Source organism: Schistocerca piceifrons, chromosome 8 (genome assembly GCF_021461385.2).
Source record: "Schistocerca piceifrons isolate TAMUIC-IGC-003096 chromosome 8, iqSchPice1.1, whole genome shotgun sequence".
Taxonomy (NCBI): domain Eukaryota; kingdom Metazoa; phylum Arthropoda; class Insecta; order Orthoptera; family Acrididae; genus Schistocerca; species Schistocerca piceifrons.
The window spans coordinates 400,571,292-400,643,380 of NC_060145.1; positions in this window are offsets into that span (position 1 = coordinate 400,571,292).

Here is a 72,089-nt window from a genome sequence, read left to right on the forward strand (position 1 = left end):
ATGACTCGCGACTGGGGAAGATCTAGAACGACGAGGACATCTGCAATGGACGAGGCAATTCTTCGTGCAGTTGACGATAACCCTAATGTCAGCGACAGAGAAGTTGCTGCTGTAAAGGTAACGTTGACCACGTCACTGTATGGAGAGTGTACCATGTACAGCGTGTGCAGGCACTATCAGCAGCTGATTGGCCTCCACGGGTACACTTCTGCGAATGGTTCATCCAACAATGTGTCAATCCTCATTTCAGTGCAAATGTTCTCTTTACGGATGAAACTTCATTCCAACGTGATCAAATTGTAAATTTTCACAATCAACATGTGTGGGCTGACGAGAATCCGCACGCAATTGTGCAATCACGTCACCAACACAGATTTTCCGTGAACGTTTTGGCAGGCATTGTTGGTGATGTCTTGATTGGGCCCCACGTTCTTCCACCTACGCTCAATGGAGCACGTTATCATGATTTCATACGGGATACTCTACCTGTGCTGCTAGAACGTGTGCCTTTACAAGTACGACACAACATGTTGTTCATGCACGATGGAGCTCCTGCACATTTCAGTCGAAGTGTTCGTACGCTTCTCAACAACAGATTTGGTGACCGATGGATTGGTAGAGGCGGACCAATTCCATGGCCTCCACGCTCTCCTGACCTCAACCCTCTTGACTCATTTACGGGGGCATTTGAAAGTTCTTGTCTACGCAACTCCCGTACCAAATGTAGAGACTCTTCGTGCTCGTATTGTGGACGGCTGTGATACAATACGCCATTCTCCAGGGCTGCATCAGCGCATCAGGGATTCCATGCTACGGAGGGTGGATGCATGTATTCTCGCTAACGGAGGACATTTTGAACATTTCCTGTAACAAAGTGTTTGAAGTCACGCTGGTACGTTCTGTTGCCGTATGTTTCCATTCCGTGATTAGGGTGATTTGAAGAGAAGTAATAAAATCAGCTCTGACATGGAAAGTAAGCGTTTCCGGACACATGTCCACATAATGTATTTTCTTTCTTTGTGTATGAGGAGTGTTTCCTGAAAGTTTGGCCGTACCTTTTTGTAACACCTTGTATATATAAGATATTACGAAAGTATGTAGCCTATGTCCGCCCGAATGTTCATCAGAGTATTGCGTAAAAATTGGAAGTGTTTATATATATCCTGCGTCCGAACTGCCATTTGAGTGTCATGTAACATTTTCTAACAAACCGGTCAAGAACTGTGAGAGATTTTCGGTAACAACGTTTCCGCTTCATGTCTTACTCATGTATTTATATATTATATACATAACTGTGAAATTTATTTTTTGTTATGAAAACGATTTTCCATTTTATACCGAAAGTACTATTGCCATCCCCACTACGAGAAAAAGAATGGGTCGCGCCGTTCTCGATCGCCGATCTTCCACAACTGATTTTAATTTATGACTTTTCCGGTGGTTTTTCTACAAAGTTTGTTCCATAGAAACGTTCTCCTGACAATTAAGAACACAATAAATACAAAAATCATTGAAATCTATCAAGCCGTTCTTGACTGATGATATTTCATATATGCGGCTGTTGACGTTAATTATCGACTTTTCCGTTGTATTTTCCAAAAATTTTCTTTCGTACAAACTTTATCATAATAATAGCGAACACACACAAAAAAGCCGATGAATTGGGTCAAACTTTTCTCGGGTAATGAGCTTTCATATACGGGGCTTTTAATTTTATTTACATAGTTTTACTCTCATTATAAAATATAAATTATTCAGTGCACTACTACAGTGAGTAACGGTTATACTATAATAGGGCTGCATAACTGAGATGTGAAGTAATTACCACAGTTCATGTACAATTGATTACTTGTGTCACTTTGGAATATTTATCCTGTCATACAGAAACTGTCTGTTAATTTTTAATGATTCTTAATATGTTATTTTCACTCTTTGTTTTTGTGTGATGTAACCGGCCCCCAAAGAGAAATGGGGTTTTTAAGTGTGGTGGTATTACTGTAAATTTCCTTGGCAGTTATTTTCGGGGCAAGGTAACGAAATTAAAGATGAAACCAGCATTTACTTTTCTTTTGTGTTGTAAATTATTATTGTTTACTTAGCTCTCGGAACAAAAAGTCAACATTCAAACCTACTACCGATTTCACAACCCTGATCATTTATGTTAGACCCCTTGTGAAAGATTTAAATAACTTACGTACTTGTTTAATTTTTTACTTGTAATACTCGCAACATTCTCTGTACCGTCGACGTCCTATCTCAAATGTTAGTTTTGTTAATTCATCGTATGCACCCCGACGACATCCTTATCGAACTCCGACTGCTACCCTCCGTAGCTGACGTGGTATACCTTCATCAAGGTACCTTCAGCGTTCGACGCTGTCACCAGGTCAACAACAGACAGGGGTCGTCAGCGTAGCAGTAACAAAACCTGTCCCTTTTACGTTATCGTCAGAGTAGAACAGTACTCTACTGAAGATTTCATTTTCTACGGTACATTCATAATCAAATAGGTACAACAAAGAGTGTCTGGGCTCAGAGGCATATTCAGATATTTATTTGCATAGAAGTCATCCGTGCATTTATACAAACGTGAGGTGACACCTGAGATTTCCGAGGACATTCTCACCTTACAATGCAATTTTCTCGTGCCTCAACAGTCACGCACTACGCCCAACTTCTCTGTATAAACTTTCTGTGCGGCGGCGGTGCTGATAGCAAAGTGGACATCTTGAACACTTGAAAATGTGAATGCTTCTGTCTAGGTGTGGGGACCTCACGTTTTGAAAACAGACATTCGCCTAACGAATGCTTCTTCTTGCATGTGGGGCAAACACAGGTACATGTGTGAATATCCCTAATGGTAAGACTCTTGACCTGCGTAGGCGGAGCCGCCTGCTCAAATCCCCTTCTGGCCGTCCAGACTTATGTTTCAGTAAAATGGTGAAGACGAACGCTGGTATATTGACGATAATGTTTGGTTTGTTGGGCGCTCAACTGCGCGGTTATCAGCGCCCGTACAAATTCCCAGTCTATACTCACTCCAGTCCCGCAGCTTTCATGATTGATGATGAGGATGAAAAGATTAGGACAACACAAACACCCACTACCCGGATGGAGAGAATCTCCAACCCGGCCGGGAATCGAACCCGGGACGCCGTGATCCAGAGGCAGCAACGCTAGCCACTAGACCACGAGCAGTGGACGCTCCGGGATATGTATGCTTCTTCCCAAAGGACGCGATCAGGTTCCTTCACTGTCGTTTCCCAACCCGAATTTCTGAGCCTTCTCTACTGACGTCGTCGTTGAGTGAACGTGAAAGCGTAATTCTTCTTCCTTTCTTGCCCACTTCCTTTTACAAGACTTTGCTGAACGACGAGATTGGAGTAGATGAAGGACTGATAACTAACAAATTAACGAGCACTGACACTAGAGTACAAAAGTTGTGTATTCAACCGCAGAGAAGGTTACGACACGCGCTCAAATATTGTCCGGTGTAATCATTCGTTTAACTTAAGGAGATAGTTCCATTGTGTTGCAAGATTCGATTTCATATCGGAAATATCGCTGATGTGAATATTATTATGGTCTAGTGGTAACTGATGAACGATCAGTCAACTGAAACAAGCTCCTGGCTCACTCTGTTTGCCGAAATTTCATGGAAATAGATTTGTTTATTTACACGGCTGTCAAAGACGTAGCTGCGTTGATTTCAGATTGTCTGTCATTACGTCAGTTCTTATGTATTCGGATACAGATCTTCCTTATCTGTATCAAACAGAATAAATTGGAGGAAAGCTATGGCAATTTGAACAGTACACGAGAGCTTTGACAGGAGAAACCACGAAAGAAGTGGAGCGTAGCGCTGACTTGATTACTGCGAATAATATGGTGCACAAGGAACGTAGAAAATTTTAGGTAATTTGATATGTAACGCAGGAGAAACAAGGGAATTTTCCACATCTACATCAATACCTGTGCATGTTCCGTTTTCATGTATTGCAGAAGATACTTCTGGTGAGAAATATTGTAACGAAACAGGAAGGTGTGGGGATGGGTTGAGGTGTGATTAATCATTCCTCAAAAACATGTTTTATTCCCTAAAAAAATATCAAGCAAGGAAAAAGGAACACTAATGAGTGCATAGTTGAGTACTCAAGATTCATAATGCAAAAAACATTTGAACATACATTATTTTAACGTGCACCTCCACAGTACCAAGTAAAACACATTTAACATTAACAGTCATCGAACGACCAATAATAAATAAAATAGAACAACTATATATTAACTGTCAAATCACTTAGATCATAACTTGGATTTAAGAGCGATTTAAAAATAATTCGAATTTTATCACACTGTAAGCAATAACCCTGTTTGTTATCCTGCTCTAACACTGCTCTAACACTTAAATTGAGGCACTCGGTCGTAGAACATGGTATCAAACAATTTTTGCCAATTGGCCTTTTTGGCAATGTCGGACTCCTTACAGCTGATTTCATAGGTTGGTGAAGGAATCTGTGGGAGATGTGTACATTGTAAGAAATTATGTTGGTATTATGTTATGGTAAGTGACAGCTGACTGCTGGTAAAACATTGTAAGTAACAATCATGGCGGCCCGACACAGTCTGTTCCGTAGTGATGAGGAACTCGAAAGTTTCGAGCGCAAACAATAATTCTGACTACAGTTCTTCCTGTAATGACGAAGATGAAAGCCCAGAGTATTATCCTGTTTATGAGTACAAACAAATCGGATGCAAATTACTCCTTTAAAAGGTAAGAACAGATGCCTTTATTTCTTAATCTGTTTGAAGTAAAAGATGGTATGTACTGAACTTACCTAGTTTTACTGCCTATTCCGTATTGAAACTTCTCAAAAACGGAAATTCTGAACGTTCCTTTCATCAAATATGAACTGAGTACGTGGTAACCAAACTTCGTAAAACATAAACACAATGTATTATATAGAAATAACCGAAATAGTTTTCATTTTGACTCGCAAATTATAAATATGTGCAAAGGTGATCACGGTATCTACTAGAGTTACCATGTTTTACACCCACTAGGTTAAATCACTCAGGATTTTTTCTATTACCATAGTGTAACTCAACTCTTCAGAAGAAATGTCTACCTGAAACGTAAACACAACACTTTTACCTTACGTCCTGCAGTGTAGAGACTTAAGCGCTTGACTACCAAGCCAAAGGTCACGAGATTGAATCCTGGTCGGATCACGAAGCGTTTTCAGTTAATCTTCGGACCTATCGTTTTCAATAACATAAGAATTACGCCAGATACAGCCGCGGTTCAGCTTCCGCGATGAACTGTAGATCCCTTCTCTTGCAGATTGGGGATACGGAAACCTCCCAAGTGGCTTCAAGTTGATAGACTAGCAACAGAATCGGGAGGCACACGAGATTTTTATTATTATCCCTTGCACTTTTTTTTTTTTTTTTTTTTTTTTAGAAAGAAGGGTAATGAGCTTTTCGATACAAGTACTCCTTGTTTTGTTCCAGGAATCGATCGCGCTCAATATCAACCAGGATTGTGAATCAGAACCATGTACCAGTAGGTCTACAACCAACAGTCATGTGGTTCTAGGCGCGCAGTCCGGAACCGCGGGACTGCTACGGTCGCAGGTTCGAATCCTGCCTCGGGCATGGATGTATGTGATGTCCTTAGGTTAGTTAGGTTTAAGTAGTTCTAAGTTCTAGGGGACTGATGACCACAGAAGTTAAGTCCCATAGTGCTCAGAGTCATTTGAACCAACAGTCATGATGAAAACAATGCGGATGTAAGGTCACCTACTGCTTCTGGAAAATCTAATCCGCCTAGTAGAGTCCGTTATGCAGGATCGTCGGTACCTCTTGAACAAAATGATACTGTAGATGATGAAGAAAATCAAACAAAAAAGGTAGAGATAGGAAACGTGGGGTAAACCAACAGGAAAAAAATAAAAAATTAAGAAATTTAGGTAAAAGCTATTTGTCTTATTGAAGAAAAGGAAATCCACAAGCACCTCGAGAAGCAAGCCCAGATTGCCTTTGTAAGAAAAAATGTTTTTCAAAGATTGATGCTGACGAACGACACTCCGTGTTTGAAGAGTTCAATAGAATGGGAAACTACAACATCGAAAACGCTTATCTATTTGGTCTAATAGATGTTAAAAAAACTGCTAGAAGTACGAAAAAGAGTGGAAGTCCCTCTCGAAGAAAATTTACCATTACCTGCAATATCTTAGTTGAAGGGCAAAAAGTAGAAGTATGTAAAATTGCTTTCCTCAACATCCACGGCCTGCAAAAATGTAGGGGGAGAGTCGAAATTTTGGTTAAAAAAAAAAAACCACTGGCGCTCATACTCCACCATCATATAAAAGAGGTGCACATGGGCACCACAAGAAAAAGTATTCAGAAGACGATATAAAAAATGTTCATACTTTTATATCAAAACTTCCCAAATACGAAAGTCACTACCCCAGGCGCAAAAATCCTTATAAGATGTTTATGTCTATGGAATACACAGTTAAACGTTGTTTTGAAGAATATACTCAGTTCTGTTCAGAAAGTGGTAGCAGTCCTGTATTTTCAGACAAGTTCAGAAGAATATTTACGGAAGAATTTAATATAGGATTCAAGTCTCCTAAGACAGACACATGTAAGGACTGCGACTCAATGAGAATTGAACTGCAACAAGCAGAAAATGATAAAAATGACGCTAAAGTCCAAGAAATTGGACACAAAATCGAGAGACACCACCTAAATGCTGCTGCCGGCCAAAAACTTTTGCAAGTTTCCCCAGGGGACAAAGAAGCCCTTGTTCTAACATTTGATCTCCAATAGGCGTTGCCGATTCCAAAATTATCTACTGGACCTGCATTTTACAAAAGAAAATTGTTTTGCAACAACCTCAGCGTTCATGATTGCTCCTATAATGTAGGGCACTTTTATTACTGGGTCGAAGCTACTGCTAGGAGAGGAAGTGATGAAATTGCAAGTTGCATATTGAAACACTTCACCGTGAATGACATACAGTGCAAGAAATTGATGGTAATATCAGATAACTGCTGTGGTCAAAATAAAAACTGGGCAGTAGTCGCTCTCTGGCTTAAATTATTGGCAAGCGGCCGTGTAAAACGTGTTGAAAATGTTTTTCCAGTAGTTGGACATACTATGTTGCCATCAGATAGAGATTTCGGCCGAGTAGAGCAGTATGTGAGGGATCACATTCAGTATGTATACCGGAGGAATGGAGACAGATTTTGAAACGCGCCCAACGCTCACCTCCCTTTAATGTGTACAGAATGCAGCAGGGAGATTTCTTTCAAGTTTCTTCACTGAAGGCATTGTTTAGAGCACCCAAGAATGTAATTGCTGCGTCTGTCAAACTTCTGTTGGTCCGCGAAGAACCAGATTCTCTGACTGTTTATAAATCATATTTCGGATGTGGTGAAGAAATATCATTGAAGCTGGAAGGTCTTCCTCTTCCAGGGGACTTTCTGGGGAAATTTGACGCACCTCTTCCACTGCTGTATAATACACCAATAACAGTCATAAAGGCCGGCCGAAGTGGCCGTGCGGTTAAAGGCGCTGCAGTCTGGAACCGCAAGACCGCTACGGTCGCAGGTTCGAATCCTGCCTCGGGCATGGATGTTTGTGATGTCCTTAGGTTAGATAGGTTTAACTAGTTCTAAGTTCTAGGGGACTACTGACCTCAGCAGTTGAGTCCCATAGTGCTCAGAGCCATTTGAACCATTTTTGAACAGTCATAAGGAAAGATTGCGTGATGTCCTCAGCCTGTTCAAGTATATTCCAAAGGCATATCACGGATATTACACGAGCTTAGTTCCTGAGCATTAAATGTAAAATTATTGTACCTAAAAACTACTAATAAAACAATTGGTAATACAACTTTTTGCTACTTTATTTTATTTCCAATGTGATTATCATGTTACACCACTGCACTGTAAACATCCTGGTAAGGTTCCATCTATGTGGTATCTGCCACGTACCAGAAGCAACATTTAACGTCAGTTGTTGTGAAACATGGTATCTGGCAGATAACAAGGTAGCAATGTCTCATACGCGAATGAAAAATATGGTATCTACGGGCATCTTTCCTCTGATTTTAGTTCTTATATTCGCAAACAAAATGTTATCAGGAGCAGCTAAGACGAATTTTACTTTTCAGTACACATAGAATATCTGCGCAACATAATTATGTGAGTTTTGTTAGAACAAACTATTTTATATTTTCCTCAAAACTTAACAGCCGATTTCCGGTAAGTTTTCATTTTGTTGATTACCATGTTTTACGACCGAACGCCTCAATTACAGGACGACTGAATACACAGGTTACGATGTTGCCCTAATTAAAAATCAGGATTACTAAAGGCATGATCCAGTACGGTAGTTACATACAATATTTTTGGGTTAACCAGCGTTTACTCGGCCATTTATAAGAAATACCGACCACGTGCGACATCCAGACAATTCAGAGGCATAGCCTCCAACAACCCGTCCATGTTGTACCCGCCGGACCATCGTAGTCGCACGGGCGCAGCTGACGGACCACTGCAAAGGTCGGTGTACATTCAAGAGCATTGGTTTTCAGAGCACAGATAAAGATGCGCGTTCCATGAACGGCCGCATGCGACGACGTTCACGGTATACCTGCCTGTCGTCATGTTGGGGCGGCATTTTAATTGCCGTGGAATTGTGGCGACTCATTACGGCACCAATACGATTCTCCCGCTTTTATTTTGTAACTCCGAAAGATGGACCACGACTGCCAGTAGGCCCTTGTAAATCTCTTTAACTTTGTGCTCGTAGCTGTTTGGGAAGAAGTGTGTTGGCGGAAGCAATTTGCTGCCCGACTCTTCTTGGAATTTCAACAGCCACCTCTCTCTGATGCATAATGCATCTCCGTGACGCCTTCGCTGTTACTAAACGTTTCCGTGGTGAAACACGACATCTTCCTTTGTCTCTCCAATACTTGCTCTGTTGATTTCACTTGGCAACGTTATCAGACGTTGTAATAAAGAAAAAAAAACGGTCCAGGGAGATTTTCATCAGCTACCACTTTGTGAGCAAATTTTGGGGGTGAAAAATAGGGATAGTAGCTCTTTGGTATAACAAAGGTCTTCTGGTGGCGGTATATACACACCCATCTGCAAATACGCATGAGCAGGTGTGCAAAACTTAAGGACGAAAGGGACTTTTCCATGACGTAATACTGCCATGTACCATGGCTCGATCAAACTTGGACCATATATAGAAAGAACTGCTGCAGTATAGTAGAGAAGGTAACAGAAATAAATACAGAATGAGAGGAATAAAAATGTAAATGTCGTGTGACTAGGGCCTTCCGTCGGGTAGACCGTTCGAGGAGTGCAAGTCTTTCGATTTGACGCCACTCCGGCGACTTTGGCATCGATAGGGATGAAAAGATGATGATTAGGACAACAAAACACCCAGTCCCTGAGCGGAGAAAATCTCCGACCCAACCGGGAATCGAACCGGTGGCCTGAGGATTGACATTCTGTCGCGCTAACCACTCAGCTATCGGGGGCGGACATTAGAGGAATATAACAGGGTGTGCTGAACCGTAATATACCCGAATTTTTTGTGTGAAAAGCTTTTTAAATAAAACAAAAATTATTCATATTCTACAGCTTCGTTCATCAGGTCTACACATTTGCAGCCCTCTGCCACTAGAGGGCTCTAGATTGTAGCATGTAACATGATGCTGTGCAACATAACTATGTTGATGCGTTAGTTTCGAATTCGGAGATTTCGTCCACATATGGAACATCCTCTCCTTCAACACAATGTCAGGTCACACATGAGCTGACCAACATCTGCAACAATCCGACGCCTTAAGTTGAGTGATATCGACCAGGCCTCTCTTTCCAGAACTTCAACAACACCTTCGAAAATTTCACTGCGACAGTGACGAAGTGTAACAGGCACAGGTGAATATGTGGCTCCGTAAATAAACCAAAATATTCTATTGTGATGATATCAACAATGTATCTCGTTGGGGACATGTGTTCGTCGCCAGGATGACTATAAACCGGCCATGAAGACATGAAAAATAAAGATGTAGAATGTTAATCACTATTGTTTTATTTAAAAAACTGTAAGACTTTTACTTTTCAGTACGTCCTCGTAAATGACAGTTTTGCACTGACGTCTCCGCGATTCATGATGGTTCAAAAATTGTTCAAATGGTTCTAAGCACTATGAGATTTAACATCTGAGGTCATCAGTCCCCTAGACATAGAACTGCTTAAATCCAACTAACCTAAGGACATCACACACATCCATGCCCAAGGCAGGATTCGAACCGGCGACCGTAGCAGCAGCGCGGTTCCGGATTGGAGCGTCTAGAACCGCTCGGTCATAGCGGCCGGCTTTCATGATGGTCCCATCGACGTTATTAAAGGATGAACTGGTTCTTATAAAATGTGTGATCATCACGAACGGCAACGCATGTTTGCAGCGTGCTCCCATGCTGGCTACAAGATTGCTAAGCAGTTCTTGTGGTAGAGCGGCCCTCTATCAGCGGATTTGACAGCTGCTGGGCGGTTGTTGGTGCATTCGGACGTGCTGCAGTGTATGTACTCGACGAGACTTAAGTCGATCGAAAGGGCAGACCACTCCATTCGCCGAATGTCCTGTCGTTCCAAGAGGTCCTCCAACTGCGCAGTCCGATGTGCATCACCAACGACCATCCAGCTTTGTTAATCGCGCTGGTGGAGGAATGGAACGCCCTACCACAAGAACTCATTACCAGTCTGGTGGCCAGGATGGAAGCACGTGTTGCAGAACATACATTGCCGTCTTGGTGACCACAGCCATGCAGCCGAAGCGACGTCGAATAGAAAGACTTGTTCCAGGCGGTCGAACAACCCCAGAGGTTAATAACGCTATATGAGCATCACATTTTGACTGCATTGCTATTGATATTGCAACTTTCCTGTCGACGGCATCGCCAGCAGAACGTCAGAACGTCGAGTGTCATCCACTAGCGGCGCTTCCACGAAATTAGCTTGTCGGTGAAGGACGATATGTTGAGTTCAGTCTGCAAGCAAGTATGAACTCAGTTACGTCAACATCGCTTTTCTGCAGTTCATACTTAAGTGACTGGAAGAGTGTTCTTCAGACTATTTCTCCACCGTTCCACTCCCAAATAGCACGTGGAAAAATGAACACTCAAAATATTTCCTTACGACCTCTTGCTGTATTAGGATGATCATTTCTCCTTCTGTTCACTGACGATAATGAAATATTTTCACATTCAGCGGTGATAATTGGAGACTGAAATACACTATGTGATCAAACGTATCCGGACACCTGTCTGAAAACGACTTACAATTTCGTGGCGCTCTCCATCGGTAATGCTGGAGTTTAATATGGTGTTAGCTCACCTTTAGCCTTTATGACAGCTTCCACTCTAGCAAGTATACTTTCAATCGGGTGGTGGAAGCTTTTTTGGGGTATGTCAGCCCATTATTCACGGAGTGTTGCACTCAGGAGAGGCATCGATGTCGGTTGGTAAGGCTTGGCACGAAGTCGGCTTTGCGAAGCATCTCAAAGATGTTCTGTAGTACACAGGTCAGTACTCTGCGCACTCCTGTCCATTAAAGGGAAGTTATTTTCGTGTAACCACTCTTCCACATGCCGTGCATTATGAACAGGTGCTCGATCGTGTTGAAAGGGGGCAGTCGTCATTTCCGAATTGCTCTTCAACAGTGGGAAGCAACAAGGTGCTTAAAATATCAATGTAGGCCTGTGCTGTGACAGTGCCACGCGAAACAACAAGGGATGCAAGCCCCCTCCATGAAAAACACGACTACACCATAACACCACTGCCCCTAATTCTACTGTTGGCATTATACACGCTGGCAGATGACGTTCACCGGGCATTTGCCATACCCACACCCTCCCATCGGATCGCCACATTGTGTACCGTGATTCGTCACTCCGCACAACGTTTTTCCACTGTCCAACCTTCCAATGTTTACGCTCCTTACAGAAAGCAAGGCGTCGTTTGGCAGTTACCGGCGTGATGTGTGGGTTATGAGGAGCCGTTAGACCCTGAGACCCAACTTTTCTCACCTCCCGCCTAACTGTCATAGTACTTGCAGTGGATCCTGATGCAGTTTGGAAGTCCTGTGTGATGGTCCGGATAGATGTCTGCCTATTACACATTACGACCCTCTTCAACTGTTGGCGGTCTCTGTCCGTCAACAGAAGAGTTCGGCCTGAACGCTTTTGTGCCGTACGAGTCCCTTCACGTTTCCACTTCACTATCACATCGGAAACAATGGACATAGGGATGTTTAGGAGTGTGGAAATCTCGCGTACAGACGTATGACGCAAGTGACACCCAATCACCTGACCACGTTTGAAGTCCGCGAGTTCCTCGTTGCGCCCCATTCTGCTGTCTCACGATGCCTAATGACTACTGAGGTCGCTGATATGAAGTACATGGCAGTAGGTGGCAGCACTATACACCTAATATGAAAAAAAACTTATGTTTTTGGGGACGTCCTGATACTTTTGATCACGTAGTCTCTCATGAAAAATTCCCTCCACAACGAAAAACGCCTTTGCTTAAATGATTGTCACATCAACCCACTTGTCATATCGGTGACACCCCTTCTCCTATTTCGCAATAGTAAAATGCGAGTTCTCCCTCTTTGAACTTTTTCGATGTCCTCCGACAGTCCTGTCTCGTAAGGATCCCGCAGTGTAGACGGCCTCTTTAGTAGATGTGTTGCATCTTCTAAGTGTTATGGCAGAAAAATGAACTCTTTGGTTTTCCTTACCGTCAACATTATCTATGTGGGCGTTCCATTTTATTCTTCATTGTAACTCATAGGTACTCTTATGTATCTGAATTGACAGCTTTTAGATTTGTGTGATTTATCGTGTAACTGAAATTTAACGGATTTCTTCTAGTACTTACGTGAGTGATCTTACACTACTACTTATTCAAAAACAATTGTCACGTTTCGCACCATTTTCGCGTCAATTTGCAATTGGTTTTGATCCTCTAATGACTGAACTAGACGATAAATTACAGAAGAATGTGCAAACAATCAAAGAGTGCTACTCAGATTGTCTCCTAAATCGTGTTTACAATTTAGCACAGGTCCTATACCACTTCCTTGGCTAACGTCAGAGATCACTTCTGTTTTATATTTGTGATAGGAAATGATACACCCAGTCCCACAACTCAAGCGCTACTCCACAAGCATGCAGTTTGACTAGAAGTTGCTTGTGGGGAACGGTGTCAAAAGCCTTCTGGATGTCTAGAAGCCGGCCGAGGTGGCCGTGCGGTTAAAGGCGCTGCAGTCTGGAACCGCAAGACCGCTACGGTCGCAGGTTCGAATCCTGCCTCGGGCACGGATGTTTGTGATGTTCTTAGGTTAGTTAGGTTTAACTAGTTCTAAGTTCTAGGGGACTAATGACCTCAGCAGTTGAGTCCCATAGTGCTCAGAGCCATTTGAACCATTTGATGTCTAGAAATATGAAATCAGAGATCCCCTGTAAACAGCACTCATTACTTCCAGCGAATAAGCAGTTAGTTGCGTTTCACCAGATCGAGATTTTATGATTTGTGCTATGCGTTAATAGACCGTTACCTTCAAGGTAATTCATAATGATCGGACACAGTATACGTTTCAGGATGCTACTGCAAATGGACGTCAGTGATACAGTTCTGCAATTCAGCGGATAACTCCTATTTCGATCTTGAACATTGGTGTGGCTTGTACAACGTATCTTTTGTTGAGCGAGCGGTTGAATACGATTCTGATATATGGGCCTATCAGCATACTTTGAAAGGATCTTAATAATGGTATGCTATGTCTGCTGGCGGAGTTGCCTTTATTAAGTGCTTTAAGTCTCTTCGCTTCACCGAAGATTTCTACTTCTAAATTACTTATACTGGCAGTTGTTCTTGATTCGAATTCTGGAACATTTAGTTTGTCTTCTTTGATGAAGGAATTTCATAAAACTGTGCTTAATAACTCCGCTTTAGTATTACCATTGGTACTGCGCAGTGAATGTATTGGTTGTTCACTTAACGACAGTGCTGAACTGTACGTATTCCGTCCGGCGTTCAAGGAATAGGGCATCAACCTGAGCGCCTATGTCTATGGCTCTCCGTACCTTGAAGAGTATTGGGGGGGGGGGGGGAGGGGGGGGGAATGGATTCGAGGGAGCTGAACACACATAACAGGGTTGGGAAAAACGTCCCATCTACTCCTTGTAAAATTTTCGCCGACGGTCGATTTAAAAAAGGAAGCAACGTTTTGATCATTTATAGGAATTAACCGTAGCAACACCAAGGTGTGGTGGTGGGGGGTACTTTGTGCTCTCCTTCAGAAAATATTGTAATCAAGATGCTTTATATTTAAAAAAATTTAAAAAATATTGTTTTTAATGAATTCTTCTACCAGACTGTATATACTCGTATGTTTTAAGTTTTTCATTTAAACTCAAACCAAAAATTTAAGTTTCACTAGCGGATGCCCTACGGATGTCTTATTCGGTATCTCCAGGCTCAGGGCCTTACTTACATATCAGTATCTCTTTAAAAAGTATATTGAGAATAAAAGTCAGCAACAAGGAACGAAATTGCATTTTTTTGTGGTCACAAAGTTAGTAGCATATGTTATCGAAAGTGCATTGGTATTGCTAAAACTGACTGAAAAAGTATTTTCAGATTCCGGAAACCTCTTGCACAGCCGTACCTGTTTAAAAAGAAAGTTGTAACTATAAGTCAACAACAATAACAAAGTTTTGTTATTTCTTAAATTTTTTTCGGGTGACCGTAAAGTACCCTGCTTGCCCCCCCCCCCCCACCCCACCCCACCCCGTCACACCCTTTGGTAATGTGCAATATGAAACATTCCTTGGTACTGCTGGGGTAAAGTTGGATGCTTGATACAGATTCGAACACTACTGTGCATCACAATGGTACCTGCACTCCTCATAGTTCAATTACTCTTATGAAATTTTAATTTACTTCCCACCTTGCCTCTTAATTATGGAAGTAATATTTTTAGTTGCATAAAATGTTCTTGGTTCACTTGCCCCGTCAAATTCGCATAAAATTCCAAACTTTCGATGCTAGTAACCTCCACCATCTTCTTCAGAGAATAAAACTGACTGTCACGAACTGACAAGGTTCCCTCTTTTACATCCACAGGATGGCATCCGATTGCTTGGATTACGTCGTGGCGGCGCATACGGAGGTGACGCGCTCTACTTCCATACTTTTTGCTTGTGCTCTCTAGAGATGCTTGAATCGCCAACCATCGCATCAGGCTGTGAACTGTGAGAACTATTTTATATGGTTTCTCCTTCTCAGTTGCATGGCTCGTTGCAATACTAAGTCCATAACAAGTGTCCCTACTCAAACTGTTTTCACGAAGTCTAATTTCGACTGCTTGTCTGATTACGTAGTCCAAATAGTTCGTAGCTGAGGAAGCATTTTCATAAATGCAAACAAAATCTTGTGCTTATTTAACAGGTTGTGCTGTGCCAGTGGTGACCCCCACATTTATATATGTTTCTCTGTAGTATTCTATGTAATCTCTTGGCTGAAGAGCGGCGAATTGTGTCGCTGCCAGTCCACCACTGCCCTCATTGGGTAGGGGAATGAAGTGAAAATAAAACAAAAAAGAAAAAACAAGTACTGAGGCAGTTCAAGATCAAACCCTCCAAAACATATGCATTAATTATAGGGGGAACCATGCGCAGCTTCCACCGTCGTGACTTCTACATTACCATTTACAACTGTCCTATCCAACTAATACACTAGAATATCTTGGACTAACTCTCGATCAGCGACTAACGTGGAGACTCCACGTACTAACCATCCAACAGAAAGTCAACAATAGACTAAATCACTAAAAATCATTAACAGGTCGAACCTTGGGAATACGCCCCTCCGACCAATCCTTTGTTACATAAATGTTGTGTGGATCTCTTACCGACCAAAGTTCTGTAAATCCCTCCAAATCCTCGAACGCCATGCACTCCGTCTCGCTTTCTGGATTCGTTTACCCTCCCCCCATTGGATCCTCTATCATATCATCAGATTCCCATCCCTCCTCACCCACATCGAACATCTCCTCACATCGAACATCTGTGCTGTCTGAAAACTAGTCTCCAATAAGCCCATTGTCTGCTCTCTGATCACCATGCCTGCTATGACACCGCATCTTCACCACCACGACCCCCCGTCCCTACACCCTCCATACCCTGTCCCATACCCTCTCAACCGCTGCCGACCTAGCCAAAAGCCTATATTTAAGGTGACCTTAATACACGACGCATATACAATGGTCCACCTAATTCATACCACACTCGCAAAAAATATCATAAATTCCTGGCACTCTCAGGCCGAGATTATCGTAAACTAGTAGGAACATTTCTTCAAATTTTCTGGGTGGCGAGAAGACTGCTGTGATTCCTTGCCTGTTTAGGTCACTACATAACTTGCTAGTTGTTACACCACAGAATGGAAGACACGCTATTTGTTCTTGTTCTTAGCATGTTTGAACGGTGTCGTGTCATGATTTCCTCAACAGCACTGATATAATGTCACGGACAGAGCACTCATTCCCTCTGAACACCCATTTCAGATGCTTGATCTTGGAACCAAGTTGAATGGTCACATATGAAAACAACTTCAATGGAGACAAAGGCTATGCACATAGCAATGCATGGAGATGTGCAGTTGAAAGAAGAAATAAATAAAAATAAATTAAATAGGCAGAGGAATACTTCTCGGAGTTGACTGATGAGAAGGGTGGCGCTGCAAGCATCACTAGACAGAAAGCGCAAGCAAAAGCTATGGACTCAGGGGGCACCACCTCTGTACGTAATCCATCCAATCGGATGCGTATCAGAGAGGGAACCTGGCATGTTCACGCCACGATACAGCCACTCTTAATGTGAAACCCATGGCACCATAACCACCATATCACCACCACTATCACTACCTATGTATTTGTGTCACCTTCCAAGATGCTACACCAAGCGAGTGTAAAATGAATGTGCGCAACAGAAAATACTGAACGCGAAAATGAAGATTTGACGCTGTCTGACTACCCCCTGAAGCAGATCTTAGGATGTCTTAATGGTGATATTATCTCCTCCTTCTTGTTCTTTAACATATAAATTACAACATAAACATAAACGTACGATTAAGGGAAGTAGCAACTACAAAATGATAAATGCTGTTTCTGCTTGTACATTTATTGTAGATTAAAACCGTTTATATATTACAAATGTTTATATATTAATGTCCAATGAACATAAAGGGACACACATGAATGTCCTAACTAATATTAGTGATCAATTGCCCAAATATGCCCCTTTTTATAGCTACGCGATCTAATATAAATAACACGAGATGACTGACATCGTCTATGTACCAAACGCTAGAAGATGATCTACAATGGTGTGCAACCTCAGTGGAGATAAAAGTTACGTGATCACAGCTGTTTAGCTTTATAGACCTAATAAGCCGAAGCAGTAAGCAATATCACGGTATGTACTGCGTCAGGTGCGTCGGAGTGATGGTTCTCGTATACGTCTGTGACGACGGAAGCACTCCAGCCACAAAATATAGGAGCAACTCATTCAAACACTAGAACGGCAGTATAATCTAATACGGTCTTCTCCTCTCCGTGTTCTACAGAAGAGAAACGCGAACTCCCAGCCACAAGAACGGAGTTCAGATAACGTCACAATGAGAGTATAGGGAGAAGAAGCGCTATCAATCACTGAAAGCTGCGTTCTCAACGACGACTCCCCGACCGAAGGCGAAGTCCAGAATCATATAAGTTCGCAAAAGTACAGCGCCTCTAGAGAGCAAAGACACCATCTTACCACTAAAAGCTGATACTAAGCGACAGCCAAGCACGGGCGCTCGAAACGGAAGACCATTTCTCACCACCGCTGACTTCCCAGCAAAACTCGGCTCCAAAATATGGTTCAAATGACTCTAAGCACTGTGGGACTTAACATCTGACTTCATCATTCCCCTAGACTTAGGACAGCACACACATCCATGACCGAAGCAGGATTCGAACCTGCGACCATAGCAGCAGCGTTGTTCCGGACTGAAAGCTCGGCTCCCCTCCCTCATAACCGCACTAGGCGAATCATATTCGTGAAACCATTGAATGTTCTCCCTCTCTACAGATTATTCCGAACGCCGACCAACCATATCTTAATCTTTTGTCGTCCAGCGCGGAAAGTTTGTGAGGAAATACCTATCCCCGTCAATCATGAATTCATACAATGGTACACTTCTCAGAATTAACCCAGCCTGCAGTATTTCCGAAGTAACGCACCCTTGTTCCTCTTTGCTGCTTCGAAGATTTTCAGAGTTTCCGGTTATCCTTCTGGCCTAGCTACAATACTGACCAGCCGCCACTCTATTGTGCTTCAGCGCTCAGGTGCCCCTACTGTCCAGCTAGGGCTACTTCCTGTGTTAAGCAGGACCAACACACTTGTGTGGGCTTTTCCACCGTAGGCCTGAATTACGCCTGCAGTTTCATTTCCACTGGCGTTCCAACCTCTGTTAATATAGGCAATCATTGATTACGCCATTTTGATAATAAAGACACTCCGTCACCTTTCATGTAATAAGCGTTAATATTCTGGAAACATCCCATAGGCTGTGGCTAAGCCATGTCTCCGCAATATCCTTTCTTTCAGGAGTGCTAGTTTTGCAAGGTTTCGCAGGAGAGCTTCTGTAAGGTTTGGAAGATAGGAAACGAGGTACTGGCAGAAGTAAGGCTGTGAGGACGGGGCATGCTTGGGTAGCTGAGATGGTAAGCCGACACGGTAGCTCAGCGTGTTCGGTCAGAGGGCTGCGTGCTCTCTATAATAAAAAAAACTGAGTCAAGGAACCAACGATCAATTTGAAAGGATGTCTTGTGACGTCCGCCCCGACCAGAGGCAAAGAACCATACCGAAAAAAAAAAAAAAAAAAATGGTAGAGCACTTGCCATCAAAAGGCGAAGGTCCCGAGTTCGAGTTTCGGTCCGACACACAATTTTAATCTGCCAAAAAGTTTCATGTCAGCGCACATTCCGCTGCAGAGTGGAAATCTCATTTTGCTATTTACAAGGTGTACGTGGCAATGTCAGTCTTCTTCAGATATTTACATATACGATGTACAATTTATCAAATGATATCTAATTCTGGTTGCAAATCACGGCAATGTATGTAGATGAGTGCTTGTAAGGTGAGAAATTATAGCCACCGTACACCCTCTTACCAGCGACGTTCCACCTTCGGATGACGCTACGTAATTTGAAGTCCCACCTCCACACATTCAACGTGCAATACAATGATGTCATTGCATTGATGTCACTGTGAGACAGCAAAATTTTACTCCTACATCGAGACAGTCAGAGCGCTCTACACCGGTGATGCTGGAACTGACCAAAAAAAAAAAAAAAAAAAGTTCATGATAGTTTCAGTCAGTGACGACGAATTCATTATTATCATCGAAAGCTTGGAATTTTATCCGAATTTGAGGCGGCAAATGAACCGAGACCTTTATATGAAACGACTCCGTGGTGAAAAACATCGCAACAATATTTTTAGTTCTTCTTTCTCTTGTGGCATGTATCTATTCCAACGCTTTCACTGGTGCTCTGAAGACATAGTGACTGCCCGCAATCTGCTTCTGGGTGATCGCCGAGGTCATCAACAGATAAAACAGAAAATAGCAACCGACGCTTCGCTGACAGCTGACCATGCGAGAGTCGCTTCCATGCTCCGCATTCCAGGGCAGCGAGCAAATCATGCGTGGACGGGCGAGCTGGCCTTCGCGAGGCCGCATTCTCTGCCCCGCCAGTGGCAGCAGCAGTCGCCACGCGCGGGCCGGCGACACTCTGGCCTGGATTCCCGTCGCGTAGCGCCCCGGTCATCCCCTCCACCGGCTTCCCGGATTCCTGAGGGAGTCGGCACTTGTGGTGACGGACGGCGGCAATACCGGGGCGCCGCGCCGTCACGGCTGGCTGAGCTTCCCCGACGCCGCACTCTTCTATCGGCGCCCAGGGACCGCGAAGCGCAGCTTACTCATCTCGAGATGAAGCCTTCTGACGGCGGTGATCTCGTTCGGAACTGGGCATCACAGTTCCCCGTCCCACGTTAAGAACACGTGGAGAACTGTTAGTCTGAGGCGAGCAGGGTAAAATGCTAACTTTCATTTGTAGCATACATGGTGTTCAGGTGGGAGAGGAAATACAGGGTGTTACAAAAAGGTACGGCCAAACTTTCAGAAAACATTCCTCACACACAAATAAAGAAAACATGTTATGTGGACATGTGTCCGGAAGCACTTAATTTGTATGTTAGAGCTCATTTCAGTTTCGTCAGTATGTACTGTACTTCCTCGATTCACCGCCAGTTGGCCCAATTGAAGGAAGGTAATGTTGACTTCGGTGCTTGTGTTGAGTTGGCAGATGCCCATTTGATGTATGTATTACCACGGGCAATAGCCGTGGCGCGGTACGTTTGTATCGAGACAGATTTCCAGAACGAAGGTGTCCCGACAGGAAACCGTTCGAAGCAATTGATCGGCGTCTTAGGGAGCACGGAACATTCCAGCCTATGACTCGCGACTGGGGATGACCTAGAACGACGAGGACACCTGCAATGGACGAGGCAAGTCTTCGTTCAGTTGACGATAACCCTAATGTCAGCGTCAGAGAAGTTGCTGCTGTACAAGGTAACGTTGACCACGTCACTGTATGGAGAGTGCTACGGGAGAACCAGTTGTTTCCGTACCATGTACAGCGTGTGCAGGCACTATCAGCAGCTGATTGGCCTCCACGGGTACACTTCTGCGAATGGTTCATCCAACAATGTGTCAATCCTCATTTCAGTGCAAATGTTCTCTTTACGGATGAGACTTCATTCCAACGTGATCAAATTGTAAATTTTCACAATCAACATGTGTGAGCTGACGAGAATCCGCACGCAATTGTGCAATCACGCCATCAACACAGATTTTCTGTGAACGTTTGGGCAGGCATTGTTGGTGATGTCTTGATTGGACCCCACGTTCTTCCACTTACGCTAAATGGAGCACATTATCATGATTTCATACGGGATACTCTACCTGTGCTGCTAGAACAAGTGCCTTTACAAGTACGACACAACATGCGGTTCATGCACGATGGAGCTCCTGCACATTTCAGTCGAAGTGTTCGTACGCTTCTCAACAACAGATTCGGTGACCGGTGGATTGGTAGAGGCGGACCAATTCCATGGCCTCCACGCTCTCCTAACCTCAACCGTCTTGACTTTCATTTATGGGGGCATTTGAAAGCTCTTGTCTACGCAACCCCGGTACCAAATGTAGAGACTCTTCGTGCTCGTATTGTGGACGGTTGTGATGCAATACGCCATTCTCCAGGGCTGCATCAGCGCATCAGGGATTCCATGCGACCCTCGCTAATGGAGGACATTTTGAACATTTCCTGTAACAAAGTGTTTGAAGTCACGCTGGTACGTTCTGCTGCTGTGTGTTTCCATTCCATGATTAATGTGATTTGAAGAGAAGTAATAAAATGAGTCCTAACATGGAAAGTAAGCGTTTCCGGACACATGTCCACGTAACATATTTTCTTTCTTTGTGTGTGAGGAATGTTTCCTGAAAGTTTGGCCGTACCTTTTTGTAACACCCTGTATAGACGGAGTCCCACATAAAACCAGTACGCCTCACGTACAGTTAATCAGTTCTAGTACAGCACTTGCCCGCGAAAGGCAAAGGCCCGGAGTTTGAGTCTCGGTTCGGCACACAATTTGAATCCGGCAGGAAGTTTCATATCAGCGCACACTGCAGAGTGGAAATCTCATTCTGGAAACACCCCCAAGTCTGTGGCTGATCCATGCCTCTTTCGAAAGAATAATTATGGTCGTAGGTCACAAGTTACTACCTGTGAACATCAACCAAGGTTGGTAGAACATCATTAATAGCTTTCAATACGTAAATTGCTGAAACTTCCTGGCAGATTAAATCTGTGTGCTAGACCGAGACTCGAACTCGGGACCTTTGCCAATTCTACCAATGTGGTAGAGCACTTGCCCGCGAAAGGCAAAGGTGCCGAATTCGAGTCTCGGTCCGGCTCACAGCTTTAATCCGCCAGGAAGTTTCATATAAGCGCACACTCTGCTGCAGAGTGAAAATCACATTCTGGAAACATCCCCCAGGCTGTGGCTAAGCCATGTCTCCGTAATATCCTTTCTTTCAGGAGTGCTAGTTCTGCAAGGTTCGCAGGAGAGCTTCGTTTAAGTTTGGAAAATAGGAGACGAGGTACTGGCAGACGTGGGGCTGTGAGGACGGGGCGTGAGTCGTGCTTGGGTAGCTCAGATGGTAGAGCACTTGTCTGCGAAAGGCAAAGGTCCCTATTTCAAGTGTCGGTCCGGCACACAGTTTTAATCTGCCAGGGAGTTTCAAGTTTCAGTTCTAGTATAAGTTGGCTACACAGTCTGGAAAGCTGGCTACACTGGATTTCATCGGAAAATTGAGTGCAGCTGTGTGTTGGTGCGTTATTTGTTGTGAGAAGCTCGGCTTGTTGAGTTGCTGCAGCAGTGGGGCAGTTTGCATTAGAACGGCGAATTGATATTGTGCAGATTTACAAAACGACAGGCTCCATCAAGGAATGCAACGAAGTGTTTCAAGCGATGTGTCCTGGAAACACACAGTCCCCGCCCCCCCCCCTCCCCCTCCATAGCGCAACAAGCACTATTCAAGAAATATGCAGAGGAATAGGCGACCGATAGTGAAGGATCCTGAAACTGTAGATACAATTCGCATGGACATTTCGGGAAGGGCCCGCAAGCACGTAAGATGGTATCGCAGAAGGTTGGTCGATCTCGTACGTCGTGTCATCGCCTACTAAAAGATATGATATTAAAAGCCTATCGCGCGAATCTAGTGCAGTAGGTGAAAACTGGGGATAAGGAAAAAAAGAGTTCATATTTGTAACTGGCTGTTAACATCAAATGATTACGGCTACTTTGACCCCTTGCGTACTTGACGAATGAAGCCTGGTTTCATTTGACAGGTTATGTGTACTCCCGGAATTGCAGACACTGGTGCAGGACAACCCACATATTCTGTATGAAGAATCTCTGCACTAAGAGAAGATAGGTTTTTAACGTGTCTTTTCCGGCATGAGTGCCGAACGGGGTAGCCTCGCGGTCTAGGGCGCCTTGCCACGGTTCGCACGGCTCCCCCCGTCGGGGGTTCGAGTCCTCCATCGGCATGGATGTGTGTGTTGTCCTTAGCGAATGTTAGTTTAATTAAAATTAAGTAGGGTGTAAGCCTAGGGATCGATAACCTCAGCAGTTTGGTCCCATAGAAACTTACCACAAATTTACAAAAACATTTCCGGGCTGAGCATTATTGGCCCCAATTTCTTCAGTTACAATCTAAACAGAGCCAGACATCTAGAGATGTTTGCCTCTTTCTGTGCACAATTGACATGTGCAGCGAAACTGTATGCAGTAACCGAGCAAGATGATGTAACCTCTCACACTGCCAACCACAGTAAGGCCCACATAACCAACATTTTCCCAGAAGAAATGGTCAGTGGATGCCTCTAGCCCCCCGCGTCACCGAACGTATCATATCATAGTAGGGCTCAGTAAAAAGCAAAACGTATTCTGGCAATCCTCGCATAACAGATTATCTTACACGGTTAATTACTAGAGAAATCAACATGACGCCTGCAGAATTACAGCTTGTTGCTGATAACGTCACCACACGAAGTCAGCGATGCCTGGGTGCCCAAGACCACCATTTTCAGCAGCATTTCTTTTAAGTAGGTAGCTACATGTTTTTTAACGTTACCATTATGTATTTTCATTTGTTATGTTGTTGTTACTTGAACCTTGGGCGCGAAGCGTGCTGGTTTTATGTGCGACATCCTCTGTGAGGGAATGATGTCACAGATTAATTCGAATAAAACGTCGCCTATAAAATACTCGTATTCATAATTTTTACTGTGATTATGAAATGTGTTCGCAAATTGTGAACACTGTTACACAACAGCTACACAATTTACTAGATACGTATGAAAATTTGTACCAAACCCGGACTCGAACCCTGATTTCTCGCTTAACTGTGTTTTACTGTCAAAATAGATCGAAAATATAACAGCTCTACTGAAGAGATAGCCTATATCACCCCTGTCCGCCATCTTATGGAGTACTATCCTTACCAGATAGGATTAACGAAGTACATCGAGAAAGTTCAAAGAAGAGCAGTACGAATGGTTCAAATGGCTCTGAGCACTATGGGACTTAACATCTGAGGTCATCAGTCCCTTAGAACTTAGAGCTACTTAAAGGTAACTAACCTAAGGACATCACACACACCCATGCCCGAGGCAGGATTCGAACCTGCGACAGTAGCAGTCGCGCGGTTCCGGACTGAAACGCCTAGAACCGCTCGGCCACCAAGGCCCGCAAGAGCAGTACGGTTGGTATTATTGCGAAGCAGGGAAGAGTGTGTCATTAACATTATACAGGAATTGGGATGGACATCATTAAAACTAATGCGTTTCTTGTTGCGGTGAAATGTTCTCACGAAATGTCAATCACCAACTTTCTCCTCCGAATGCGAAAATATTTTGTTGATGCCGACCTCTATGGGGAGAAATCAACATCGTAATAAAAATAAGAAAAATCAGAGCCCGCACGGAAAGTTATACGTGTTCATTTTTTCCGTGCAATGTTCGAGATTGGAGTAATAGAGAATTATTTTGAATGTGGTTCAATGAACCGTCTGCGAGGCACTTTAGCGTGATTTGGGGAGTGTCCTTGTAGTTGTACATGTGGTCGGCCTTAACCATTTTGGCTACTCAGGCACACCTCCTGGCTTGAGCCAAACATCCATTGCCTCATTTCTACATCTCATAGTGTTCGCAAAATATTATTTTTCGTCAGGTTGCCTTCATGTCCGAAGGAACAATCGCTGCTGACGATCAACAGCCGCGTTAAATTAAAAATGTGTTCGCAGATTGACAATACCAGTTACACCACAGCTGGACAAGTTATTAGAAACATATGAAAATTTGAGTCGGATCGGGACTCGAACCCGAATTTGCCGCCTATCCAAGCACGCCGACAGAATCGACCCGAACTTCCATATGCATGCGTGTCGGAAGGAACACTGCTTCGAACTATACAGACAACGTCAAATACATACTGCACTACTGCAAATATTTTGAGTAGAGAGTTTAGTTTTCATTCCGCATTTTGGCACAATAGTTTCAATGGGTTTATTTCTCGTATCTCGTTTTTATTTAGAAGTTCAAGCTGTGAAGCTGTAGCAGTAATGAAACTGCTAAACACCAGTTCCCAAATGTGTGATACGTTTACCACAACGTATTCCGTAATTAAGTTATCCCATTGTAAAATGCCATAAAATAAGTAAAAAAAATCAATATATCGCAGTACAATGCATACTGACAACCATAATGTCCTGAAACATAGTATACCTTAAAGCTTCTATGCCGTTAGGCACCTCAAACGTAAACATCTCATGTTCGCACATAATACTCGCCTATTGCTCAGTTGGAAACTAAAATCTTCCACCGATAGATCGAATGTGAGCTGAAAAGTAATGCCTCCGAATTTTATGTGCGAAAGCTCTTAAAGATTTTGAAATAAAACAAACATTATTAATATTCTACATCTTTATTCTTCACTGCTACTGTCTACTATAAAATCTTTGAAAAATACAAGTCCTAACAAATCCTAAAAATCGATGCTGCACTTAGGCTCCAATGTGTGCGTTTATATAAAATGACGAACAGGGCACATTCTAAACCAGGTAGTATAATCTGGTGGCTGCTTCTAAAGCAACACATTTCTAAAGTGGCCCAGAAATGCTCTCTTGGACATTTCTCACTTAACACGCTGGCGTATTGCTTTCTTAAAGCACAGAAAAGGCTCAACATTTTTCTAAATAACAACCACACTTTTCCCTTTAATTTCAAATACATTCATGGTGTCTGTGATGCTACCGAGAAGCTGCTGCTCATTCTTAAGGTGCTTAGCCACCGCCGCTGACCCAATCTCTTTCTTCTTACGCTGTTTAAATCTTGTGTTAAATTTTGTGACCGATTGCGCTGGAACTTCATATCATAAACTCTATCTTTCCCAATCCAGTTTTTCCATGTGCCAATCCCATACTTCAGACTCTGTTCCAGTTACGATATGTTATATCACAGGGCAGTATAGAATTACATGGTTGTCAATATGTGTGGTATTTTAATGTGTTTCCTTGTTTTACAGCACTTGACAATGGGATAATACAGCCCCAGAACACGCTGTGCTAATCGTATCGCGTATTTGACGACTAGTGTGTAACATTCTCACTATCGATTCATGAGACAGTTGTAAGATCGCCCCACAACACGTGAAGTCGTGTTTTAATTTACATAATAAAACTTTTCAGCTGTAATTGTGAATTGTTGTCCGATTTTATTGTACCGTTTCCGAACTCCGCACATATTGGGAACTGCTGAGTTACCGATTTATTTGGACACAGATTTTGCATTGGATGCTGTTTGTAGAGAACACGTAGATGATTTCAAATCTGCAGAGCCCCAGATTTAGGAGTGTTTACGCATGTTTTCATCGAACTGCGCGCAGCGGTGTGTTGCAGAGCAGTCGTGTTTCATTTGAACGTGCATATAAAAGTATGGATGAAGAAGACTTCATTATTGTTATGAAAACTTGCAATTTCAACAAGTAAACGAAGAAATTTTACACGTACCGATTTTGAGAAAGAGATGAACGTAGAGAACAATTTTATTGTTGTCTGATTTGAAATCGCCGTGAAATGCCATGCACAGTCTTTACTGATGGAGCCACTTTCAGTGGTGACGGTATCAAAACCATTCTTAGCTAATATTGGCGGCCCGATGAAAACCTACATGACCTTGTAAAGAACGCTTCTCTGCAAAGGTTTGGCATTGACCATTGGACAATCTGTTTATTCAGTCTGTCGGGGTAACCACATTGTAATACAGGATGTCGCTACATAGCCTATTTTGAAATTAAGTTTCCTCCATTAGCCAAAGAGCTTCCTTTGGCCTCAAGGGCAGGTGTGATCTTCCAGAATCAATGTGGATCTACTTATTACAGCCGTCACGTGACACGTAATTTAAAAAAATGTCTCTGAGCACTATGGGACTTAACTTCTAAGGTCATCAGTCCCCTAGAACTTAGAACTACTTAAACCTAACTAACCTAAGGACGTCACACACATCCATGCCCGAGGCAGGATTCGAACCTGCGACCATAGCCGTGCGGTAGCGTTCTCGCTTCCCACGCCCGGGTTCCCGGGTTCGATTCCCGGTGGGGTCAGGGATTTTCTCTGCCTCGTGATGACTGGGTGTTGTGTGATGTCCTTAGGTTAGTTAGGTTTAAGTAGTTCTAAGTTCTAGGGGACTGATGACCATAGATGTTAAGTCCCATAGTGCTCAGAGCCGTTTGAACCAACCATTTTTTTTTTTTGCGACCGTAGCGGTAGCGCCTAGAACCGCTCGGCCACACACGTCATTTAAACCAGGGTTGCCACGGCTTGCCAACTTCACACACGCAGCTTGTGCGGGCCGTCTGCAGGCCAAGCTCGAGCCTGACACACTACTTTGTTTGGTATTTCACAGAAACACATTATGTGATCAAAAGTATCCGGACACTCCCAAAATGACACGTTTTTCATATGAGTGCATTGTGCTGCCACCTACTGCCAAGTACTTCATATCAGTAACCTCAGTAGTCATTAGGCATCGTGAGAGAGTAGAATGGGGCACTCGGCGGAACTCACGAACTTCGAACGTGGTCAAGTGATTGGGTGTCACTTGTGTCATACGTCTGTACGCGTGCTTCCCAAGCTCCTGAACATCCCTAGGTCCACTGTTTCCTATGTGATAGTGAAGTGGAAACGTGAAGGGACACGTACAGCACAAAAGTGTGCAGGAGGACCTCGTCTGTTGACTGACAGGGACCGCCGATAGTTCTAGAGGGTCGTAATGTGTAATAGGCCGACATCAATCCAGACCTTCACACAGCAATTCCAAACTGCATCAGGATCCACTGCAAGTAATATGATGGCTAGGCGGGAAGTGAGAAATGTTGGATTTCATGGTCAAGCGGCTTCTCATAAGCCACACATCAGTAAATGTCAAACAACGCCTCGCTTGATGTAAGGAGCGTAAAAATTGGACCAATGAACAGTATAAAAACGTTGTGTGCAGTGACAAATCACGGCAGACGATGTGGCGATCCGATGGCAGGGTGTGGCTATGGCGAATGCTCGGTGAACGTCATCTGCCAGCGTGTGTAGTGCCAACACTAAAATTTGGTTATGGTGAGGTCGTGTTTTTCATGGCGGAGGCTTGCACCGCTTGTTGTTTTGCGTGGCACTATCACAACACAGGCCTACATTGATGTTTTAAGGACCTTCTTGCTTCCCACTGTTGAAGAGCAATTCGAGGATGGCGATTGCATCTCTCAACATGATCGATCACCTGTTTATATTTCACCGGCTGTGGCGGAGTAGTTACACGAAAATAACGTCCCTGTCATGGACTGACCTGCACAGAGGCGTGACTTGAGTCCTATGGAACAACTCTGGGATATTTTGGAACGCCGACTTTATGCCATGCCTCACCGACCGACATCGATACCTCTCCTCAGTGCAGCACTCGTTTAAGAATGGACTGCCTGAGCCGTGGTGCGCCTTTTCTGGCACACCAGCTCTTTGGCACATCGCTATCGATGACCCGGCTGTACTACGATCTTTGCCCCTGTTATGATCTGGGGGCTGTTTTGCGGTCGCGGCAGTTGGGGTCGGACTCGCTACGAGGCGGAAGGACGTGTTCGCTGGGACGAAGGAGGAAAAAGCGCGGGCTCCACCAGTAGGCCGGTCTACCTTGCAACAAGGTCGCGAGTTTGTGATGTCAACTCGGGGCGCTGTTCGTCGCATTGCCTTGGTGCCTGTTTTCTTGGAGAGACCCATCCCTCGAGACCATCTCTAACAACGCTCTCCATCGAAGGTATGATTTTGGTGCCTTCATTTACGTTGAACGATTTGCGTTGCAGCGAATGTACCTGTTGGGTGGCTTACATTATGTACGTGTTGCTGAAGTAGGAGCAGCCGGCGATGTGTGTGACCGCATGGAGAACAGCAGTCACTACTCTCTTTAAAAAATCTGTGGTCCCAAATTATGTAGTAACTGTGAGGTATTGAAGATATTAGTCTAGTAATTTTTTGCATGCCAGGCTTACACAATTGGCAGCTATAATGCTGACTTTTGCAACGAAACTGAAGTGCACAAAATCTAGTATCTTTGTAAATTAGTGCATTTGAATAACGTTGTATTATCTTGAATTTTTTTCCATTTCATCTTTGTACACATTGTCGCCTTTAATCATATGTGGAAATATTGTTTGGCAAACTATGAGAGTGTAAAAGTCTGATAGTATATTTTCAGCATTCTTTATGTGTACAGTTTTTATTTTAAATGTTTTACAGCATTGATATTGCTGTAAAACTCGAGTCACTTCTATTGAAAGCATTTATTGGTTCTTCATTTACATTGTTGTTTATTGATTTCTTAACTTATATTAATTACTTTGTGTTTGACGTGTTTTGTGCGGTCTGTTTGTGTTCCAGTTTTCTGCCAGCTGGTGTGTGTGGGAGAGGTGCCACGTTCTGCTTCGGTGCACAGAAGCTGTGACGTGACGTCTAATGGGAAGTGACTGCTGGTTGGGCCCCGGCGTTTAGGTGTTATTTTGGACGGCTGGTCTGGTGCTTCCGGCACTGTAAGTTCAAAAAATGGTTCAAATGGCCCTGAGCACTATGGGACTTAACATCTATGGTCATCAGTCCCCTAGAACTTAGAACTACTTAAACCTAACTAACCTAAGGACATCACACAACACCCAGCCATCACGAGGCAGAGAAAATCCCTGACCCCGCCGGGTCACTGTAAGTTACCTTCTGCCCAGGGCAGCCTGGCGTCACTGCCCGTTTGGTAGAGATCTAACCTGTTTCATGTATAGGTAAAAAAAAGGTTTTATATTGCTCGTCAATCAATTGTTTTAATTAACTTGTTGTGCTCCTTGTGTTATTTGGGTTTGTAACGAACTGGTGTGCTTTTAAATCACTTTCATATTGCAGATTATTGCCTTAAAAGAAAGAAAAAAACTATCTGCGCCACCTTTTAAAATCACCTTCAGATTGTAATTTATGTTTCTTAAGTATTGAAATCTCCGTGGCTAATCTTTTAAGTCAGTTGTTGTGATTGTATATTTTGATATTGTCTTAAACATGGCCACGTGTTGATTGCCTCTTATCTGTTTTATAAAAGCTTGTTTTGAATAAATTGTTAATTATTGATTTGCTAGTTGTTGTGTTAAGGAGTGACATATTAGGGGCCTTGACCTTCCATGCTCAGTGTACCCCTCATCCCGACTTCCTAAGTCACACTGCCATTCTCCAAGAAACCTTACAACACGTGATTGAACGTATGCCTGTGACTGCGAGGGTGGGAGCTGTCATCAATGCTAAACGTAGGCCAACACCATACTGAATTCCCCTGGAGGGAACCACGAACTTGTAAGTCATTTTCAGCTAGGAATCCGGATACCTTTCATCACATACTGTATATGGAGGAGTGCGACATTTCGTTTGGCATTGCGGTGTAGCAGTTTTGGTTCGGCAAAACTCTGAGTTTGGTAGTCTGGTGCTGTCACCGCTTTTTACCCTTCACTATTTGTTCCTGGTATGAAAGACCTTCACAGGTCCAGGGGTTGTTTGCAGAAAAAGAGGGTGTCTGGTGTTCTATCGTCATTGTCCCTCAAAATGAATGGGCATGACAGAATAGGAGGAACCGAATTATCAGTTCGCATAAGCAATGGTTACTGCTTATTTACTATGAAACAATACTACAGTACCATACAAAACAATTTAAAGATTTAGCTGACAACGAAAGAGCAAAAAATTCCAACATTCGATAGACGAGATTTATTGTTCTGTACATCAACAAGAACTTTGATCTAAATTTGCAGGTATGAAGCATGTGAAGAAATTGGTAGTAGGAATAATAAAATTTCTAAAGTCACATGTATTATCCCGTTGTCAGTAGCAACAGTTTTCAATGGATCTGAACGAAGAGTGTAGAGACTTCGCATATTACCGCAGTACGTTGATCAAGTCAAGTGGCAAGCCTACAACGAATTTTCGATTTAAAACTCGCTCATGTGAATTTACAAAGGAAAAGTAGTGGAGGAACGACAATTAGAGCATCTGGAACGGATTGTAGAATTTGCATTTTAAGTGGAGTTTACTGCACAATGTGTACATTAAGACAGTGCAAGGTAACTTCTTTCTTATTTCATGGGGATGCTTTTCAAAATCAAACCGTGCTGTAGAAGGGACGCATTGCAACATAGACAATTCAGTTCCCTTACCTCCTGGCGTTACAGAAAATTCGTGATTGAAGAATGGATAGATGTATAAAGGTTTTCGAGGACACTGTCAATCTTGCAACTGTTTTCGAATTTTTTTTAGGGACGATTGCCGTTTGAGGTAAATGCGTCCCTGTGCAGGTGCGAATGTAACTGATTACTATTCAAGGTAATTCCTGTTTTAATAATTAATCTCATTACTTTCAAACTGTCCTGGACGTCTACATTTCTTTCTTCAGGTAGAGTTTCAAGTCTCCATAATGAGGTTGCAAAAGTGCTACAATATCTCAATCAGCGTATTTCTGTGAAAGACCTCTTTTTGAATTATGAAATCAAATAAGCCACTATTACGTGGTAACTGGGCAACGGCCTTGCCGCAGTGGATACACCGGTTCCCGTGAGATCACCGAAGTTAAGCGCTGTCGGGCGTGGCCGGCATTTGAATGGGTGACCATCCAGGCCGCGATGCGCTGTTGCCATTTTTCGGGGTTCACTCAGCCTCGTGATGCGAATTGAGGAGCTACTCGACCGAATAGTAGCGGCTTCGGTCAAGAATACCATCGTAACGGCCGGGAGAGCGGTGTGCTGTGCCCACGCCCCTCCTATCCGCATCCTCCCCTGAGGATGACACGGCGGTCGGATGGTCCCGGTAGCCTACTCACGGCCTGAAGACGGAGTGCTAAATTACGTGGCAACTAGAGTGCGAAACTCTGTGAAATTTTCTGCGTCTGTCTTTACATCGACACTCCGTACCAGATAAAAAAATTATGTTATGCATTCAGCGTGCCAAAAATAATTAAATAGGACTGAAAGTTTGTTTTGTTTAGAAATCTGAAACATAAAACCAAGTCGTATGCAGTGCGTTGGCAGTTTGTCCTCTTCCCCGTCTTCGCGCTAGACATGCCGATGGGGGGGAAGAGGGGACGTGCTAGTCGGGCTGAGCGCTCTGGCATTGTGCCATGGTACGGTCCCAGAGCCGATATCTTGGCCGCCCCTGATCTGAACTCAATGTTAGCCCGAAGACGGGTCGGCAGCAGTCATGTTTCGCTGACATAAGAAAAGGTTACAGGAGAATATGAGCTTGGGACAAGGAATGAAAGAGGAGAAAGACTAATTGAGTTTTGTAACAAGTTTCAGCTAGTAATAGCGAATACCCTGTTCAAGAATCACAAGAGGGGAGGTATACTTGGAGAAGGCCGGGAGATACGGAAAGATTTCAATTAGATTACATCATGGTCAGACAGAGATTCCCAAATCAGATACTGGATTGTAAGACGTACCCAGGAGCAGATATAGACTCAGATCACAATATAGTAGTGATGAAGAGTAGGCTGAAGTTGAAGACATTACTCAGGAAGAATCAATACGCAAAGAAGTGGGGTACGGAAGTACTAAGGAATGACGAGATACGTTTGAAGTTTTCTAACGCTATAGATACAGCAATAAGGAGTAGCGCAGTAGGCAGTACAGTTGACGAGGAATGGACATCTCTAAAAAGGGCCATCACAGAAGTTGGGAAGGAAAACATAGGTACAAAGAAGGTAGCTGCGAAGAAACCATGGGTAACAGAAGAAATACTTCAGTTGATTGATGAAAGGAGGAAGTACAAACATGTTCCGGGAAAATCCTGAATACAGAAATACAAGTCGCTGAGGAATGAAATAAATAGGAAGCGCAGGGAAGCTAAGACGAAATGGCTGCAGGAAAAATGTGAAGACATCGAAAAAGATATGATTGTCGGAATGACAGACTCAGCATACAGGAAAGTCAAAACAACCTTTGGTGACATTAAAAGCAACGGTAGTAACATTAAGAGTGCAATGGGAATTCCACTGTTAAATGCAGAGGAGAGAGCAGATAGGTGGAAAGAATACATTGAAAGCCTCTATGAGGGTGAAGATTTGTCTGATGTGATAGAAGAAGAAACAGGAGTCGATTTAGAAGAGATAGGGGATCCAGTATTAGAATCGGAATTTAAAAGAGCTTTGGAGGACTTACTGTCAAATAAGGCAGAAGGGATAGATAACATTCCATCAGAATTTCTAAAATCATTGGGGGAAGTGGCAACAAAACGAGTATTCACATTGGTGTGTAGACTATATGAGTCTGGCGATATACCATCTGACTTTCGGAAAAGCATCATCCACACAATTCCGAAGACGGCAAGAGCTGACAAGTGCGAGAATTATCGCACAATCAGCTTAACAGCTCATGCATCGAAGCTGCTTACAAGAATAACATACAGAAGAATGGAAAAGAAAATTGAGAATGCGCTAGATGACGATCAGTTTGGCTTTAGGAAAAGTAAAGGGACGAGAGAGGCAATTCTGACGTTACGGCTAATAATGGAAGCAAGGCTAAAGAAAATTCAGGACACTTTCATAGGATTTGTCGACTTGGAAAAAGCGTTCGACAATATAAAATGGTGCAAGCTGTTCGAGATTCTGAAAAAAGTAGGGGTAAGCTATAGGGAGAGACGGGTCATATACAATATGTACAACAAACAAGAGGGAATAATAAGAATGGACGATCAAGATCGAAGTGCTCGTATTAAGAAGGGTGTAAGACAAGGCTGTAGCCTTTCGCCCCTTCTCTTCAATCTGTACATCGAGGAAGCAAATGATGGAAATAAAAGAAAGGTTCAGGAGTGGAATTAAAATACAAGGTGAAAGGATATCAATGACACGATTCGCTGATGACATTGCTATCCTGAGTGAAAGTGAAGAAGAATTAAGTGATCTGCTGAACGGAATGAACAGTCTAATGAGTACACAGTACGGTTTGAGAGTAAATCGGAGAAAGACGAAGGTAATGAGAAGTAGTAGAAATGAGAACAGCGAGAAACTTAACATCAGGATTGATGGTCACGAAGTCAATGAAGTTAAGGAATTCTGCTACCTAGGCAGTAAAATAACCAATGACGGACGGAGCAAGGAGGACATCAAAAGCAGACTCGCTATGGCAAAAAAGGCATTTCTAGCCAAGAGAAGTCTACTAATATCAAATACCGGCCTTAATTTGAGGAAGAAATTTCTGAGGATGTACGTCTGGAGTACAGCATTGTATGGTAGTGAAACATGGACTGTGGGAACACCGGAACAGAAGGGAATCGAAGCATTTGAGATGTGGTGCTATAGACGGATGTTGAAAATTAGGTGGACTGATAAGGTAAGGAATGAGGAGGTTCTACGCAGAATCGGAAAGGAATATGTGGAAAACACTGATAAGGAGAAGGAACAGGATGATAGGACATCTGCTAAGACATGAGGGAATGACTTCCATGGTACTAGAGGGAGATGTAGAGGGCACAAACTGTAGAGGAAGACAGAGATTGGAATACGTCAAGCAAATAATTGAGGACGTAGGTTGCAAGTGCTACTCTGAGATGAAGAGGTTAGCACAGGAAAGAAATTCGTGGCGGGCCGCATCAAACCAGTCAGTAGACTGATGACAAAAAAAAAAAAAAAAAAAAAAAAGCTCCCCGAACTGACTGCATTAGATTGCTCCTGATGAGGATGGTTGAATGCGAAGTCTACAGAGAAAAAGTAAACCCAAGAGACGAAAATATCGTTCGGACTACGAATAGTGCTGCCCTCGTATAAAGACTCCGAGACGACCTCATAAGAGGTATGCTATGGAACATCTGTTGTCATCAGTCCCGTGGAACTTAGAACTACTTAAACCTCACTAACCTAAGGACATCACACACAACCATGCCTGAGGCAGGATTCGAACCTGCGACGGTAGGAGTCACGCGGTTCCGGACTGAAGCACCTAGAACAGCTCGGCCTCCGCACAGGAGATAATTAAAACCTGTAAGCACTTTCATGCTGTTGTAGTGGCGCACTTGCTTTCAATAATCTTTATTTTCAGTTGTGGTCATGTAATTTCAAGCCTGAAGTTTGTCGTGCCACGTCATAAGTATTCATTACTAACGACTGGTAGCGGGCCAATTGTTTTAAATCAGTCTGTTTCAATCCAGACCCGTATTAACACACAGTAAAATAAATCTTATAACTTGCAAGTGGGCTATCAAATGTTTCCAGAAGCAGTAGTATGTTTTTCAGTACTTATGGTCGTGTCTTAATTAGCACCGCGTTATTCAAAACGCTGTCGAATACGGTAATACTTCCCAAAGTGTGGTCGTGTCTTAATTAGCACCGCATTATTCAAAACGCTGTCGAATACAGTAATACTTCCCAAAGTGTTGACAAGTAAGGAACGTTGTTGTCGCTAGAGTTTCCTACGGCAGCAGTCGTATATGACAGAGAAGCGTAAATGTTTGGATTTGAGCTTAGGGACTGTTCCAGAAACGACTGAGTCTAAAATTTTAAGTGAAAATAGTGGAGGTCTTCCATTGCATATCCTAAGCTTTCGATATTTTGGGAGATGGTAGTGTGGGCCGAAACAAGAGGAACGTTGTCTAGCAAATATGGCCTCTACAGTGGATACCGTAATGACTATGGGCCATCCTCATCTGTATTACAGTGTCACGCATCTCTTTTTCTTGTTTTGGTCCTTACTACCTCCTCCCAAAACGCAAAGCAAAGAGCATGCAGTGGAAAAGGTCTACTGCCAGAGGTATCAGAAAGATTTTCGCTTATAACTTTCGATTCGGTCGTTTCTGGACCAGGGTCCCTAACCTCAAATTGATACATTTGCCTTCATTCCTGAAAGTCTGTAACATTATCACGTAATCATCCTCCGTGGGTATCCGTTTCTGAGTACTAGGATAGTCTGTTCTATGTTCCTGGTCCCTTCGTTCACACCTTGTTTTTTTTTTTAGCTCTGTCATTACTCCTGAGATATGTTTCCCCTCTCTTCTTTTATAGACTTCCGTTTCTTGGATAGGTTTCATTTTCGGCTTCTACAACCTTTATTCAAACAAAATAAAATACGTGTTTAACTGCCATACAGCAGAACCGGGAAGCCTATTGTTCTGTGGAGTTCATAGTATCACAGTTACATTATTGTTGTATTTTAAATTTCTCATAAATGCATCGCTGGTGGAACTACAATTTCATATTTTATTTCCGATATCAGTTTGTTCCATAAAATATAGTGTTTACCTTGCATGAAACATGGGCGCTAAATAGTTTGGACAAGAAGAGAATAGAAGCTTCCGAAATGTGGTGATACAGAAGAATGCTGAAGATTAGATGGGTAGGTCACATAACTAATGAGGAGGTATGGATAGAATTGGGGAGAAGAGCAGTTTGTGGCACAACTTAACAAGAAGAAGGGACCGGTTGGTAGGACCTGTTCTGAGGCATCAAGGGATCACAAATTTAGCATTAGAGGGCAGCATGGAGTGTAAAAATCGTAGAGGGAGACCAAGAGATGAATACACTAAGCAGATTCAGAAGGATGTAGGTTGCAGTGAGTACTCGAAGAAGCTTGCACAGGATAGAGTAGCGTGGAGAGCTGCATCAAACCAGTCTCAGGACTGAAGACCACAACAACAACAACAACAATTACCTTACGAAATCAAACAAATAAACCACTCTGTTGATAATAATTAATTAATGACTTGTGACAGGGCCTCCCGTCGGGTAGACCGCTTGCCTGGTGCAAGTCTTTCGGTTTGACGCCACTTCCGCGACTTGCGCGTCGATGGGGATGAAATGATGATAAGGACAACACAACACCTTGTCCCTGAGCGGAGAAAATCTCCGACTCAGCCGGGAATCGAACCCGGGCCCTTAGGATTGACAGTCTGTCGCGCTGACCACTCAGCTATCGGGGGAGGACGCTCTGTTGATTAATTACCCAAAGAAAAGGTGCAGCGAATAGGCTCGTCAATAGAGGTAGACGTTCGCAACTGCCCATTATGTGACGCAAGAATAAGGAGAAAATGTCGACGGAAATGGAAGCCAGGTTTAGACTGCGTTCCATAAAAAACATGTTATTACACATCTATATAGCCGACGAAAGAAAGAAACGTACGAGTATGTCAGTAAAAGTCTCTGAATATTTCCTGAAATTTGTTCCGAACACGGCAGTGAAGTAACTTATACCTGTTTACAGCACAGTGTCTGATATTCCGAAACGAGTTTCCACTATTTGCTCGAACTTGTTTATTTATTTATTGAATTAAAAAAAGGAAAGAAAAGAAAAACAAGAAAGGCTGGCATCCTGCTTGTTTGAGCCAGATCGTTCGATACATTCATGAAGTTGGATATTATTTACGTAAAAGTAATTATTTTAATTATTAAGTTAATGTTAATTAACATAATATGGCTTAAAACGAAGTACATATAAAAACTGGTACTTCATTAGAACGTGAAGTGAAAATAAGTAATGGAATAAAAAACTTAATGCATAAAGTTGTTTTAAGGTAAATTTTTCTCGCTGCCCTTCGGTTTGCAGCTACCTCGGTATGTCTCGGAGTTTTGCCTGCACAGATAGGGAAAATAGCCTACACTTACAACCAGCTCTGATTTCCCTGCAAATGTTATTCCTATACAGCCTGTTTGTGTTCTATATTATGAGGAGCTTTCCAGTTAGACTGTGGCTCGGCAAATCCTGAGGCAGCATGACTTCATATGCATCTGAGTTTACTTAACTCACATACACTGCCTGACAAAACAAGTGAAAGACCCAAAAGACATGGTCGGCTGTCAGTGTAGCGTTATACACGAGCACGGAATTGACACGAGTTTCAAATCTCTGTGACAGAATAACATCCGCCAGAGTGTAATTAGTGTTAATCTGGTACGGTACACGAATGGATGCGAACAGTGCTAAATGTTGAGTTATCACTGTGGAGGACACACAGAGACAAGGTTATGGGTAGATGACAGGAGTCAAAGGGGTCTCATTATGGATCTACATTTGGTCGGCTAGTGCCTTATCCAGACTTCTGAGGCATTCGCATCTGGCAGTGGCCCAATGTTGGACAGCATGGGAACGTGAGGCCAGCCACATTCGTCGCCATGGTTCCAATCGAACGCGTCTGACCATCACGAAGGACGACCGACCTGTTGTGCCTCAAGCGCCCTTCATTCCAGCACCTCCCCTTCGAGAAGAAATAGTGGCATCCCTGCAATAATGTGTGTCAACCTGCGCCATTGGCCCGAGACTAGCACAAGCCGGACTATGGAATAATACCCCATGCGTAGGCAGCCGTTGAATGGCGTCGCTCTGAGTTTAGCGGGATGGCATCACGCACGCGTATGGCGTCGACCTGCGGTGAGGACCCATTCTTCCAGTATTCCGGAGAAGCACAGCAGTGTTACTCCTGCCTTCATGGCGCGAAGAGCCACAGAGTTTTCAGGGACCTCTGGCGGCACAGCCGTATGTTCACAACGTCCTCTATCCTCATGCGTTACCTCAGAGGCGATGGTACCATAGCGCCATTTTCCAACAGGACAATGCTTGTTTACATATGATACGTGTCTCACAAGGGGAGGCCGCCAATTGTGAGATTCAGATTCGATTCATACTGCGCATAATAAAAGCTCATGGCCAGAGGTGTAATGTGGCAAAGCACCAAGATGCACTTCTCAGCCGTTGTCGAGAAAATCGACAGTTAAACCGTTGCGGTGAAATACTCTCTACGATTAACCATCTTCTACAGCGTCGTGGCGCAGCGGTAAGCGCTCGGGTTCGTAATCCGAAGGTCGCCGGATCGAATCTCGCGCCATGCAACCTTTTTTTAGTATTTGTTATTTGTAATTAAAAACATATATATATATATATATATATATATATATATATATACTCCTGGAAATGGAAAAAAGAACACATTGACACCTTTGTGTCAGACCCACCATACTTGCTCCGGACACTGCGAGAGGGCTGTACAAGCAATGATCACACGCACGGCACAGCGGACACGCCAGGAACCGCGGTGTTGGCCGTCGAATGGCGCTAGCTGCGCAGCATTTGTGCACCGCCGCCGTCAGTGTCAGCCAGTTTGCCGTGGCATACGGAGCTCCATCGCAGTCTTTAACACTGGTAGCATGCCGCGACAGCGTGGACGTGAACCGTATGTGCAGTTGACGGACTTTGAGCGAGGGCGTATAGTGGGCATGCGGGAGGCCGGGTGGACGTACCGCCGAATTGCTCAACACGTGGGGCGTGAGGTCTCCACAGTACATCGATGTTGTCGCCAGTGGTCGGCGGAAGGTGCACGTGCCCGTCGACCTGGGACCGGACCGCAGCGACGCACGGATGCACGCCAAGACCGTAGGATCCTACGCAGTGCCGTAGGGGACCGCACCGCCACTTCCCAGCAAATTAGGGACACTGTTGCTCCTGGGGTATCGGCGAGGACCATTCGCAACCGTCTCCATGAAGCTGGGCTACGGTCCCGCACACCGTTAGGCCGTCTTCCGCTCACGCCCCAACATCGTGCAGCCCGCCTCCAGTGGTGTCGCGACAGGCGCGAATGGAGGGACGAATGGAGACGTGTCGTCTTCAGCGATGAGAGTCGCTTCTGCCTTGGTGCCAATGATGGTCGTATGCGTGTTTGGCGCCGTGCAGGTGAGCACCACAATCAGGACTGCATACGACCGAGGCACACAGGGCCAACACCCGGCATCATGGTGTGGGGAGCGATCTCCTACACTGGCCGTACACCACTGGTGATCGTCGAGGGGACACTGAATAGTGCACGGTACATCCAAACCGTCATCGAACCCATCGTTCTACCATTCCTAGACCGGAAAGGGAACTTTCTGTTCCAACAGGACAATGCACGTCCGCATGTATCCCGTGCCACCCAACGTGCTCTAGAAGGTGTAAGTCAACTACCCTGGCCAGCAAGATCTCCGGATCTGTCCCCCATTGAGCATGTTTGGGACTGGATGAAGCGTCGTCTCACGCGGTCTGCACGTCCAGCACGAACGCTGGTCCAACTGAGGCGCCAGGTGGAAATGGCATGGCAAGCCGTTCCACAGGACTACATCCAGCATCTCTACGATCGTCTCCATGGGAGAATAGCAGCCTGCATTGCTGCGAAAGGTGGATATACACTGTACTAGTGCCGACATTGTGCATGCTCTGTTGCCCGTGTCTATGTGCCTGTGGTTCTGTCAGTGTGATCATGTGATGTATCTGACCCCAGGAATGTGTCATTAAAGTTTCCCCTTCCTGGGACAATGAATTCACGGTGTTCTTATTTCAATTTCCAGGAGTGTATATATATATATATATATATATAATTCCCGGCAATCAGTTGCAACAATTATGCATATAATAAGTTGTTGAAAGTCGTTTGTCGTGGAAAAACTGGCGACTTCGAACATCATTATGTTTTCCGCAAAAAAATTGTATTTCAAAAATGTTACTAATTATCTTCATAATGTTATCCACGTATAGTTAACGGAAGACGTAGAAACGATATTCCGAAACGAATACGTATAGCGTAAGTCAAACGTTCGAATTAGAATAGAGACACCACGAACACAAATTTGCTGTGGCAGGTATACAATATAAACTCCGTTACTCGCTCGTTACACTTGAAGGACAGATGTTGAATGGGCCGAAACGAGCCGCCGCGTAACAGCGTAGTTGCGTGCTAACTTCGAAAGAAGGTAGATGCGGTCCCTAGCGCAACTTATAACATCGTCGAAAATCAGTGCGGACGGGAGAGCTTTGGTACACCCTGTTAAAAAAAAGGGAAAAATGGAGGCGGTACATTTGGAGAGCGATCCGCCTTCACCAACACACATAAGCAATTCATTAATAGTATATATATATATATATATATATATATATATATATATATAATTACAAAAAACTAATAATAAGAAAAATGTTGCATGGCGCGAGATTCGATCCGGCGACCTTCGGATTACGAACCCGAGCGCTTACCGCTGCGCCACGACGCTGTAGGAAATTATTAATCGTAGAGAGTATTTCACCGCAACGGTTTCTTTTAATTGTCGATTTTCTCGACAACGGCGCAGAAGTGCATCTTGGTGCTTTGCCACATTACACCTTTGGCTACGAGCTTTTATTATGCGCAGTATGAATCGAATCTGAATTTCACAATTGGCGGCCTCCCCTTGTCAGTCAATTGTGTGGATGATTCTGAGGTACTTACGCAGGCAACGACATCACCACATCGTCGATAGAACATACGTATTCAGATCAAGAATCATTTGAGACAGTTATGAGCCAGCTTGCATCAAGAGAGGACATAGCGGCTTTCTAACAACAATCCGAACCGAATCAGTACATTTATCCTGGCCAGACAGGGGTTCAGTGTCGTAACTACAAGTGGCCTCATACTGCCAAGTTCTTTGTAAATATGACCCTTTCTAGGTGCATCACATTTGTCGCAGGGATTACATTGTACTGAGCTTATGTTAAATATGGCTACCAATACATAAAAGTATATGCTAGCATACAACGACAGATCATTTCACTGATACCAGTGTTTTTTCACCACTGGTGAGTTTATGTTAATTCATTTATTCATTGTGGTCACGCACGTATCGCATCACGACACTCGTTCTCTCATCATGGGTACTATTGATATCTATTCACAAGTCATCATTGGCTTCCTTCCTCTCGCTTACAGTCTCCCCTCTGTCAACATCTGTGTATCTCTGCCTAATATTTACACGTAACATGGTTAGTTTATTTCATACAAAGTTCAGCAATGTAAAAGTATCTGTATCCCTAACTAACAGCTGCGTTTCGACATGTTAGCTTACATTTTGACATAATGTGGACGCAATTCTCCCCCACCTAGCTTTCGCATTCTTCATACATCAGCACTACTTTGGGTGAATTGACCTGGAAAGCCACGCCCTCACACGCCCACCCCATTTCTGTGTCTCGTCACTACATAAACACTTCCTCCGCTGAAAGTGTGCCATTTTCTGCGCCACACTATGTGAAATCGTCCATCGTGTAGCAGCACCATGACCGGGAAACCAGAGGCCTACCACCGACAAACTGGTGACTCTTTTTGCTTACCTTAGCTGGAAATTAAAACCTCAGCAATACCTAATGAGAATATCTGACAGTTGGTTCGCACAGTAGGATTTTGAACACTATGCCACCTGTCGGTTCTATAGGCCTGCACGATCACTGGATTTGTATTTCTTTTCTTTTACGTATTCCAGTGAACCCGCTCCGAATACAAATTTTAAGTTACTTAAGGAAGCGTAAAATTTGTTGGCCAGTTTTAGTACGTGCGGGTGTATTGGAATCTGGCACATCTGGTCATATGGTCTGTCGGATGAAGTTGCTTTAGTGTTTTCAACACTACGCTCCTTGCACGAGTGGGCTTTAATTATATTTCAATGGATTTTGCTAGATATAGTTTTCGCTGACTGCAATTGGGCAGTTTTCTTCATTCAAGAAATTGTAGAATTATTGAAGGAATGCGTTTATCTTGTATTTTAAAATTATTTTGAGATACCAGTTAACTGTGAATTATGACCTTTTTTATTGTAAATTTTGGTTGTAGCTGTCTTCAGTGTTAAGCTGCAGAAAACATTACGTTACATAACGCAAATTTATGCTACGACAAAAATTTGCTGAATATTTGTTGTAAAATTAAATTTAAGAATCGGTTGAACACGAATTTTAGGTGTAACAGACAACTCACAGCACGAATTTGGTGCTGGCTGTCGTTCCGATGAAGCACTTTGTATTTCATTTAGTTTTATGTGGATTTTCTTAGAAGGACCAGACCTTAACGTCAACATTTACGTTCGCTTGGGAACTGCGACTGTAAAACGTATGACGTCTTTCTGCGACCGAGCAATGAACGTGTAGACATATCGACCAAGGGAGCATAAGACTGCAGGTACACTATGTGTAAGAGTGCCGTTGCCTACAACTTAAACACTTTCCCGTGTAGAGGATACCAGTACCGCACGTTAGTCAGGTGGCATTCGTATGTGTGTTCATGCGCTTGTAATAAAAACTGGGCATTACGCCGTACTTAAAATCTGTAAAAAGATGCAGTTTACGATATATTTTTTCCGACAGATACAAAATTGTCAATGTGATAGAGGCTGCATGTTTGCAGTTTCTGAGTGCTGTGACATTCTTTACTTTTCTTATTCCTCTGCTCTGGTTTATTCATTCACTCAATGCCACATTCCGATTTACTTAGAATATTTTGATTTTTTTTTTAAAAGGAACAATGCTTTACATCACACACACACACACACACACACACACACACACACACACACAATGACAATCTACCGGGTGGCTCATCTGCCGCCTCAAAGAACAACAACGGTTTTCACCAGCAGGAACGTGCCGCAGGGCCTTAGGAAACCAAATACTACGCGAAATTTTAAACCGTAAACAAATACTACTTTCAACACAACCATGTGTATTTTTAAATGGACCCCCCTATTATTTCGTCTGCAATCAGAAGCATGAATAATCACAAAAATAATGGCGTTGGTTGCATCACAATACGTCAATTACATTCCGAAAACATTGTGGAGCGAAGTTTACCATTGAAATAAATGAAGCTCACAGCTATTGCACATCCTGAGACTCAAGCGTGTACCTCACGCTGCCTGTGTCAGGGGCTCACACAATGGGAAGGTACGCACAATCCACAAAAATAAACAAGTAACACGTCCAACACAAAGTTACGTTCTTCAAATTGTTGATGTATGTTTATTCTAGCGAAATATCAACTAGAGCTGCAATTAGAGATAACGCACTTAATTCACTCTGATAAACACATTTACTAGTGCCCTGTCACCCACAGAAACTGTATCGTTGCGCATTACATCCAGCATAGAAAATACACCCACATCTTGACCAATGAAACTGTATCACGCTAACGTATGTTTGAAGTGCCCTCCGTTTGCATCAATACACGTTTGAGGACAGGTAACGAGAGAGTGTTGGACAGATTGTACAGTTCGCCGGCCGAAGTGGCCGAGCGGTTCTGGCGCTGCAGTCTGGAACCGCGAGACCGCTACGGTCGCAGTTTCGAATCCTGCCTCGGGCATGGATGTGTGTGATGTCCTTAGTTTAGTTAGGTTTAACTAGTTCTAAGTTCTAGGGGACTAATGACCTCAGCAGTTGAGTCCCATAGTGCTCAGAGCCATTTGAACCATTTGATTGTACAGTTCGACAGATACTGCCACACACGCCGCAGTAACACGATATTGCAAATCCTCTACTGTCATTGGGGGTTCTTGATCCACTCTGTCTCTCACTACGCCCCAGTGAAAGAAGTCTAACGGTGTCAAGTCGGGGGACAGTGCTGGCCATCAGACAGTACCTTCCCGCCCCATCCAACTACTTGGAAATGTCGCATCTAGAATGTCTCTGGAAACTTTTGCATTGTGTTCGGGACATCCATCATGTTGTAACCACATTGATAAATGAGTTTACAACCCTAGATCCTCCATGAGGAGCGCTAGTGTGTGTTGAAGAAATGATGAATATCGCTGTCCATCTAATGTTCCACGGTAAAAATAGCGACTTACAATACAGTTCTAAATGATACCGCACCAAACACTGACAGTCTACTGTCGTTGATGAGCAGCTTGGCGAATTCAGTGGGGATTTTGTACTGACCAGTACTGCATGTTCCGCAGATTTACATTACCATGATCTGTAAATGAAACTTCGTCCTTAAACAACGTATTGCTTAGGAAGACTGGATTGCCTTGCAACTAATGGTTCAAATGGCTCTGAGCACTATGGGACTCAACATCTTAGGTCATAAGTCCCCTAGAACTTAGAACTACTCAAACCTAACTAACTTAAGGACATCACACGCACCCATGCCCGAGGCAGGATTCGAACCTGCGACCGTAGCAGTCCCGCGGTTCCGGACTGCAGCGCCAGAACCGCTAGACCACCGCGGCCGGCTTACCTTGCAACTGCTGAAGTACAAAACGACAGAATGCAATGCGGGATTCAAAGTCATTCCCGTACAGTTCCTGGTGCAGTGACAAGTGGAACGGATGAAACCGATGCCGATGCAAGATTCTGCACACACTGCTGTGGTTCATTCCTACACCTTGGGCAATTTCTCATAAACTCACCTGAGAATTGTGCGCTACAGCAGCCAGAACAGCTATTTCGTTTCCATTGGCAGTCGCTGGCGTTGTACGTCGAGATTTTGTGGGAGCCCAGCTTCCTGTTTCCTTGAGTGTCTTGCAGATGCTGCCAATGGTTCGACCTGACGGACACCGTCGATCTGGATAGCCTTCAGCATTCTGTGTCACAGCTGTGGTTGCATATCTGTGACATTGTCCACAAATTAAAATAATATCCAGTTTATCTTCATTGCTGAAGGCTGGCATATCGACTATATGACAGTAAATGTCAAGCCACAAGAAAACGGTTTTAATGTGGCCACGTATGTGAATTACGTTACAGTATGAGAGCAGTTCAGCAGACCAGATTAGGAGACCCTTGTACTCTGAAGGTAGAGCGTGTCGTGGTGATATCGGTATGTTTACGGCAGGATACAGGAGCCAGTGCAGGCAACCCCTGTTCCTAGCACAGTACTACATGCGATGCATTACGTCAGAAACCGCGACGCCGATGTTATCCTTTACAAGCCACATATTACAGAAATTAAGAGGTTTAGAAACGTGAAACCAAGTGTGTTACCACTAATTGTACCTCTAGGTGTCATTTCCCAACAATAAACATTATGCTCAGGACATCCATCATTCTGATACCGCATTATTTGGCACATTACGAGAGGCGGACGGGTTCAAGTAACGTACAGCTCAAGAAAGGGCTAAACTATCCCCCTTTAGGAGTGCCATCTATGAAACATGGGACAATGATGTGTTGTCATACAATACCACACCATACATTAACACTCCACTGACGTAGTACGTTAATCACATTAGGATTAACGGCAGCGTGAGGTAAACGCTTGAGTCTCAGAACGTGCGCTAGCAGTGCGCTTCATTTATTTCAAGCGTCAACTTCGCTTCGCAATTTGTCGGGATGTAATTGACATATTGCGATGATATCAATGCCATTATTTTTCTGATTTTTCATGCTATTGATTGCATACAAATAATAGGAAGTGTCAATTTAAAAATACACAAGTTTGTGTTGAAAATAGTATTTGTTTATATTTTAAAATTTCGCATAGTAGGATGACACGGCGGTCGTTCGACCATCACGTGGTGTTCAGGGCCAAATCGAAGAGTTTTTTTCCTGCTCATGTGCCGGGTGGATATAATTAAAGTCCCAGAACTCCAGTGTCGGCTGTATTATCATATGGCAGCAAAACATGATAGATATTCTAGTACGTTAATATGGAACTGACTTACGCCGGAAAAAATAGTTCCAGTTTTGGTCACTAGTTGAAAATCTGGAGCTGTGAATGCAAGAAAGACGTATAAAATTTTTTCGTATGTAATGAATTATGAATGGGACGTGGGCATAAACGGTCAAACAAGTGAGGTGTAACGTTTATTATGAACCGCAACTTACCCAGTTTGTTCAATATCAGCACGGGAGACGTTGACGAGATCTGTACAGCGCCATATTTGCACCCGGCGGCCGAAACTGGAACTAATTTTCTTTTTCAGCGTAAATCGATTCTGCATTAACTCACTATAATGTCTACCAGGTTTCGCTGCCATACGATAATTACTGCCCACAATGGACCACCGTGGCTAGCTGCACTGCGTTCAACCTTGTGGTACGCACTTGTCGAAATACCTTGCCTCATCTGTGTATATTGACGCAGGTAGTTTGTCATATGATGACGTGGTAGTCGACGGGGTGATACACCTCAGACATCAGAGGGCAGATACAATGTACGTTCCGTAGGCTCAGTGCTAACAGATTGTCTAAAAAAACTGGAACCTGTTACAAAATCGAATACACTTATTCACAATATTACTGATATGCTAATGTTCTTTTCTCAATTTCTAAGTAAAATGGTCGACAAGTATGTGAAAACTAATACATATCTATATTTATACATTAATTAAAAAGCTTGTAACGTATCAGTGTGTGTATATTGAAGTGCAAAGGTATTTGCATGCCTTTTGTAGCCACGCCTCATCACAGTTAAGGAATGACATGCATGCTTATTCACACACAATTGCTGTAATTCCGAACGCAACCATTACAAATGAGACAGATCTGTCAAATCCACCTCTTATGCATTGCAGTTACAGCACGACTGTCATGTTTTGCATTACCGATCACTGTTTGTGAAGGTGGCACGCCTCAAGGAACGGACTCACTCGCTTTCTGCCTTTGCTGTTCAGAACTTCTACCTTTCTTAACACATTCAGGCATGTGAATTCCATTCTCCGTCTAGTATAGTGTTACTCTGTCATAGTTATTCCATCTTCTCTTCACGGCTACTCCTCACTTGGCACTACCCTTCCCGGAAATCGGAGAGGGACACTAACTCGGTATTTTTTTCCAATGGAGAGATAATGATGACACTTTTTCACTTACAGCCCATATTCCCTGCGGATACACATCATATGTCACTGATGCTGTTGTTTTCATTGCCTTTTGCATCCCCATACTGCAGATCATTGCTGATTCCTCCACGTTTTAGGGTAAATTTCGCGCCCGAAGGCCAAGAGATTCTTCCGAACTTCTGTTCGCTCCTCCACCCTAGCTGTCAAGGTCTTCGCAGAACAAAGGTGATTCCTTATACCGCAAGTCTTTGACCGCCATTTCTGATGACTCTTACAAAAAGTTGTGATCAAACGCAGGACCACGTATGTTTTATGTTGCTACCTAAAAGCGCTATCTCTAGACCACGACGATCTTTAAGGAATGTACCATACATTATCTTACCTTCCTGTTTTAATCTTGGACGTAGTGTGATAATAGTTCACTCGCACCTGAGTTAGATTAGTAAATTCATATTCGTGATCTTCATATGAGAGCGACGTTGAAGATTAAGGATGATTCTTAGATCATACTTTGAAAATCATTTCATAAGCTTATTAGACCACACAATAACATTTAAATATGCAGCGACCCACTATTTAAAATTTGTAGAAAAGTCTAAAAGGCTGTGGTAACGCCGTTTTTGCTGTGTTTTATGGTCAGGTTCTGTCGGTGAGAGCACCATCAGATGTGCCTGCCCTCCTAAAGCGGTGATCTAAGCATCTGATGCGTCTACTTTTCTAAGCTAATAAACCAAAGTGCTTACTTTTTTATGTTTTATTTACTAAATTAGGAAAAAGAACGTATCTGATGTTTTGTTAATATAGAAACCGTCTTTGACATTAAAAATCTGTTTTGCATTCCTTTATTTTTTCCAAATAGATTTTCATATTACTTTTAGTATGTGGCGGTTACGAGATTTTTTCAGCATTTTCCATTCTCGCGCCACTCAAACAAGACTTCGTGAGAGATCAAATGCGGGTCATCCCCAGGGGACTACAGTCGGAATCTTTACCTTATGTCTGTGACTTTTCACGCTGCACACCTGTATAAACTATCGATAACATTTGTTTAAGCCTATCCTCCAATGGTTCTAGATAAGCGAAAGCCTGACACTGACGTTACCCGCAATTCAGGCTATGACATCGAAGCAGCTGATACCCGCAAATAATGTTACTACGCAGAAAAAACTTATTCCGTCGTTTCCAATTTTACTGTCATTTGTTCTGCGTAATCAAACTGTTTGTAATCAGATCACGAATCAGCGGACACCTCGCGAGGCACGACTCGCGTGCTGCTACATTTCACCTTCAGGGGCGTCAGCAGAAGATTCATGCGCGGCTAACGAGACGTTCGTGTTTCACGTTTCCTGTCTGCAAGCACCACGAGTGTACGCGAGGGACAGCGCCGGCTGGATGCAAATGACTTTGAAGTGTCCAGAGAGCACTTGCTGCGTGTTAACCGGCACCTCTCGGCGCTGACGCGGCGCGTTGAGTGGCTCACAGCGGCGTGGCGTCCTGGTTGAGCCCGCCTCATCACACGCGGCCGGTAAGCCCACCGGACAACACGCTAGTCACTCCCTTAAAAGAGCACACTGTACTTCGCTTTGCTGTGGAGAGTGTAGCATTGCTACCAGATGGTCACGTCGAAAGATACTTGTATTATGAGAAGTGTAGTTAGTATGGAATGCCTCTCAAAGAAATCAGGTGTTGACAGATGTGCAAGTTACCGAACTGTCAGTTTAATAAGTCACGGCTGCAAAATACTAATACGAATTCTTTACAGACGAATGGAAAAACTGGTAGAAGCCAACCTCGGGGAAGATCAGTTTGGAGTCCGTCGAAGTGTTGGAACACGTTATTCAATACTGACCCTACGAATTATCTTAGAAGCTAGATTAAGGAAAGGCAAACCTTCGTTTCTAGCATTTGTAGACTTAGAGAAAGCTTTTGACAATATTGACTGGAATACTCTCTTTAAAATTCTGAAGGTGGCAGGGGTAAGATACAGGGAACGAAAGGCTATTTACAATTTGTACAGAAACCAGATGGCAGTTATATGATATGAGTCGAGGGGCATGAAAGGGAAGCAGTGGTTGGGAAGGTAGTCAGACAGGGCTGTAGCCTCTCCCCGATGTTATCCAATCTGTATATTGAGCAAGCAGTTCGGAGTAGGTATTAAAATCCAAGGAGAAGAAATAAAAACTTTGAGGTTCGCCGATGACATTGTAATTCTCTCAGAGGCAGCCAAGGACTTGCAAGAACAGTTGAACGGATTGGACAGTGTCTTGAAAGTAGGATATAAGATGAACATCAACAAAAGCAAAACGAGGATAATGGAATGTAGTCGAATTAAGTCGGGTGATGCTGAGGGAATTAGATTAGGAAATGAGACACTTAAAGTAGTAAAGGAGTTTTGCTATTTGGGGAGCAAAATAACTGACGGTGGTCGAAGTAGAGAGGATATAAAATGTAGACAGGCAATGGCAATGAAAGAGTTTCTAAAGAAGAGAAATTTGTTAACATCGAGTATAGATTTGTCAAGAAGTCGTTTCTGAAAGTATTCGTATGGAGTGTAGCCGTGTATGGAAGTGAAACATGGTCGATGAATAGTTTGGATAAGAAGAGAACAGAAGCTCTCGAAATGCTGTGCTACAGAAGAATGCTGAAGATTAGATGGGTAGATCATATAACTAATGAGGAGGTATTGAATGGGATTGGGGAGAAGAGAAGTTTGTGGCACAACTTGATTGCAAGAAGGGATCGGTTGGTAGGACATGTTCTGAGGCATCAAGGGATCGCCAATTTAGTATTGGAGGGCAGTTTGGAGGGTAAAAATCGTAGAGGGAGACCAAGAGATGAATACACTAAACAGATACAAAAGGATGTAGGTTTCCAGTATGTACTGGGAGATGAAGCAGCTTGCACATGATAGAGTAGCATAGAGAGCTGCATCAAACCAGTCTCAGGACTGAACACCACAACAGAAACAATGGAATGCCTGCTTTTACGAGCCTCTTTCGATGACTGAGTACATGAAAGATAGGTACCGTTTGGCTACCAGATATTATATGCTACGGAGAAAAAAATCCCAACACAAAAAAGGAGTTGTGCGACACAAACGAAAGTGTGTGTGTGTATTTCCACCTCTGAAAGATGATGTCCATTCAAGTTTCGCACCAGTCGCATGTGAGTGGAGCCAGTACCGTCAGTATGAGGATGAAAACCAACTGCCGGCCGTAGTGGCCGAGCGGTTCTAGGCGCTACAGTTTGGAATTGCACGACCGCTACGGTCGCAGGTTCGAATCCTGCCTCGGGCATGGATGTGTGTGATGTCCTTAGCTTAGTTAGGTTTAAGTACTTCTGTTCTAGGGGCTGATGACCTCAGCAGTTAAGTCCCATAGTGCTCAGAGCCATTTGAACCATTTGTTTTCTTAAATCAACTTTTCTTTAAACTTTTGCTGTAACAGCCGTGAGCGTTAGTTATCCTTGTAAAATGACGAAGACGCCATTACGAGCAGCTGACTGACTTTGAACGAGGGCCCCTAACAGGGTTACGGGAAACTCGATGTTCCTTCTGTGATGCTGCAGAAAGGTTTGGCGTGAATGTGGCCACTGTACAGACTGCTGGCAGCGGTGGACAAGGGGAGGCACGGACGCAAGGAGATCGGGCTTCCGACGGCCAACTGACGCTACCGAGAGGCGTATGGCTGTGGCGCATAGTGCTGCGTCTGCAACAGCAGTCTGAGCAGCATTTGGCATCACAGTGACACGACGAAATGTTAGGAATCGGTTACTTGAAGGTCAGGTCCGAGCCAGAAACCATGTAGCGCGTATTCCACTGGCTCTAAATCACCGCCGCTTGCGGATTCAGCTATGTCAAGCGAGAGCCTATTAGACGAAGGAGGTATGTCGTGCTTTCTGATGAAATTTAGTTCAACCTCGATGCCAATGATGGTCGCGTGTTGTTTAAGAGGAGACCAGGAGAGTGGCCTGACTATGTGGACGAGCGGTTCTAGGCGCTTCAGTCTGGAACCGCGCTACAGCTACGGTCGCAGGTTCGAATCCTGCCTCGGGTATGGATGTGTGTGATGTCCTTAGGTTACTTAGGTTTAAATAGTTCTAAGTTCAGGGGGACTGATGACCTCAGAAGTTAAGTCCCATAGAGCTCAGAGTCATTTGAAACAGGAGAGCGCCTGCAACCAAGCTATCTATCTGCGGCCTAGACATACTGGATCCATATCTGGAGTTATCATCTCAGATGAGATTTCGTATGGCAGCAGAAGCACCCTCGTGGCTTTCTCACCCACCCAGACTGCAAATTTCTACGTCAATCTGGTTATTCGGCGTGCTGTGCTGCCATTCAAGAACAGCATTCCAGGGGGTGTTTTCCAACAGGATAATTCCCTCCCACATACCGCTGTTGTAACCCAACGTGCTCGGTAACCAGATCTGTCTCTAATCGAGTACATTTGGGACTTCATCGGACTCCAATGTTATCCCAAAACAGGACATTGCTCTTTTCTGTATTGACTGCCCGAGCGCAACATGGGTGGAACCGTATCCCACAAACTGACCTCCGGTACCTATAAAACACAATGTACGGACGTTTGCGTGCTTGCTTTCAACATTCTGACGGTTACACCAGTTATGTATCAGCACTTCACATTTGCAATGGCTTAGCTCGCGCTTACAGTAACCTGTGATCTTGCAATGTCAATCATTTGAATATGTTACCTAGTCAAATGAATTCCCTAAATTTCATTAGTAAACATGAATTATTTTCTGGCGTTACGATTTTTTCCGTCAGTGTATATTACGACATCAAGGAGTAACCTTCATGATACCAGATCGTATTGTAGGGGGAATAAACTGTGGAAAAACAGAGATTCGATTACATCCAACAAATAATTGAAGACTTGGGTGTAAGTGCCAAGCTGGGTTTAGGATTTTCGCACGAGACAGGAATTCATAGCGAATCACATAAAACTGACAAAAAGATCGAGAAGAGCCGCTGCTCACAGCAGCACATAAAACTGAACGTAAAGTTCTACAGCAGCCAAAAAACACACAGACTGCAGTAGCTGGCTGGATACTTTTAGAGGGTGGGCCAGAAACTACGATCAGAAATTGTATTGAAACAAGAGGCAATATCAAAGGAAAAGATCATGAAACGACTCCCTTGTTCTAGCAGAGATTGTATTTAACAAGAAACGACACTTACAACACTGAAGTAACTTAAAGCGGATGTTCTTACACACTTTGTGTATATTTCAAACTGTATGTGCATGCTGAGCGTGATTCTAGTTGCCGAGTTGGGTTTGGTGACATGCTTGTCCGACGCAGCAATTCGGGAGTGATCATTTTCAGTGTACGAGTAATCTCTTTTTTCACCTCTTCAGCGGAACTAATGAGAGGTGCGAAAACCTTTTCCTTTAAGAAGGATCACAGCTAATTATCGCACCTCGTTCGGATTCCTGGGCAAACGTGTATGCGACCCTTCACGTCCAATCCATAACGGAAACTGGTTGATGAACCAGTCTCGAGCAGACATTCAGTAGCGTCGAGAGACACCATCAATCAGCAGGCCAACTTTGTAGAGTTACATAACCGTTGGTACAAATCATGTCACGTATTTCTGTAATTATCACTTAATCCATTGATGCTGCCAGGTCGAAAATGAACAGTAACCTTCTTTCTTCATCCAGCGAGGTATGGAGGCTCACGAAACGAACATCGCCGACGGCTTCTTTGTCGATTTTGCTGGAGAACGAAGCAATGATGCATTTAAGCATTCAGTGATTACATTATCATTTTCATAGTTCCTTGGTCTTCCACTTCGTAGTACGTCTGTCACAGACTCAATTCTCAAAAGCCTTTTTTTCCAGTTTGTGGTCTCCATTGGGGTTCCTTTCTTGAAGCGATTAAAAAGTTTTTCCCTAATTTCGTCACATGTTTCACCCATTCGCTCCCTTTCATACACCCATACGGTAAGAAAAAGACGTTCTTCAACTGTGAGACGACTTGTACCTGGTATGAGAGGTCGTGGTCTATGTATAAAACTGCTTCCTGCCCTTTCGTCTCCAACTACGGGAGGTAATACTGCATCTGCCGCTAAGCCCTGAGGGGCTCGAATTAATAGAGCGCGTGGAGGGCACCACCATACGTCACGTGATGTCGACTGTGTGACTATGTCGTGATGGCGTTCATTATTCTGTATTCAAAATAATCGACTGTCATTTTGTTGGCCGGCCGGAGTGGCCGAGCGGTTCTAGGCGCTTCAGTCTGGAACCGCACGACCGCTACGGTTGCAGGTTCCCATCCTGCCTCGGGCATGGATGTGTGTGACGTCCTTAGGTTAGTTCGGTTTAAGTAGTTCTAAGTTCTAGGGAACTGATGACCTCAGATGTTAAGTTCCATTCTGTTGGCTCAAAGTCGATATTCATATATTATATAACTTCAAACCTTCTTTTTTTATTAAAATTGTTATATTTATTAATCTCCGGTGTGCATGGTAATGCAATGTCCTTGCTAAAGTGCTCATCTCATTAAATGTTTTTCATGTTTCCCATCTCGAAAAATATGTTACACTAAGCCGATTTTTCGATATATTCCAGATGACAGTTTATTTTGTGTTGGGGCTGTGGCTTTGTTGACATATTGGTCGTTCCAATGACAATCGATTATTTTTATTCGAGAATGATGACGCCATCTGGAGTAGTCAAATGGCATCACGTGACGTATTGTGATGACCTCTATTTTCGCTTTCTTTCTTTTGTTGCACCAGTCATATGACTTGTTTCATGCGGCCCGCTACAAATCCTTCTACTGTGCAACCTCTTCGTCTCAGAATAGCACTTGCTGCACCCTGTCCTCAATTATTTGCTGGATGTTTTACAATCTCTGTCTTCTTCTACGATTTTTGCCCTCTATGGCTCCTTCTAGTACCATGGAAGTCGTTCCCTGATGCCTTAACAGATGTCCTATCATCCTGCCCCTTCTTCCACATATTCCTTCCCTCCGGTGATTCCGAGCAGGATCTCCTCATGCCTATAGCATCACATCTCAAATGCTTCGAATCTCTTCTGTTCCGGTTTTCACACATTCCATGTTTCACCATACAATGCTGTGCTCCAGATGTACATTCTAAGAAATTTCTTTCTCAAATTGAGGCCTATGTTTGATATTAGTAGACTTTGGCTGGCCGCTAGTCTGCTTCTGATGTCCTCCTTCCTCAGACCGTCATTGGTTCCTTTGATGCCTAGATGACACAATTCCTCAACCATCTACTTGGTGACCATTAATCCTTATGTTAAGTATTCCGCTATTGTCATTTCTTTACTTCTCATTACTTTCGTCTTTCTTCGATTTACTCTCAATCCACATTCTGTACTCATTAGTCTGTTCATTCCATTCAGCAGATCTTGTAATTCTTCTCCAGCTTCACCCAGGATAGCAATGTCATCAGCAAGTCGTATCGATGATACGCTCTGCAAATGCGAGAGTCCGTCAAGCCTTAGTGACAGTAACCGGAAGATGTCTCCCGCGATTGGAGACGAAACGTCGGAAAGTAGTTTTATATACTGACCACGGTGTCTCAGCCCGGAACTTTAACTGAAAGAGACTCCGGCCGTGAGAGCCTACATTGAAAGATCTATGATATTAATAATGTTAGTTTTATTTAAAATTGCATAAAAGTTTTCAGGTAAAAAAAATCAAGAGACATTACTTTCCAGCATGCCGTCGTAGTAAATGTGCATACGTGTATAATACAAGAATTATCCGTATTACATTTATTTTATTGTATTCTCATTAGAGAAAGAAGCTGCATAAAGGAAACAAAATCTGTGGTACTTACTGTCGAACACATATTTTGTTCTTTCCAGTGTAAATATTATTGTAATAGTATTGAGGAAAGACATTAAGAGATGTGTGAACTATAACGAAATTAATACAATATTTGATTTTTCCGTTCTCACAGCAGACACAATCCACCGCTTTTCGGACAAATACTTCTCAATGTCAGGTGGATAAGAAATACTTGATAAGGCGTGCCTCGCAGTTCGAAGAGTATGACTGAATAAAAGAAGATTCTGCGTCAACGTAGATAAAATAATCTGGGATCAATGCCGAGGTTCACTAACAGTAGGTTGTTAACATATTTGCATTATTGAATAGTCATTAGCTGATATATCTTTTCAGATACAAAATTAGGTTTACTACAGATGGCATCGTGGTTAATGATGGAAACGCAGCAGTATATGATTAAAACCTATACAAATATAAAAATGGATTTTGGTATATCTGTTTGGGATTAATACCCTTCGATATCTTTTGACCGATTTCCATGAAAGTTGTCACATATACCTTTTCTTCTATGGAGAAGGTTGCTTTGCAGTCCAGTTTTCTGCAACTCGTCACTAGATGGCTGCTACACATACCGTTCAGTCGATCGCCATAAAAATTAGTATACATGGGTATGTGAGCACAGAGAAATTTTTCGCGTTATCCACTTTACTGTAACTCGCCAGTAGATGGGGCTGCAGCGTGTCGACTTCCGTGCCGTTCAGTCGAAACCAAAAATCATACCGACGTCCCAATCCTCAGTAATAACGAATAGTGATTATGAATCATTGGTAACTGAGGACTGACATGGGAAAGGTGTAACTGCAAAAAATTCCAATTTTGAGGTTTTATATTGAAAGTGGAGTATGTGGCCGTGCCACCGGCACAGAGAAGGTAGTATGTTTAGATATAATCAAACGTAGCTGGAAATGTAGCGCTAAGTAGCGTAAGTTGTATGTGCAGAGCTGCTGGCACGGAAAAGGTAGTATCTCCGTTTACAGACATCATCTGACTGGGAAGAAATTACATGTGGTTTTCCCCAAGGTTCGATACTAGATACACTACTTTTTCTTGTTTATATTAATGACCTGTCATCTGTTACATTACCAGATGCCAAGTTTGTCTTATTTGCAGATGGTACAAACATTGCAATAATTAGTAAATCAAATATAAATTTAGCAAGGGCAGCTAATCAAATTTTTACTGACATTAATAAATAGACAATTCACTGTCATTAAACTTTGAAAAGCCCCTCTATGTGAAGTTCAGAACTTTCAAGGGATTTCCTTCTAGTGTGCGTATAAAATATGATGACATGGAAATAGGAGAAGTTGAGAGTGTAAATTTCTTGGGATTACAACTTGACAATAAATTCAGTTGGGAACGACATGCTAACGAACTGCTAAAGCGCCTAAACGAGTCTGTGTTTGCAATGCGAATGATGCCAGACATAGGAGGTATAAATATTAAAAAACTGGCGTATTTTGCTTATTTTCACTCCATTATGTCATATAGTATCTTAGTTTGGGGTAACTCCACAAACCGAAAAAAAAAATGTTTAGAATACAGAAGCATATAATACGGGTAATGTGTAGTGTAAATCCAAGAACATCATGTCGAAACCTATTCAAATAATTGGGCATACTAACCACAGCTTCTCAGTATATTTATTCCTTAATGAAGTTTGTTGTAAATAATCCATCTCATTTCCAACTAACTGATTAGTACACAGTATCAATACTAGGAGTAATAACAATATACATAAAGATTTAAAATCACTTACTCTTGCCGAGAAAGGATTCCAGTATTCAGCAACTCATATTTTCAGTAAGTTACCAACAACCATTAAGAGTTTAGTTTCAGACAAGGCACAATTTAAACATAATTTAAAAGAATTTTTGGTGGCCAACTCCTATTCCATCCATGAATTTCTCAACAAGTGCAGTAGACCATATTAATGAAAATTTATTGTACTTTAATTTTTGACAATATTTGTTTGTAACAGCCAAGTAACTACCTACTGTGTGAAAGATGGATGTATGGAAAGCAGATTTAAGTCTTAAGTCTGTAAATGGTGGAATTTTAATTTTCAGTCTTGTGTATAATTTGACTGTTCTTAACTGAGGATCATTGAAATGAATAATTTACTATAATTTTTGACAATACTTGGTTGTAATAGCCAAGTAACTAGCTACTGTGTGAATGATGGATCTAATGAAAGCAGATGTAAGCAATAAATCTGTAAATATTAGAAGTTTGATTTTAATTCATATACATAATTTTACTGTTTATTGACCGAGGATTATTAAAATTAATGAAACTCAAGTTTTTCTACTTACATTTTTGTAATGTGTTTATCTGACATGTTCCACACCCAGGAGGATCCCCTGTTTTGTGGGTCTATGGAATGAATGAATAATTAATCTAATCTAATCTAAAACAGTGTCTCGCCACTGTCGTGTTGGTAACACGTGGTAGTGTTAGTTGTGATACAGAGAAAACTGAAGTCATGAAGGTATTTTATATAGTCCGCAGTACACACAACAGAAATAAATGACACACACAGATACGTAGCAGAAATAACACACATATGATTAATAGAAACAACACACACATACATAACAGAGGCAACACACACATACATAACGGAGACAACACACACATATATAACAGAAACAGCACACAACCCCCCCCCCCTCCCACACACACACACACACACACACACACACACACACACACACACACACACACACACACACACACACACACACACACATTATCTTATCTTCAGTATTAGAGTCTACAATTTGACCATGGCCTTAGCATTTTTCTATACAACGGGTAAGATTTTGTTGTTCTCATAAACATAAACATAAAAAATGGATACACAGATTAAAGGTATTGCCTTAGGAGTCAACACGGCGACAGTCTAATAAAGAACTTTTCGTAGTTTCCAACGCCTTCTGGACAAAAACAGAGTTTTTATCTGCGTACTCACGTAATTACCTATAGCAGGCACGGCTCCTGGCGACGCGGCAACTTCTCTTCATTAATGAGTGGTGAACTACATGGCCGTGTGGGGACGTAACTTTACTGATTCTGGAACGCATCAGGGCCGTAATATACTACAGTTAGTGTACAGGCTGCTACGTGCGGACTAGTACGTAAATTTTCGGAACTACGTGTAGAAGCCCGTACATCAGTCCGTTTCGTAGACATCTAGGACTGTTTAGTTTCTCTGAACTAGTGGCTTCGAGACAGATCGCATTAGTTCAGAATACACGTTCTACAGGAGTAAATAATTCACGCGACAAATGTGCCGCTGTCGTTTAACAAAATTCTGAAGGAGAGCTGTTCTAATAAAAATAGTAGTTTATCATTCATCCATTGCATTTGAGACCGATCATTTCATTTCATTACTCACAAGGCACGAAATCTGAAGCGTGGGAGGAGGTGGTGGAAATTACTAATATCCTGTATCTATGGGGGTTGCGCAAAAATGTGGAAACACCGGAATACATTCATGCTCGAAAATAAACCGAGAGGCTACCGAAGCCTGTGTAGTTGAGTTGTGAATGCATTATGTCGGAGCTAAGTGAATTATCGGTGCTCGCGGCGTGCGTGCTTCCGCAACTAATGTAATCGAAGTGTTTGACAAAAATCAATGACAACAGTCTCGGTCGCGTTTTCAGATTTTATATTTTTTGGAAATCGGTTTCGGCCCTTTCCCCGGTCCATCTTCAGGCTTACACCGCCATTATGGTTGCTGGCGGCGGTGGACGGAGCGAGATCCGTAGAAGTATGGTAGTCAGCCGAGGAAGGGACCAAAACCAGTCCCAAACAAATATAAAATCTTAAAACGCGATCGAGGCTCTTTTGATTGATTTTTAACATTTTTTATCAATCGCTATGCTATAGTCATGAATGCTTTCTAAAATTTGAAGTGTTTGGTGTTTCAAGAGGCACCGTATGGAAAATATGTACTGGGTACTGGGAAAGCGGAAAACCACTACCGTCCCTAAGTCACAACGCGCACGAAAGTCTGTGTTGAGTGATGGTGACACACGATCATCGAGAAGGACTGTAATGAAAAATGAGAGGACGAAAACTGCACAATTCACTGCAGAACTGAATGTCCCACTCGCGAACTCTGTAATTACCACAAAAATACGAATGAAGCTTTTCTTTTTTTTTAAAAAAAAAGCGGACTGCAGGGCAATTTGTAATTCCAAAACCACTCAGCAGTGATGTATGCCTGTAAGAGGACAACTTGGTGTCGAAGGCATAAAACCCGCTCTGTGTAGGAATGGAAGGAAGTCAGTTGGGCGAATAAATCCTGTATCACTCCGTAACTTCGGCGTGTTTCATGTGGTCCCTTGGTTACCCTGAAAGGTCGCACTACTGCCAAATATTATGTGACTGCTTTGAATGATCAGATCCGTGCCAGGGTGGAATGTCTGTATCCCGGTGGAGATTGTGCTTCCAAGACGACAGGACTCTTGTTCCATAGATCACATCGTCCAGGACTGGTTTTGCGAGCACGAGAATGAATTGTAGCAGCCAGATAAGCTAGCCTCCAAAGTCAACACATCACAATATTTTTGAACCTTTGTGGTCTACTTTGAAGAGAAGGGTGCTTGATCCACTTCCATCGTCGTTACCTGCACATGTCACTATTTTGCGGGAAGTATGGTGTAAGATTCGCTAGAAAAACATACAAGGCCTGTATTTATTCATTCCGAGACGATTAGAAACTGTTTTGAATGCTAATGGCTTTCCTACACCGTATTAGGCATAGTAATGTGTTTTGGGTGTTTCCATATTTTTGTACGCTCCCTGTAGTTAATTCCCTGCATTCCAACATTTTGGACTTCATTCAATACACATCATTCATTTGTTTCGGGAAGCATGATGATACATCTCTTACACCATATGCCGTGGTATCGGCACGTGTCCAGAAAAGGGGCCCCAGGCTTGATACTGGCTTTCCCGGCGTATTTGCTACTTAATTCCTATCCCTGATCAATTTATTCGTGCAGAATGTGTATCAAAAAGATAAGCGAATAAAAATGCAACAAAGTTGACAATCTGTTGTGGCTAGGGCTGTCTGATGGTCTTTCAGAAAAGCCTTGTAAGTTTCATGTGAATAAAATGCTGCAGTAGGTACTATACGAATCTGAATTTGCGTTGGCTTGTTGAAAATCTTCCTAGCAGCAGAGTAGTTCTGCGTCGTGGAAAATGCTTTGCATGTGAAGTAAATAGCTCTGGTAATACCACTTGCTACTGCTCTCTTTTAATGGCACATGATGCGCTTTCCTTGCTCATGAACGTGTTGCAAGTCTCCGCGTAATCTGAGCTTTATTTCTGCACAGTACTATTGTACGGATCAGACTGAATCGTCGTAAATACGGAATAATTCCAGCATGCAGTCGAGAGCGTCACGAATTGCACCCCGATTTGTGGAATTGCTACATATGTAATGGGCACTGTGCCAGAAATGCAGGGCACTGCATTTCTTTTGAGAGACCGTTAGCGCCCCACGCAGCGGGCCACACCCCAGACCTGCGGCTGTAAGCCTCAGGAATTATCTAGACTGAATAACTGCATCTAATGGATTCCGCTCTCGGCACTGAGGTACTATAAATCAGCGTGAGAAAAGAAAAGGGTGAACTTGTTTCAGTAATGAAATGGTATCTCGGGGTCGCATTTTGAACTAAGAGACTGTGAGCGATCTGAGAGTAGCAGAAAAGGCAAAACAGATGTGAACTAGCGCGAATCTGATCCACACAAAAGCTTGGAAAGAGTTAACAATGTAAAATTGTACAATCCTAGTAACAATATTTTCACCGACATATAGAGCTGAATTAGTAGTTCACTTAGTGTTGAATTACAGTTCACAGCTCACTTAGAATAACAAGTGTTCAACGGATTGGCCATAGGTCACGAGAACAGTCGTCTCAAGAACGTAAGGCATTATTCAGAGCATTGAGAATAACTGCACTGTATAGTCTTCAAGAGGATTAACTTGAACGTCAGGTCACATTGTGTCTTGGAACTATACGTCAGGCAGTTTACCTACTAAATTTGACTCCTAAGCCAATTTTTTATTTATGTAACCAATCATTAGCTATTTATGTACGGTAAATATGATTTGTTTGAAACAGTCCAACGGAAACTCGGAAATATTTCAGACTGATCCTTTAGTGAGAACTATAATCTACATGTTTAATGAGGATTTCAGAGTAAAAATAGGCGTGGTTGCAAAGTTATTTAATATCAATAACGGCTTCCACCATTTTGGAGCATCATTAAATGGTGTAAAAGTAGCCGCATAAGTAATCCATTCGTCATCAAGCCATATAAAATGAAAAATGGATGTGGAACCCATCCTTTATAAGAACTATCCATATCCAGTTACTTTTGTATCCATTTTCCATTTTATATGGCTTGATGACGCATGAGTTATATACCTAGTTACTTTTACGCAATTTGATGATGCCCCAAAAGCGTGAAACGCGTTATTAATATTAAATAGTTCTGCAACCAAGACTGCTTTTATTCTGAAAAAGTTCAAAATCGGTAGTTGTACAATCTTCTCATAGTGGAAAGGAAAAAATTCTTTAATGTGGACAACAATCCCTGCCAAATGCCATGGAAAACAGACATGATGACAAGTGAAGTATAAGACTAAACAGTTCGATAGCGAAATTTTACGAAGTGAACGAACACACTGTGAAGGCCGATGTGTTAAGATTTTGGAGAATGTAGAAGATTTTGTTTCCTTAAGTAGATTAATAAAGCAGATACTTGTAGTAGAAAAGAGATAATAACCAGAATGACTCACGTTTAAGTAGCATACTGTAAGATGACATTCCACATCGAAAAAAATATTTTTCTTTACTAAAAGTAGCTACCACGTGCGCTTCTTTAGTCGAAGGAGACCTGGCCACTGGAGTAGGCGAAATCAGATGGATGGAATATTTTGAAGGCTACGAAAATTCCCATGAACAACTACGACGTCACCCAGAAAACAGAAGCAATGCTCGGAATAGAATGTGTGAGGTAGTTACGAAGAGGATATCTAAATCATATAAATAGGATACATTCCAACACAAAACGTTGGGACGTTGGTTGTTGTGTTGTTGTTGTTGTTGTTGTCTTCAGTCCTGAGACTGGTTTGATGCAGCTCTCCATGCTACTCTATCCTGTACAAGCTTCTTCATCTCCCAGTACCTACTGCAACTACATCCTTCTGAATCTGCTTGGTGTATTCATCTCTTGGTCTCCCTCTACGATTTTTACCCTCTACGCTGCCCTCCAATACTAAATTGGTGATCCCTTGATGCCTCAGAACACGTTCTAACAACCGATCCCTTCTTCTAGTCAAGTTGTGCCACATACTTCTCCCCAATCCTATTCAACACCTCCTCATTACTTATTTGATCTACCCATCTAATCTTCAGCATTCTTCTGCAGCACCACATTTCGAAAGCTTCTATTCTTGTCCAAACTATTTATCGTCCATGTTTCACTTCCATACATGGCTACACTCCATACAAATACTTTCAGAAACGACTTCCTGACAAATCTATACTCGATGTTAACAAATTTTTCTTCTTCAGAAACGCTTTCCTTGCCATTGCCAGTCTACATTTTATATCCTCTCTACTTCGACCATCATCAGTTATTCTGCTCCACAAATAGCAAAACTCATTTACTACTTTAAGTGTCTCATTTCCTAATCTAACACTCTCAGCATCACCCGACTTAATTCGACTACATTCCATTATCCTCGTTTTGCTTTTGTTGATGTTCATCTTATATCCTCCTTTCAAGACACTATCCATTCCGTTCAACTGCTCTTTCAAGTCCTTAGCAGTCTCTGACAGAATTACAATGTCATCGGCGAACCTCAAAGTTTTTATTTCTTCTCCATGGATTTTAATACTTACTCCGAACTTTTCTTTTGTTTCCTTTACTGCTTGCTCAATAGGTTTGTCTTTCCTTAATCTAGCTTCTAAGATAAGTTGTAGGGTCAGTATTGCCTCACGTGTTCCAATATTTCTACAGAATCCAAAGTGATATTCCCCGGGGTCGGCTTCTACCAGTGTTTCCATTCGTCCCAAAAGAATTCGCGTTAGTATTTTGCGGCTGTGACTTATTCAACTGATTGTTCGGTAATTGTCACATCTGTCGGCACCTACTTTCTTTAGAACTGGAATTATTATATTCTGTCTCATACATCTTGCTCACCAGATGGTAGAGTTTTGTCAGGACTGGCTCTCCCAAGGCTGTCAGTAGTTCTAATGGAATGTTGTCTACTCCCAGGGCCTTGTTTCGACTTAGGTCTTTCAGTGCTCTGTCAAACTCTTCACTCAGTATCATATCTCCCATTTCATCTTCATCTACATCCTCTTCCCTTTCCATAATATTGTCCTTAAGTACATCGCCCTTGTATAGACATTCTATATACTCCTTCCACCTTTCTGTTTTCCCTTCTTTGCTTAGAACTGGGTTTCCATCTGAGCTCTTGATATTCATACAAGTGGTTCTCTTTTCTCCAAAGGTCTCTTTAATTTTCCTGTAGGCAGTATCTATCTTACCCCTAGTGAGATAAGCCTCTACATCCTTACATTTATCTTCCAGCCATCCCTGCTTAGCCATTTTGCACTTCCTGTCGATCTCATTTTTGAGACGTTTGTATTCCTTTTTGCCTACTTCATTTACTGCATTTTTATATTTTCTCCTTTCGTCAATTAAATTCAATATTTCTTCTGTTACTCAAGGGTTTCTACTAGCCCTCGTCTGTTTACCTACTTGACCCTCTGCTACCTTCACTACTTCATGCCTCAAAGCTACCCATTCTTCTTCTACTGTATTTCTTTCCCCCATTCCTGCCATTTGTTCCCTTACGCTCTCCCTGAAACTCTGTACAACCTCTGGTTTAGTCAGTTTATCCAGGTCCCATCTTCTTAAATTCCCATTTTTCTGCAGTTTCTTCAGTTTTAATCTACAGTTCATAACCAATATATTGTGGTTAGAATCCACATCTGCCCCTGGAAATGTCTTACAATTAAAAACCTGGTTCCTAAATCTGTATTACCATTACATAACCTATCTGAAATCCGTCAGTATCTCCAGGCTTCTTCCATGTATACAACCTTCTTTTATCATTCTTGAACCAATTGTTAACTATGATTAAGTTGTGCTCTGTGCAAAATTCTACCAGGCGGCTTCCTCTTTCATTTCTTAGCCCCAATCCATATTCATCTACTACGTTTCCTTCTCTCCATTTTCCTACTACCGAATTCCAGTCACCATGACTATTAAATTTTCGGCTCCCTTCACTATCTGGATAATTTCTTTTATTTCGTCATACATTTCTTCAATTTCTTTTATCTCGTCATACATTTCTTAAATTTCTTCATCTGCAGAGCTAGTTGGCATATAAACCTGTACTACCGCAGTAGGCGTGGGATTCGAGTCCATCTTGGCCACAATAATGCGTTCACTAAGCTGTTTGTAGTAGCTTACCCGCATTCCTATTCTTTTATAAATTATTAAACCTACTCCTGCATTACCCCTATTTGACTTTGTATTTATAATCCTGTATTCGCCTGTCCAAAAGTCTTGTTCCTCCTGACACGGAACTTCACTAATTCCCACTATATCTAACTTAACCTATCCATTTCCCTTTTTAAATTTTCTAACCTACTTGCCCGATTAAGGGATCTGACATTCCACGCTCCGATCCGTAGAACGCCAGTTTTCTTTCTTCTGATAACGACGTCCTCTTCAGTAGTCCCCGCCCGGAGATCCGAATGGGGGACTATTTTACCTCCGGAATATTTACCCAAGAGGACGCCATCATCATTAACCATACAGTAAAGCTGCATGCTTGGTACAGGACGTTGGTACAGGACAGAAATACAACAGAGAGAACCAAAACAACGTATATCAGCCGGTAAATTACGATTTCAGCCGTGGGACGTTGACGGAATTCAAAAGGATAACCAAATGTTGTGTTTCTGGGAGATTTGCTGCACTACATCCTAGGGTTGCGGACGCTAGAACGTAAACTAACTTGGGACAGCTTTCAATCAACAAGAGCACAGAAACAAAATCATCAAAATTAGTATCAGGATTATAAGTTTCTAAACGATTAAAACTGTGAATTAGGCTGGAACTTTGATTTAAACCCACGTTTTTGCGGATAACGCAGTTACTGGCGCAGCTATTGAGGCACGATTCACACAGATTTAATTCTTCAGCGCACTTTGAGCTACTTAGAGGTAGTTTCGTTCTAGAACAAAGGGGTTACTGTTTCCTTCATCTTTCACACCTCAAAGGTTTCATCAGATCTACACTCTTCCCTGCAAGAGTCGCGAGGATTTCCACCTCCTCCGAGTTCTATTAACACCTCTACATCCTTGTATCACTTCGTGTCCTATGGCGTTAACTGATAAAATTCCCCCTCTTAATCACTCCTGTTGAACTCCAAAGTATACCCTACGGATTCCACACCCCGAATCATTTTCATCCTCCTTTTCGGATTTTTGATGGTCTGATTCCAGATAATACTGTGTACTGTGATTTAGGCAAACACTTTCTGCAACTATTTCTTCAATCCCTTTATAACACTAGAACTCAAACTTGAAGAAACCACTCTTCGCCTGAGCTAATATAATTCTGACATCCTCTTTGATTCGGCCATCCTGTGTAATCTTGCTTACTAGATTGAATTTTTTGAAAGACGTCAGGTTCGAGAAACGGTCAGGCACATAATTTTAATCTGTCTATAAATTTTAGTCCTTCTACTCCCTACACTACAGCTTCGTTGATTTTAAGCAAGTCTTGGTTTTCATTTCCATTTACCTCATCGTACTTGTCTTTGCTTCTCTTGAAGTCACGTTTCCAGCTGAGGATGTTATTTACTCCTTTCAACAGTTCTTCTGAACCTTCACTACATTTATATAGGGGAATTAAGACGTCTGTGAAACTTGTCATAGATACCTTTGCCCACTGAATTTTAATCTCTGTTTTAAGATTCTTTCTATCTACATTAATTTTTCTTTAAGGTGCGTTATGATACATAACGAAATTTGCATCCTTATCGATATATTAATAACAAATAACACAATGAATAGTATTTGGTCCTGAATATTCGTTTTCCGAATCAGCACGATTCATTCACCAAACTGCTAATGTCGGCTGTATGTTCGGAATCTGTTTAATCTACTTGCTCATTAATTGACAAACGATGTATAGCCCGTATATTTTCAGGAGGAATGAGCATCAGCACACTCAAGACGTGAAACTCTGGGCTGGGTTCCGTATATGTTTGCAGAGGAGTGACCAGACAGCAAACGCAATAAAATCCACTGAACCTCAACGGGGAAGATTTACAAAGATTTTGATTTAAATGATCTACCACTATTACAAACAAGCAAAAAATTTGCTTGCTGTGAACGTTACTTGGGTATCAACAACAACACAACAGGTTGCAATATGCACCCACGGAAATTTTCAGAGCCTACTAGCATAGCTAAGCAGAAAAGTGACGGGTGCCTCCAACAACAATCCCATTTTTTCCGTACGTTCGTTTCTGCAATAACTGGACTGTATTATTTTCCCACGTGCAACGTGAAACTGTCCACGGCTCAGATAATTCCACGTTAATGCAACTGTAACGTGAGCAACCAATTCATTTGGTAAAATTTTGCAGCTTTCTGGCATAATGTTGTAAACGACAATAGCTGGTCACCTATTCGCAAGCGTTAAGATGGACTATCACTACCCTTACTTTCTAACAAGGCTAATGCTCTGCTGGGAATGATTTAAAAGAAGTGTCTGAAAGTCTTCTTCAGTTCTGTCTGTTCTTTCAATTCTGTCTATCAGTCTTTCATCTGCTTTCATTCGGGTTCTCGCTTCGTCATGAGTTTTCTTTTCGATTTTTGATATTCTGGCACTCCTTCGTAAATAACAGATTTCCACAGTTGTTATTCTTCTTTCAGGCCAGTATTTAAAATCCATAGCTCTGATCCATAGCACGGAACAGATTCAATCATATGCCTATCCACTCTTTTCTTATTGTTATTAGAGATATTCTTGGCCCCCTAAAAATACAGAGATCAATTAATAAAGACATTTTGTTGTATTCCTGTTATCTTCTGCCAAGTCTCTGCGCATGAATTATTTTTGGTAGGACAAGAACTATGGTAACTTGCTAGATTTTTTAAAATTTCTCGCCATTTTGCTCTGGGCTATGCCTACAGAAAAGTCATAGGGGCAGATTCGTACAATAGCTGACCTCTTGGTGATCATCTGACTATCCGCCATCCTGGAGAGCCATGTTTGATTGTTATTCCATAGTATCAGCCTTATTGAACGCCACCTTGGGTTATAAATTATCCTATTTTTGTAATAAATATCAAGGGTATCTCACCAAACTACAGAAATAAGGAAGCGTGTATTCCAAATTGGACAATGAATTAGATCATAAATAAACATTTGATAACAACCCAAGATGCTTAGAGGGATGGAAAAGAGGAGAAGGAAGGGAGGTGGGAAGTCTCTATACATTCAAAGTCAATAGCATGACAGCCTGCCATTTCTACATTACATAGTTGGTGTAATCGGAGAGGGTGGGATGGAGGGGAGGGGTTGTAAATCGCTGATAAGGGGTAAAAAAGGCATGACAGAGCGCTGCAACTCATCTGCTTCAATTCCCTTCCTTCTAGGTTTTCCTACAGTTCATAATTCACTACCCTACATGCTGTACTACAAATATACATTCCCAGGAATTTATTCATTATCGAAAGCGTTTGATCCTAGAAGACCTGTTTTGAACAGCAATATCTTTTTTGTCCGGACTACGCAGCTTTTTGTGCGCTCCTTGCTTAGTCCGTCATGGATTATTTTGCTTCCAAGATAGCAGGACACCTTAATTTCTACTTTGTTGTCAACTATATTAAGTTTAGCACTATTTTCATATCTGTACTCCTCATTACTTTCCTTCATTTTATTCTGAATTCATATTCCATATCATTGGACAATTCCGCTCAACAAATTCCGTATTTCTTCTCTCCTTAGCTGAGAGGAGCTATATCAGCAGTTAATATTATCATCGATACCCCTCTACCCTTAGTTACTCTCGCACTAGTTATCATTTGGTCGTATCTTTTTCGATGTACAGACTGAACAGAAGGGCAGAAATGTGGCGTAGTTGTCTTACACCTTTCAGTCTGAGCACCTCGTTCTGCTCTTCCAGTCACATCGGTCCTTCTTGGTTCTTGTACATATGGTATATTATCAATCCTATTTTCCGCAATGTTTAGAACGTATTCCTCCATCTTACACTGTCGACCCTTTTTCTACCTCGACGAATTCTATGATTTGTATGATAATGATGGAAGCTGTAGAAATGAATTAAAATTTGTGTCGTGGCGGGGACTCGAACTCGGGTCTTTTTGCTTACTAGAAAAAATGCTGATCATTACATAACCGCAGCACTATGATCAACATTACTGCACGGCCTACCCAAGGCGAATGCCCTCCCCAACACAAACTGCCTGATAAGCAAGAAGACCAGGGTTCGAGTCCCGTACGAGGCACAAATTTTAATTCTCATCTTCAGCTTCCATTATTATCGTAGATAAAGAAGAGATTCAAATGTCGCTGGGAAAAATTAATTTACAAGTCATCTATGATTTGTCTTGATTTTTCTTAAGCATCCTTCCATTATCGAGTATCACATCAGAACTGCTTTCGTAATTTCTTATTGTTGTAAAACCAAACTTATCGGCGTATAATAAATCCTCAGCATTCATTTACAATCCTCTGTATACCGTTATTGGTAGCAGCTTGCATGCACGAGATTATAAGGTGATCGTACGAAATTTTGTTTCTTATTTTCTTATGGCATATACAGTGCTTTGAACTGACTGTTACAGACTGTAATGTTTTGATTGATAACCGAAATTAACGTGATATTTTAGTTAAATTTTGATTACACAAAACATAGTTTTGACAACACTATATTTCGTTTATAATTTCCTTTCAGCCCCAATCAAACTTAAGCGAGCCAAGCTCGGTTATAAATGGTGAGTCATGTAAGGTGTAATAACATCCCTATTATTTCGTGATCGCTTACACATATCTAAAACCGTTTTTCGGAAAATCTCAGAGCGTCGAGGGGCACGTATGTTTTTGTTGCTTAATACTTTTAGCGTTGGTATCAGCTGAGATATTGAAATAAGTACTTTTTATTAATGGAATCTATACTTCTTATAATTGCATTCGGTAACTCTTGAGAAGACAACTACAGTGATATAGTGTTTGTTAATGTTGACATGGAAACGTGTAATAAAAAATAGAGAAATTTCCTGTAATGCGAGATCATGGTGGCCGGAAACGGCATTTGCTGTGCAAACACTGCCAAGCAGGCGTCTCGGACCAGACTGCGTAATTTTATGTCATAAGGTAGGCCTGAGCTACAAGAATACAGGCTCATTTCCACCTGAACCAACTTACGACCTAGTTGCAGGTTCACCTACGAATGTTGTTTATGGAAGTACGACCTATGATAGAATGTAGCTCATCACAATGGGCTATAAGGAGAACTATTTCACATCTCTGTTATCATTTCAGATTTACGGGAGCTAAAACAGAGAAATCAGCTGTTCGTTCTTCGAAAATACGGAGGTCCTATACGCTGCAAAAAGCAACTACCGTATTAAATATCCAAATGTTACAAAGAATATTGGGCCTATCTTTTCTTGTAACTGGCTTTGTATTTCTTAGGGGTAAATTACTTGCTGTCGGACAACTGTCTCTACCTGCACTACTCTAAATTATATCACGTGGGATACATTCGTTAAAATAAACAGTTTACTAAAAATATTTTAATGGGTACCTGAACACCAGAAAATAAACATTCTCCTTAACGAAACGTCTCTTGATTCTGAATGTAAGCCCGTAATGAAAGTGTTATCAGATGCGTTCAGTACACGCTGTCGATTTATTTACATTGCAATGCAATTTCGTTCACACGTAAATGGAACAAACAACTTACTGAAAATAATTTTGTAACACCCAAAATCACGTAGAATAAGTATTGTCTTCTAAAAATAAGTTTATGATTTATTTAAGCATGAGGTCAAATTGTTGAACATGGACTGAAAGGCACATTTGCAATCGTCGTTCGGAAGAACGATGAACAGGTGTAATTACAGTTGATGATATGGTAGAGCATGCGCAGGCGATTCGACAACACACATCATTAGGCGTAGTTTGGGCGTCGTCATAGACGGCATCTTTGAGTGCTCCCCAAAGAAAGAAATCAAGAGGAGTGAAAACGGGCGACCTCGTAGGCCATTTGACAACAGAATTTCGTCCTACTCAACGTCAGTAAAGTTCCCAATCACTATCTGCGTTGAAACACGGGACGGGTTAGCTGGACGACGTCGTGTTGCAGCCACATACACTGTGGAATATCCAGTGGCACCTCCTCTAGAAGAGCCGTCAGAATGTTCGTTAGAAAGCGTGCGTACGAATGTCCATATAGAACGACTTAGATGAAGTATGATCCCACAATGTAATTTCGTACGATGCTGCACCATAGGTTTACACTCCACGGCCGTTTATGTTGCAAATGACGAAGCCAGTGTGGATTCTCGGATGCCTAGTAATGCATGTTAAGCAAATTTACATTATCGTTGCTTCGTCGTTAAAAATCACACGTAGGTAGAAATGTAGGGCTGTCTCTCAGCTGCTGAACGACAAACCGACAAAATTCTGTACGACGTTCGAAATCACGGTCGTCGAGCGCCTGATGTAGTGTCAGATGTTAAGGATGGAAACGCTGTCGACGCAGGATGCGAATGACACTCGTCTTGCTGATTCCACATTCCATGTAATGTGTCACGTACAACTGTGCGGGATGATTAGTGCCGCAGCCGGAACAGCTTCTTCGTGTTCTCTGTCAGTTGCAGTCCTCTTTATTGCTCTATTTTTGACGTTCGAGCACCCCGTCCACACCAGCGTCTTAATAATTCGTGCAATGGCCTGGCACGTCGGACATGGCCCTAGACCGATGTACTGTTTTTGCGGTATTTCTTTTACATTCGCCATATAAAACATATCAGCTTCTCTTCGCTTTTGTACATGTCTGCACGCAATGAATGTTGAAGCAGAAATGAGCGGCCTGCAGTGCAGACAAGTAAACAGGCAAATGTGTTGACTTTCTGACATAGCGTAACACGAGAGCTCTGCTAGACGGTGTCTGCACCGCTAATGCCAATTCCGGCCACCGTGGTCTCAAATTTTAGGACAGTTCTCGAATTTTTTTACGACAAGTTTGAA